Consider the following 72,089-nt stretch of genomic DNA (forward strand, 5'->3'; position numbering starts at 1 on the left):
GTCTGTGTCCATTCAGGAGGAGCACTAAAATAGGAAATCCACACAATTCTATTCATATTTGTTGTGTTGTAACCTCTAGGCTGCATGATTATTAGAATTTCAGGTGAGGTATAGCACGGCAGAAGAAAATTCTTAAGGCCCAGGGTTAATAACTGTCTCTGTAACTATTTTTTCAGATACCTACAGTTAAATACTTCAGTTTCAACACTTGAAAGATAATGTACAGGATCCTGTTACAGCAGGTGACACTGACAGGAAAAGGCAGTATGACATCTCTTTGGGTGACTGATAGTTTCTCTGGGCAAGTTGCCATAACTCTTTAGGAGTTTCCCTCCAACCTTCAAATTTGTATGTGTTGCTGGAATCCGTGTCTTCAAAACATCGCTTAAATCAAACATTCTGTCAAAGAACCAAGAAGTTAAATCAAGAAACAGCTCCTTCCTCCCTGAAAAGTGATCATGCTCTTCATCTTTGCAGTGGCCCCAGGTGAAAATCGTTGTAAGTGTGAGTCCTAACAAGATTGTTATGGCACCTGGCTTAGTTCTCTATCTTCCATTTTAGCTCAGAGATGCTCAGTGGCCTCCAACAGATCACACAAATCATTCCATCCCAAAAATTGCTCTTTTCCTGCCCTTCGAATAAAGACACAGCTGTTCTGTAGAGTTCTCCCTTTCATGACATTTAAAGACTTCTTTAGGGTCAGCAGCCACAGGGGTGAGAGTATTCCTGTGGATTGTGATGGCCCCAAAGTCTCAAACCTTTAAATGAAAATGAAACAAATGCTCCTGTCTGTCTTGGGAAAAAAATTTATGGGCATCAGATATGAAAACCAAACCCTCTTTCTGCCATCCAACTCCAGCAGTCCAGGCCTCTCCAAATAACTTCTGCAGCTGGGTGAGTGTGTGCAATAGTACAGCCTGTAGAGTGGGAGGATTCACACTGGAAATAACAACTGCCTGATAAAATTCAAACATCATGGAGAGGCTCAGAACTTCAAAGTTTTTCTTCTTTTTTTCTTTAAATCAACGGACTTAATAGAAGATATTACCTTTCTCTAGGCTCTTGAACACTAAGGGTTCTTCTGTCACTCGTACATGAAGTTATTGGAAATAGGCTTGAGGAAACACGTGGTAAAGATTTAAATGACTTAATTTTTACATTTGTGGGTGCATGCTTACTTTTCAGTTTTCCAAAGCTCACGATGTATTTGTGTTCCCTTTCTCTGAGCATCAAGGCCTGAGTTTTCATATTCAGTATTTTGATGTTCAAATTCTCAGGTCCCAAGTTGTGGAAGAGAACTGACTTTGCCTCAGAAATTCAGGTTCTCTTAAATGCATGCAACACCGGGAAACTTGAGCCTGAAACAATAAATCTTTCCTGAAACAGAGCGATCTGTGATTAAGTTAGCATTGTGTACTTTGTTGTAAAAATGTACATTGCGTACATAAAACTTGGCAGTTTTCTTCTTTCTTTTTTTGATTGCGTGATCTCTGTGCTTTGCTGTCACACAAAGAGCTTCAAATATGCACGTTCTAAATGATATATTCTATTCAAATACATTGCAGAGAGAATTGTGTAGTTTACTTGCACTTTGTAACTAAGCAGTCCATGGAGAGAGAATAATTTGCTTTGGAGAAAGAACAGGTAATTTTGAGTGACAAAGTCAGGAAAGGCTCTTTTTCAAGAGTGTTTATGAATAGAAAATGACAAGATCTATTAAAAAATCTTCTTCGCTTTTGTTTAATGTGGAAAATGTTGATTGTCCTCAGTTGGTAAACTTACCAAACTGCTTTCTGACGGCTTTTGTACCTTTGACATGTTCCTCAAAGGCTTAGAAGTGTGAAAACAGAAAAAAACTGAGACAATAAGGTAGTTAAACATGTTCCAAATTTCGACTTTTTAAAGGTCACTAATTTTTACTGTGTACATTCTCCAGAGAGCATACTGAAAATGTGACACTGAGGTTGGTGTACATACAGCTGGCCTTAAATTTTGTAGCACCCCAGCACAGAAAAAGCCCACGGCTCCTCTGTGGAAGGAGCATGACTGTCTCCTGCACCTCCAAGCCTCACCAGTGGTAAGATGTGGCCTGGACTTCCCAAAAGGGGATGCTGAGTTACCCTTCCCTGGTCATTTTTTCTATTGGTGGTCACCAAAAAATGTTTTTCCTCCACTGGTTGAAAAATGCTTTGTGAGCCTGTGAAGAACCTCTGAAATGCATAATGATGAGATTAGAAAAAAAAAATAAAATGAGCTTGTTACTATGATGGCTGTTGAAAATTTATGAGACCCACTTTGTACCAGCAAAAACAAAGGCAGCTGCCTCCTGCCTGTCTGCAAGAAAAATGTTCTTTAGGAAGAAATCCGAACAACAAAACAATCCCAAGAAATTTTACACTGTTTAAGTGCAAAGGTGTGGGAACTTCTCAGCTGGAGCAGCCCATTGCATTCTTCATGCTTCAGTCTTTTTTTCTCAGCATTAAAGAGCTGCTTCTGATATGGGTCATGTTTTTAAGGAGGCCCATTAAAAAATCAAGCAGAATCCATTCATTCATTCAAAAGAGAGGTGGGGGCTGAAGAGAACTGTTTTGCACTGATTAATAAAATCATAAACTCTGTAGCCTTTGATTCATTTAACTTGATGCTCAGCAATAAACTGGAGGGAGGGGCAGTGGGCTTTGACTGGTACTTTGTGGTCTCATCCTCAGCTCCTCTGTTTTATTGGTTCTTGTTTTATCAGCGCTGTTTTGGTCACAAATGCAAGGTGCTGCAATAGGAGGGTGCAGCTGGAAATGCAGGATCAGGTGGGGGAAAGAAAAAAAATAAAGAAACAATAACAACAAAAAATGAATGGTGAAGGGTCTTTTAACTTAAGTGTCCTAAAATTCAATTTGTAAGGCACATGGGTGTTTCTGAGTCAATTACACTTATTCTACCTCATACTTTAAACCCAGTTTTCTATTTTGTGAGCCTCCTTACAGAAAAGAATTAGAGGCCAGTGTGGAAAAAAATCAGGATTTGAGCTGTGAAACAGATTATATATAATCTGGGTCTTTTTTGGTGTTCTCTTTCATTCTGTTCCACTTATAATGTGACCAGATTTCTGTCTGTGAAGTTGATGAATCCAATTTCATTAGAAACTCACCTGTCCAAAACCTCAGTCTCTTTCTCTTCACCTTTGATGCTTCCTGAATCTAATTCATTTACACAATTGACTGTGCATTTCCTTCACTGACCTTTTTTTTATCTGTCTGCATTTCTTTCCCTTGCTGAATCCTTGCAGGACCCATTTTTCCCCACAAGGTCTATATCAGTGCAGTGCCACCGGTGCAAGACATTCCGGTGATGTATTGCACCTATACATCATCAGAGCAACAGGGTTTTGATAAACAGCTTTCTAATACATCATTAGATCATCACGGATGGCACTTTGATGATGTATTATATTAGTACATCATCAGAGCACTGTCATTCCGGTGATGTATTTATAAACAGATGGTGCTGTCATGCAAGAAGGAAGGGAAAGCAGGAGAGAACATTTCACTCTGTTACGGCACAAAATGCATCCACACCTCTCATTGAGTGAGATCAAAGGCAAAGACCCTGTGAGGGCATAATTGCCTCATTAGGTGTTTGGCTCTGAGTCCATGGGCTTCCCTGTGCAGCACCTGGCAAAGAGACACATAACCCCTCTTGGCCAGGAGCACACAGAGATCTTTGACGCAGATTTTTGTGTTCATTGTCACCCAGTCATAAAGCCAGGGTTATTTATCATTTTCATAGTTGCATGCTTGCAGGTGTAATTAATTCTGTTTAAGACAGGCGTAACTAAAATGGTGTTTGGGACATAGGGTGATTTGTTCAAACACTCGAGCTGGGAGACACCAGCAGAAGTGGATGCACTGCTGGACACTCAGTGTCCACTCCACAGGTGCCCTTCAACTGCTGTAAAGGCAAAGTCTTTTGCATACCAAAAAAAAAACCAAATTATTTTTATTTTAACAGACACGAATCTTGTTCTGTGTAGTATCATAATTGCTAAGATAATTATTGAATTTACAGTCAATGTCAAACATTTTGAGAGCTAGCCCTGTAGATTGTTAGATCAAGGATGTTGATATTATTTACCCTAAATTATTAGGATTGTCAACACCTTCATTTGCTGGGTTTGTGCATCTGTTGCTTGTGTAACATCTTGCTGAACTGTATTACTTAACGACTTCTGCTTAGGATGCCTTTTCATTTTTCTTTTTTCAGGTGAGGAAACTTTTAAAGAAGATAAAGATCCGGTGAACTGTCCAATCACAGACGTTTACCCTGGGGCTAGAAAACTCCAAACACTTTCAACCTCGGTCCTAAAACAAATGGTGCAGCAGGTAGGTCAGTCTTGTTCCATGATTCATTTAGATGGCCATGATTTGGGATGATTGTGGTGAAATATGACCAAAGTTTTTTCTGATGTCATTGTTGGATATCTGGTTTGGACTTTTGATTTTTTTGACACAAGATTTTTTCCAAGGTTCCTTACGAGATCAGTCATCAAAATGAGAACTGTGTCCTCATAAAAGATTCACTTGCAAGTCTAGTACGTGTTTATAAATATGAACAATTATCACAAAAGCATATTTAAAATATCTGTGTTTTAACACGTCAGAAAGTGAAATGGAGTGAGATTTGCTTTCCCAGTTCTCTTAATCCCATGTCTTAAGATTCAAAACTTAGTGTGAGAGGGACTTGGAGGTCAAACAGATTAATTTTGCACTTATGGAAATTTCCCATGTCGAATTCTCGATGAATCGTAGATGAGTGGAGGTGAATTTGTCCTTTCTGAGAAAGGACATTCCACCAAGATTGCACACAAGGCAATGGAAATACATAGGGGGGAAATGTACATGTTTGCTTCAGCTAAGATTCATCAAAAGGAATGTAATCAAGTATGCTGCCTAATAAAAACCATAGCCAGCACAGTGTGGTATCTGCTAAAACTTTATAAATATCAGTGTAGGGCTAATTCCCTTTGAGTTGTTGGCCTCAAGTAGGTATTGTTCTAATTTTCATATTTCATAGGACTTGCACAGTCACAGGTTAGAAATAATTGCAAGACTGAATTTTGTAATTTAAATACATGAGGCAAAAAATTAAGAAATAAGAAGATACTGTAATATTAATTCTACAGATGGAAAACTGAACACAGAGAAATAGAATATTTTCCCTGAGGTCCCTGTGTCTGTAATAGAGATCAGGCTTAGAGATGGGAAGATCTGATATGCAAATCTTCGGTATCTGGTTGTGGGGTGTCTGCCATAATTTCCTCCTGCTGCTTGGCACAGACAGTGGGAACACTGTGTATAGAGGGGGAAGAAAAAGCAAATTAAATGTGTTTTACCACTATATTTAATATGAGAGTGCTAAAGCATTGCCAGAGCCACAGGCCCCCCTCAAAAATTGTGTTATTAAACTCAAAAGCTGCGAAGAGCTCGGGTCAAACTGAATATGTGCAGAAATCCTTACCGTGCTAGGGCAGGAGTTTGGACTGTTCTATCAGGTTGCATTTCCGCAGCCCTGAAGCGGAGTCAGAGACAGTGCCAAGGGCATGTTGGGCTGGGTTAGCACGAGTGCAGCCAGCAGGTCCAGGGCAGTGGGAGCACGCCTTGTGTGGGGCTTTGGGGACAAGGCACTGACCCATTGCAGGGGGCCAGCTCGGGGCTCTGAGATATCGGGCAGCTACAGCACACAGCATGCAAGGGGAGGCCAAAAAACTTTCCTCTTCTGGGGAAGACACTGAACTAGTTCAGTGGCCCTTGAGGTACAGCTCAATATGCCCAAATATCCCATGGCTTTCCTCCCAAGATGGGCTGTTCTGTGCTGTTTCGGGGATTCAGCCATCACACTGTGAAAAAGGGAAGACTGTTCAGCAGAAAGCATGGATCTCACACTGCAGAAATGTGCTGGCCAAACAGAAAATGGGGGAAATAGGAGGTCTCATGAAATTCTCTGAAGCTTGGCATTCGGAGAAGGATAATTTTGTCCGTTGGAGGTAATGAAAAGTACTGCTTGGCGATCACTCTTTAGCAGTATTTCGTACTCAGACAAGGAAAAAATCAGGTGCCAAAAAACAGTTTGTATTAATTTATGCAGTCATTAAAATGGAGAGCAATGGGGTATCCTTGTACTCGCAGTACTCTCAAATGTGGGGACACAAACAACTTCTTTTCACACTGGTGTGCACTTTGCACTGGCAGGGTCTCTCAGGCTGAACTCCAGTCCATGAGCCACTGTATGATTATTCAAAGAGTGCAGCAGGGTCTGAATTTTTCTCAGCTCTGTCAGTGTAACACACTGCAGCAGCCGTGGCATTTCTGAGAAGAACAGGCAGGGTCATCTGAGTCAGAGTAACAACCTGATTAGGGGGCTTTGATCACACAAATGTTTTTAGCTCGGTAAGGAGTCAGGGGGGTGTTGTCTGTAAATCTTCCAAAAGTCAGGCCTGGGAGGCTGCGCTGGCAGTTACTGTAACAAAGGGGAATAACATGATGTACTAGAAACAGGTTCCTTTCCAGGAGGAAACGGTCTCAGTGCTAACAAAGGGGTCTCAAAGGTCATTCGAGATTTCTTTTTTCCCCAATTACAGGCTGCGGTTATCTGTTTTAATATATGCCTTAATATATTTAAAACCAACATTTGCTCAGCCAAAGTAGAAATTGCTGTCAGATAGGAATTTCTGATTATTTATTTATTTATTTATTTATTACAAAACAGGGAACAGGACAATGTTTTCTTAATTAATCAGTTCTCTTATTATATATAACAGTATCTAATATTCCAGTCATGCCCAAAAAATTCCATTTGTTGGTCATCTTTAGGACATTGTCTGTCTGGTGTAATAAAGGAGCTAACTGGAAAAAATCAGCTTCAAGGAGGTGATGAAAATAGGAGCATAAAGTAGTGTTTGAAATACATATTTTGTTCTGTAGACAAAGTTTCGAAACAATATGAGGATTTCTTAAGTGGAAGGAGAAAGTGTTCTCCAGTGTACACAAGTGGACTGGATCATGTAGTTAGACGGGAGTAGACCATGAGATACAAACATTTCCCTTTATCTGACACTTTAAACTCAGATTTGTGATGCTGTGTACCATTTTGGACCTCCAGTAAAAGATGCCGATAGACTGGATCCAAGCTGAGAGGGGGCCCAAAGAGTCCAGGGACTGGAAGGGAGAAAAGCCAGGGGAAAGAGACTCCACTGAGAACAGTTAAAGGCAACTTTACATTTATAGCCCTCCTCTGGAGTTTTCTTCTTGGAAAAATCAGTCACAATCCACTTTAAAAAATATTCTTTCCAAACATTACATTGATCGATATGACCTAACATTTTCCCCTCATTTCAAATGTGAAGCCACTCTTTTTGTAACTGTGAGATTTAAATGCGAAAGACCAAAACATTTTGGCATGTGGGCAATAGGGAAATAGCTCCAAAATGGATATCTGGGATGCAATGTGAAAAGATTGAAAAGATATTTCCATCTCAAGTATGCACGACAGAATTCTTTGTTGCTTGGAACCAACGCTTGTGAATGCTTAGTTACGAATAAAATGAAAAAAATTGTTATTCTCAGCTTAGCGTCATTTGGATTTTACCCAACATAAAACTTGATTCCTCAAGTTTTCAGCAATTATTTTTCTATATTGATCCAGGCCAATGAAATAAATTCTGGTCTTTTATTTTAAAAGCAAAATAAAAGTGTTGGAGGCCTTAAGTACTTTTTCAGATATTAAATAACATTTGTATCAATGCAAGAATAAAGGAATAGATCTGAAATGCTGGCCAGCCAACTGTGTGTGTTGAAATTATTAGCGCAAATGGAAATCATGCAGTTTGTTACTGCAAATGGGACAGACAAAGGGAAATCATGCTTTCTGTCAGGAATATGAAATGAGATTGATACTAGGTAGTATTCCATTATTTCAAGATGCCAACAGTTTTGACAGTCCAATTGCAATTACTGGAGATAGTGGCTTAGCAAATTGAGAAGGAAATTAGGTTTGATCGCATGAGAGAGAGTGCCATAAAGAGCCCTCCCTCCTCCTTTGCAAAGGAATGCAGATTCACCAGTAAGCCTTTTCCTCAACAAAAGGCAGGGAGAGGGAGTAAAAAAACCACAAAATCATAAAACAGAGTTCTCAGGCATTATGGAAACTGAGGTAAGTTCATCCCCTCCTCACAAGTGGTCTTGACAAACCTTCATTAACCTGTCCTGCTGTTCTATGCCATGCCTAATTTTCATCTAGGGCCAGGTTCAGGCTTGCTTCTTGTGTCTTACCGATGTGCTCTGCCAACTCAAACTGCAACACAGAATCTTTGGCTCTTCTCAAGAAACCATCATCTTGATTAATGACTTTCTCTTTTTGACATCTCAGGGCTTCACACAGTCCCCATAAAGATCTTTAACTGGAAAATTTCCTTTTTAGGAATTTCTTTCAGGAGGAGATGGGAACTTTGATTCTATGGCTGAATCAGAGCAAATAAAGGTGACATGCATGGCAAGATACATTTGGCAATTCCAAGTATTTGGAATTTAACTGAGCCTAGTTCTTTGCACTAGGTTTGTGCAACTTTTGCAAAAAATAAAAGGAATCATCCTGACATTTCCCATGTTGTAACTTTAAAGATTTTTTAATTGTTTTGATACCGTCATTGGTAAAAATAAAATGTGAATATAGAATCCTATGTTTGACATGGAGAATGGGAAACACCCTGGAAGCCAAGTATCAAAGCTGAAGCAGATGCCATTTTTTCTGGGCCAGCTGAATTTACCACTCATTGCTGTGTATTCAGGGAGGTTATTTTCTTTGATTCACAAAAGTCTACCATAGTGCCAACCAAAATAATAATAATTCACTAGTCCGAACAGAGAAAAATACAGTATTAGAAGCATAAAAGCACATTGTTGCATAGTTGCATCTGAACTGCTGAGGTTGTGGTTCTGTAAATCATAATTTTCTGGACAGTTTCTATGCAAACAGATTTTTGCGTGGTGTTTTAAAGTCTGAATTTAATGTTTTGCTTTGCACGTAAGTGTTGATGGTCAGCATCTCCTGTGTCTGTGTGCTTTAGGTGTATATAATTAGCAAACAGTTTTGTGACTTTATTTCACGTCAGGATTTATACATGTGTTTGATTTCTCTCATAAGTCAGCAGAGGGTCCAAACCATGCAAAACTGTTTGAATTCCCCTGTCTCAGATCACCCTGTGCATCTCCTGGAACAGGGTGAACCTTCCCTGAGAGTCAGGTTTGTAATGGCCAAAATTAATCTCATTTTGCTTTCACCATGCACTGTTAATTCTGGCTTCACAAGCACAGCCTTTTCTCAGTGTGATAGAGGATTTTAAAAGCTTATGCAATTCAACGGCCATACAGCAATTAGCAGATACTGCAGTTTAAGAGAATAATATTTATTAACTTGGAAAAAGTACAGTGGCTATAATCCGAGTAATTGTTACAGGAAACATGGAAAGCCTCAGTGGTGAGGAGTTCCTGTGTCCTTACCATGAAAGAGCTGGGCCTTCTTAGCTTAGGGCAAATTTGTTTTCCAAAATATTCTCCCTGAGAAGTAAAAAAAAAAAAAACTAAAAAAGCTCAGAAAACACCAACCAACCAAACAAGAAAAAAACAACACCAAAAAAGCCAGTGCTGTGGCCTCATCCCCAGGGTGGAAGCAGCAGAAACAGCAGATTAAGAGAAGGCTGTTGAGAGAAGTGGAGCAGCCACCTGCAGCAGTGTTGTTTGGTGAATGCAGCACAGCGTGGTGCTGAACCCAGGACAGTCTATCTCTTTTCTAACATCCTGTGAATTCTCAGGAATGTGGGCCTCTGACCCTTTCCCAGCGCTGCAGGAATAACTGTCTAAGGAAGGAAGTGGGCTTGAAATATCATTAGGTGTAATAAAAGGTCAGAATTACAACAGAATGCTGTGTGGTTGTGCAAGATGTGAAAGTCTGCGGTGGCTTTGCTGGAGCACTCCTGTAGCCTCCAGGGACTACTGTTCTTTAGGAATATTCTAATTCATGGCACTGTCACCACCAACTAGGCCCTCCTGTCACCTAGGTGATGGTGGAAATTTCAGGTACTTGAAAACCAAGAACTGTGTGCAAAAATCAGAGGTTTTGGGATGACTCTGTAGTCAGGGCTCTGCTTTGTTTTTCTGATGCATATTTTCCTCTGTAAGGAGTTAAACTTTGATTTCTGAGGCAGCATCTGCGGTGACTGGAGGTGAAAAGAGAAATTTCCTGTGCTGCAGCAGTGAAATCAGGCAGTGCAATTCCCTGAATGGATGCAGCAATAGCAAGGTTTCGACAGACCAAGGCTGAGAGAGGGCTTTATTTGTCTGGGGGATGAATTATGCTCAGAAGAGGGATTGTGCAGTGTGCTCTGATAGTCTGAATCTGTATCACTACAGAAGGTGCTTCCTTGGTCACTGAAATTAACTCCTTAAAGATAGCAAACAGCAGGGTAATTGACCAACACAATAATAACATGAAGAAATAATTCTGAGACATATGCTGTACAGTTAAAGACGTGGGAAGCACGTGCTTTCCAACACCCTCGGTACTCTGGCTTTTTGCAAAGGTGACTTTGCCTGTCCTCCCAGAATATAATATTCTGTCCAAAGGCTTGTAGCAGTTGGAGTATCAACCAAAAATTGCTGTAATTTGTGGTCCCAGAGCAATCCAGAAACTGCAGGGGATGATCCATTACACGTATGTATATAAAGATAGAGCTCCTGATGCTGTGTCAGGCTAACATCTGCTTGTTGACCTTTATTGACTTTTCTGTGTCAGGGAGTTCCCTTTATAACCTTTTTCCATTTATCTGCCCATCCGCCACAGTGCTTGTTCTGACGGATCGAGGGAGGGAGGATTCAGTGCCTCCAAAAAGCCATGGATAATCAGAATAGAGGTGATAAAACAGAGGTAGATTTTCACCAGGTTTAGGTAAAGGATGACAGACTTGTGAATGTGTATTTTTGGGTTTTTATTTTGTTAATGTAATGTCTACTTTTTTAAAGAAAATGATGAATATTTTCTTAGGTGAGATTTATAAACATCATTGGGAGGTTTGATTTAATGACCTCAAAAGGTCCCTTTTGGAGATGTTTCCACCATATCTGACAATCTACTCTAAAAATGACCAACAGAGTGTTTTTACTGTCAATATAGCACACCTGTGGATTTCTGCAACATGCAACAAGTTTATTTTAGACTAGGAGGATTTTTATCAATAACTCTTCAGGAAAATATTACAGATAGTGGTAGGTTGGACTTGATGATCTTAGAGGTCTCTTCCAACCTCATTATTCTGTATTTTTACATTACAGTCCCACCAGACATTGGGTTCATCAGAGAAGATGGGACATACAGGGTTTTTTCCCATAAATAATTTTTTTAAATGTCACATTTAATTTTTGTTAAAGTCCAATAACCTTACATTGCTAGTAAAAATATAGGAACACAACTGACCAAATTGGTAATTTGTTTAAAAAAAAAAAAATAATCAGGATCTTCAAGACTTAGGACTATATGAAAAAGAAAATTTATTTTCTGGAGGGGGAAAAAAAAAAAAAAGAATATTTGTACGTAAATCAGAATTGTTTCTGGAACAAAAACCCAAAAGACATTTTAGATGCAAGCAATAAGCATCACATATAAGTGTTAATTTGAGAGATTTTTTGCAGCAGGTAATTAACAGATGTGAGGGTTTATATTGAGAATATAACTGGTGTTATATATATATATATATATATGTGTGTGTGTGTGTGTGTGTATATTTATATATATATATTATATATGTGTGTGTGTGTGTATATTTTTATATATATATATTTTAATCATTATTTATTTATTTATTCATTTATTTAGATTTGCTTAGCACCTATGTTTAAACCTGCCAAAATTACAATTTTGGGAGCTACAGGTCAGTCAGCTCCACTATGATCTTTCTGATACACATGAAAGAAACCATTATGAGTGGTAGCAATGATGTGAATTTACCAGGTAAAGCATTCCTGGCCACCCTGATTGATTTCTGTGAGAAATTACTGCATTATGGATGAGGGGAGAGCAGAGAGATCATTTGTCTTGACATCAGCAAGGCATTTGACACTGCTTTTCGTGGTAGCCTTGTATCCAAGTCAGGATCTTCCAGTATGGATGGATGGACAACCAGATGGGTAAAAACTGTTTTTGTGGTCATGGTCACAGGCTAGAGGTTGGGTATCGTGCTCTGTCTGGAGCTGCTCGCAAGGGGAGCACTGCAGGCTGTGTGTGTGAAACCCTCCTGTTGAATATCTGTGTTAGCAGTGCTACAGGTGAGGGATTGTTCAGATCAGCCTCAGAGGGGGACATGGAACTGGAGTCACCAGCTGGGAGAACAAGGGCAGGGTGGCCACCCTGAGACACCCGCATGGGCTGGGCGAGTGCACTGACCAAAGCCTCCCAAAACCCAACAGGGAAAAACCTCACCCATCGCACATGGCAAGGAAGAAGCCCTAAGAAAAATGTAGCAGGAAAGGGTCAGGATGCCTTGTGGTGGCCCCAAACTGAGCAGAAGCCAGCAGTGTCTGGGCAGCCAGGAAGGGTGATGATGGGACCATGGGCCGTGGTATCAGGAACACGGCCATGAGTTCAGGAGTGTCGCACGAGGGTAGCTGTGACAAACCTTTAGATCCCCTGGCTTCAGGGCAGAGGGTGGCAAGAAATAAAATTAGGAGTATGAATGATGGTTGGCACTAGAAAAAGAACACTTTAATAAGGGATAAAAGAAAATGGGGATGGTGCTCCAAAACCGTACACTGTTCCCAGGAGAACTCCATGGGGGTAACCAAGTGAAGAACTGGAACTGAGGGAAACATGACAATATTTAGAATAGGTCTGAGGGTAGCAGTCCAATCAGAACTGGGAACATAACCATATTTGTACAACGTGACTGACTAGTCATAAAAACATGACCTAATATGGGACAACTTCATTAACATGCAAGCTCCCATGAACCTTTGCTACTCACCACAACTAAAAAAGGGCTTCCCATGGCCTTAGGTTTAGAGTTGCTTCAGCTTGGCCAGCTCCCACACAAGAGAAGAGATGATTCCCTTCTACTCACAGCAGTCATTAGGCTGTGTCTGTAACCCTGCATTTACATTTAGGCTTCACAACACTGACAAATGAGGGGACTTCATGAGCAGCTCTCAAGCTTGGCTCCTTAAATTTATTCAGAACAGGTTTCTCTGTAAAAATTAGAATACCAGTAGCAATAGAAGCTTTATGCTAAACTCCTCAATAGTTTTCATTTAAGAGCTACTTTCCTTTATTTCCAGATTATTAAAACCTAGGTTTACCTAATTTTCTCTGGTGATCTTTTGTTTATTTAAGGAAAAATTATATAAGTGCTCCCAAAACACACAGGCCATGGAAAGAAATATATATTGATTTATTATGAAATTGAGTGAACTACAATGTTCAGGTAATATATAGGGAGAAGAAAATTGTGGTTCCTCAGCATTCTGATTGGCTACTTGTGATGTAATGGTGCATTATTAAGTGATAATTGTTTTATTACAGTGTTTACAAGGAGTCAAATGGTTTGTGAATCAATGCACAGGGAGGCCACAAAACAAGTTGCTTATTGATTCACAAGCTGTTTGCATCAAAGTTTGTTGCTCAGAAGAGGAAAAAAACTCAATGTACTCCAGGGCACATTCATAAGGGTAATAATCTTGGAAGGATGGAGTCTGAATTTACATTAAAAATTGGCTCAACTCTGAAATATTTTCTTTAAAATTTTCTCTTTAAATATTTTTCTCTTTAAAATATTGAGTGGAATCACAGCTTCAGAGCACTGCAAAGCAGCACCTTTCTCTGTCATTGTCTCTCATCAGCCATTCAGGTTGTGGGGTTCAGTGAAGTCATTCCTCAGTTCCTTAAGTCATTTCTGAAGGTTACTTTGTCACTAGTTCTACAATTCCTTAAAGTTACGAATGCCTTGCTAAAGTATCTGCCTTTTTGGAGGTTGATGTTCTTTAAACATTAGAAACCAGATTAGTAGATGAATTACCATTCTTCTAAGTGGTGGAGTGTTAAAGAGCGTAAAATTGTTGGCCTACATGAAGACAGAGCGCTGGATCAGCCCTTTTGTTTCACAAACTGTTTCACCAATTTCATGAACACCATGCTGGAGTGTTTACCAATGTAACCTATCACTAGGCTTCTGATTTTGCAGATCAGTGTCATTAAGAATTCATATCCATAGACAAGTCAGTGAAGCTTAATCAATCGCCATCAATCTGCTGAACAGACAAAACCCTGTTTATAAGACACTGCAATTTAGCTTATGTGTTGGAAATCCTTAGGAAAGAACTTCAGCAATGTCAGTTTAACTTGCAATGAAGATTAAAATAGGCAACACAGAAATAGATATTGAGCTTAAGCAGGGCAGTGTAGTGAATCACCTTAACTCAGCAAAATGTTTGACTCTTCAGAACTTAATAACATGCTGAAAAATCCCAAATCCCCCTTCTCTCTGGAAGCATGTCACATTCTACACTGAAGAGAAAGTGTCTGTAAAATTAAGCCACCTGAAAGAGGAAAAGAGTTGAATGACATTTTGTACTTGAGCAGTTCTGGTAGAATGAAAAAAATTTTACTTAAGGCTGAGGACTGGTTGTGTTCCTCTGATGTCTGTGTTTTTCCTTTCATGAGAACTCCTCACAAATTTGAGGGCCTTCACAAAGACGCTTGTGCTCAGCAGCTTGATCTTTTGCATGCATTGTTTAGGGACTACTGCAAAAAATATGGTTTTATTGAAATGTCATAGTCTGTTTCCTTTAGAGGTGTTTTAATCTAAGGAGTCTCAAGGAAGGCATTAGCAGGTGAAATACCATCTTTTAGCCCTGAGGGATAAGTGTTTTGGGGTTGGATGTACCTAAATACAAGGTGAGACTTGATAAGATGCAGATATTCTCACAAATCATGGATTCCATTATCAAAACAGGCAAGATTTGAATGGCATTGTCATATACAGATCAACTTCTCCTGCAAACTCCTCATTGCAATCAGCAGGAATTTGAGGAAGCTTATATAGATAGCATAAAACTGTAATTTTCTGTATGAAATGATAACTTGTGGGGGTTGGCATCCTGATGCTTGTGCATGAGCTCCAGAGCATGAATAGTTCTACTCTACAGTATTTTAATTATTCATGTGCAGAAGTGTTTTTGGGATTAAACCAGTGCTTTCATTCTTATAGTGCCTATATTGGTTTGGAGTTTTATTGGGGTTTTTTGCACACAGTCAAACCTAGTAGAATAATTCCAACTTTTTACTTCCTCATAAAAAATCAAATATTATGTATTTCTTCATTTTGGTTTACTTTACTACAGCATTTTTTTTTTTTTTACTTTTGTTTTATTTAAATCTCCATGAGCAATGCCACAACAGTACTAAAGATTTCTGATATGTTTAGGCCAATTTGCAGAAAAAAAATCACCCAATTTGGGAAACTTTTCTAATGGTCTAAGGAATCTAAACTTTAGCTCATAAAGCATAGTTATCTAGTGCCTGGTCTTAAGAAAATTATGGTTTTCATAGAAGCAAGGGAATAAATTGCATTAGAAGATATGGCATTAAATATTTTGTCGTAGGAAGGTGGGAAAAAAAAATCTCCAATGTTATCTTTTGTAAGAGTAGTCACAATCAGGTTTTCTCTAGTCTGTTGTCCATCTCTTCAAATCCAACATTCCCTCCACAACATAACACACAGACTGCCTCTTCCTCTCCCCCTTTGAATTTCAGAAGTGTTGGAAGTCTTCACTGTCTGTGACAGTGGAGCTTCTCCTTGTCTCCCCTGGTGCTTTTTTGTCTCTTCCTGCAATGCTGATTTAGAATCTCTCTTGGAGAAGACAATTATAACAACACCTTGAGCAAGGCCTTAAATTTAACTTTCTTCTTGTATATTTGTAGAAAGAGAATTAAGCTTGGCATATTGTCAGTTGTTCCCCTAATCCAAAATTTAGGATTTTTTCCAGTCTTAAGTCAGGTCTAGCTAATACTTGCCCTGTATCTTTAAATCAGCTTCTCATCCCTGTTTCTGGAACTCATGAATGTGTCTGTTGCGTGGCCAGGGCAGACTGCAGATTTTTGTCCTCAGAAGCAGTGATGTGTCACAAATGTCTCCCCCACTCTGGGAGTGGATCACTGCCTAAGCCTGGCTTTGGGTGCTCACTGTCCCACACGTGGAGATCCTGTGGAGAACAGCTGTTCCAGCTGTGTCAGCCTCCAGCACCTGGTCCCAGGATCACAGGTGTGCCTCTGGAGCTCTGCTGGTAGGCAGGGGAGGCACATTTTGGGTGTGAGCAAGAGGTGTGTGCTAGAAGCTGCTGGCTGAGAAGGGATGCTCCAGGAAATGTGGATCTGCACATTTTGATTGCAATCGCAGGTATCTGTCAGATCTGCAGTCAAAGGCATGGGATCAGGGTGAGTCACAAGGTGTCAACTAACAAAGCCTTTATATAGAATCACAAAATGGCACAATGGTTGACACTGGTAGCAATGTCTGGAAACCCTCGAGTCCAACCCTCCTGCTCAAAGCAGGGTCAGACAGGGCAGGTTGCGTAGGGCACTGTCCAAATGAGTGTTGAATGGAAAAATCTCACAGGCTGTCTGGGCAACATGTTCCAGTGCTCAGTCACTGCTGAGAAAAAACACTTTGTGATGTTTAAATAGGTTATCTTGTATTTTGGTTTGTGCTTGCCATCTCTTGCTCTTGTACTGGACAGCAATGAGCTCCCTCACTGCCTGTGAATGAGTTGGTAGTGACAGTACAAGGGGGCTATTGATTATTTATCATTAAAGTCAGCAAAAGGACAGGTCTTCAAGCTGATAAGTAGGCAGAGGCCAACTAAAGTGGTGCAAAATAAACATTGAAATGAGAGGTACAGGACATTCTTGAGTTCTGCATGGCAAAGATGAGCTCAGGAATGGAAAACAGATCCCACTATGTGGCTATGTTCTTAATGAATTATTTGACCAGATGTACAGACTTGATTTACAAACTTCTATGACCCCAGGGGATATGGCTAGACAGCCAATCCTTTTCATTAAATAAAACCCTTTGCTACCAGGCTAACCCACAAACTTGTAAAAATGGTTTGCTATGCTGGTTTCTTCATCCACATGTGGACTGTGTTCTCTGAAGTATAATCCTGTAGAATTTCTTTTATGAGACTGTCACTTTTCTTCCTTAAGACATGCCCAAAACTCCTCTGGTGTTCCCATCAGTAGCATGCGCATCACTTGTATCCAGCTTTTGAAGCATCCTCTCATTGATCCTCCCACCTTCAAAAACTTGAGGAGAAGCTGAAAACAGCATGATGTCTCTAAAGCCTCCAGTTGACACCAGTTCTGATGTTTGTAAAGTGATTGACATGCATTCATGGGTGTATTTTAAAATCCTAGCAATTTTATGCCTTGCAGTATTCTCTATTCTCTCTACAGCAGATTTCTGTAATATGAATAAGAATCAAAGGATTTCAAGACAGGGTCAGTTGAGATATTTTGTGGAAACTTGACTTATAATACTAAGGATTTAATTATTTTATCAAAATAAGGATTGAATTAGGAAGGACTAAATTTTTATGGAAAATGAGTTATTTTCAGAGATAATCAGGAAAAATTACTAATTGGAATTCTTCCAGGTGTTTCCCACCCTGGGCACAAACTGAAACAGTGAATAATGACATCTTATGTGATTATTGGGTGGAAACAAGTGTCTGTAATTTTTTTTGTTTGTTTGTTTACTTCATGTTTTGTACTGATCTCAGCACATATCAGAATCCAACTTTGTCCCTGTTTCCAATAACTTCTTGAATTGATGGCAGCAGCACTTGGCTTGAATCATTTGACACTCCACTATATCACATGGTATTCAGAGGTGCAGCCATTCAGAAATGCATCCATTGCATTAATACATTGTTATTTATTTCTAAATCATTAAGCATAATGTGATTTTTATGTAGGTTTACAGATATATCAGTAAGTTGTAATGACTTTATCTCATCTGACTGCATGCTTGGGAAGCTTTTGTGAGGCATCAAGCTTTTATAACCATGATGAACTTATATTCTTAGCAGATGGGAAAATCAGGCAGAATTCCTGAGACCTGACAATCAAAAATAAATGTCTCATGAAAACTCTTGGGAAAACAGTTGAACACTAAGAATTTATAACCAGGCTCAATGATTAATCTCACTTGACAAATTTTTGTGCTCATGTTTGATATTCTTTCCTTTCTCTCCCAGAATTTTAGTACCATGTTTCAGCTTCTAAAGATTAATTTGCAGTTTCTTAACATTTCATGTAGACTAACTGGCAGATGGGATCCACAATGACAGAGAATTCTCCTTTGTGGCTGTGTGGTTTTTATTATGAAGTCAGCCTGACTGTGCCTCAGTTATGTTTCCTTCACGTATTATTCTCCAACGTGCCATGATACGTTGGCCTGGTTCAACTTAGTGTGATGTCTGAAGTTGCTGTTGACTGAGGCATCATATACAGGTGTTCCAAGGAGCTGCCTGTATAACCTAGATACTTTTAATATAGTAGTTCTGAATTTACTTTTTTAAAATTACTCGTATTCTCCTTCTCTCCAACGGCACTCTTGAAATTCTTTCTCTGATCATGTCATACAAAATCTGTAGCAAGTATTAATTATTCTAAGAATAGTAATTATTGTTTTTATCCCAAGAATTCAAGCACTTCCTTTGTAGTAACCTCCAAAAAAGTGAAAATTTGATATGAAATCCTTGAGAACACTGAAGAGTAGCACAGTGTCTTTGATCAGACCCTACCGCCTTTCCTTCCTTTCAAAGTACTGTAGCATTAATTTTCCAGATTAATCATTAAATAAACAATACAATAATAATTATTCCAAAGTTTCATATGGTTTGTGGGTAAAAATAAGGGTATCAGAATAACCTCTGAGCAGGGTCTCAATAATGGAATGATATTTGATGCTAAACTGAAGGGGACAAAACCCTCTCTGTCAGTAGCTGTAGCACGTACAGCTGTGTGTACGCATGCATTTTGTCCTCCCAGCAGGGACACTGGAGTGAGGTCCCCATGAAGATTCCTTTTGTATTTCCAGACCTGCCTGTCTCTGTTGCATGTTTAGCAAGCTGTGAGCTGCATCCACTCAGCAGCCTCTTTCCCAGAGAATTGCACTGATCTCAGCAGCAGCAGAACTCTCAGTATTTTAGTGCTGTGCCCTGTGACTGGGAAGGAGAGAGGGGGAGCAGGCATGGCCGAAATGCATTTTCAGGGACTCTTTCATCACCTCTATGACACAAATGTCAATTCAAGCCATTTTTTGCCTGCTGGAAATCTGGCCTCTGATTATACTGCTTGCCCAAATGTTTTACAAAACAGGTAGTATTTCTGATGTCCTGATTTAGATGAAAATTTCCTTCTGCAGTTTTCATTGTAAGCAGAATGCAGTGTACTTGGAGCAGTGCTGCACAGAGGGCCCTCCCCCACCAATGTTTTATGCATGCTGATGCCTTACAGAAGGCAGAAACAAGTAACTTAAACAGTACGATAAATTTTACTGAGACGTAGATACTGGTCTTTCCTGGCTTGTCTATAAAGTGAAAAATATGGAATGATTTGCTTCCCCTTTAAGGAGGTTATTAGCTTGCTTGTATCTACCAGAGGAATAGAGGTGCACACAGTCTCCCATTATTCACTGGGTTTTTAATCTTGATCCCTGGCTTCTGCGATAAGTTATTGCTGGGGACTGGAATTGCTTGGGGAGTGATGCAGGTGCCTGAGGGCCAGCAAGTGGCTCTGTTATGAGAACTGGCTCTAATGATTAATGGTAGGATGCAGTGCACTACTGCTGACTTCACTGGGAAATACAACATTGTTAATTTTATCATTATAAACTCCCAGCACTGCAAGAGAGTGTGTCTGCCTCCAGGATGGTGAATTTGATAAGAAGGCTTTTCTGATAAGATATCTCGTACTCCCAGGGAAAAGCATTCATGTTTAATCAGGGAGTATTTAACTTGCAATCCAAATGTTACCAAGTAATATGTACAGGTCATTTTAAATTTGTGCTCTACAGTTCAGGTCACAACATTATAAATGAGTTTGTATATACACCGAGGAAAGAATCAATATAGCACTGCTCTTTACAAAGACTGTCATAAGCCAGAGAAACTAAATATTTTTTCACTTGAAAAGGGGACAGACTTTTTAATGACTAGTAGTACTACAGATGGATAAATACATACAGAGAGCCCAGGAATCATCCTGTAAAATGCTCTGCAGCTTCCAGCCTTGCTGGTGGCAGTGTCTGTGATTTCAAAGCAAACCCCTGAGGACAAGAGGCATTGCACCCTCTTCCTACTAATTGTATCAAACAAGCTGTAGGACCAGCATGCAGTGTTGGGCTATGACAAGACAATAGTCCTGAGCATGCCAATTCCTTCTCTCAGTGTTTGTTTGTGGGATCAGCATGGACACTGCTGTCTTGCAGAGACATTGGTACTGGTTTTAGCTGGGGTGCAGTTCATTTTCTTCACAGTAGCTTGTATGGCGCTGGGTTTTGAATTAGTGATGAAAGCAATGTTAACAGACACATTTTAGTTTAGTAAAATCTGAGCAGAGCTTTTACAGCCTCAAGGCCTTTTCTGGTTCTCACACTGTCCCAGCAGCGAGGAGGCCGCAGGTGCACGAGAAGTTGAGAGGAGACACAGCTGGAACAGCTGGCCCCAGCTGACCAAAGGGTCAGCTTTACACAGAACACTGTGTGTGGCAATAAAAGCCATGGGGATGGAGGAAGGGGTGTGTTCCCCCAGGATGAAACTGCTCCTCCCTCTCTGTAAATATCTAATTTACACAGAGGATTTTGTGTTCTTGGCTCTACTCAGAATGTGTGTTCCTACAGTTTCATTGCTCTTTCATCCCCTGCAGTTTTGCACCTTTCCTGCCATGCCCTCCTCTCCCATGCCTCCCCCAGCACCTTGTGCCCTCCCAGCTGCCTTTTTGCTCCCAAAGGCTGTTGAATGATGAGAATTTTTTTTTATTTTTATTCTGTCTGTGTGTTGCATGTGTCTCCCCAATGTGTTAGGGGTTTTTTTCTCCCAAAGTTAAAGTTCTTCAGGCTGTGGTCCTTTTGCCTTTTCAAACAGTGCCCGGAACAGTTTGGCTGTTATTTTGTAGCTCCTTAGGCCATTCTAATACATATAATGAAGACTTTGTCAACTTTGTCAAATTTTCCAGGAAGATGATATTAACAGTTATAGCAAGAATTTTGAAATAGTGAATAACTTTCTTTTCACGAAAGGTATTCAGTCTAGGAGTTACGACATTAGGAAGTGAATGGCACTTGAAGGCAATAAGGTGATTTTTATGGAAAACCTAATGGGGTAGTGTCACTTAGTAGGTCATTTTAAAACTAGGCTTGTCTTGAAACTGGAATAACATTATAGGACTGAGTGCAGAATGTCTTGCACTGTGGCTGATGGTCTTTGGCTCTATGTATTCTGTTAATCATTTGATCTGTCTCTAAGAAAATAGATTTTGATAATAATGTAGATATTGTACCTGCCATTTGTTTAAATGCAGACTACTGTTGTTGTGACTCATTTTATAATTTTGTTGCACTAAGTGACATATTGCACATGTGGGTAGGAAACCTACGGAAACTGAGTCCTGTAGTCACTGGACAAAATACAGGAGTGACAGGAATGTGTCTGGTTCTCCCAGTCTGGATATCAATTTACAGCAAGTGTTTCTTTTGTGGAGAATTTGACATTTCAGTGCTGAAAAAAGTAATGTTAACCTAGTGATAGCTGAAGAACCAAAGTTATAGCTAACCTATTTCAAACCCTAGGTTTTGCCATTTCAGGATGTTTCATAAGCCTTGAGCTAAATGCTGTAACACTTCCCGATTTCACATGCCCTGGAAGAGAGAGCAATGGCAGGTTGATGTCTATCAACTGCAGCATTCAGAACACAAAGTAATGGCAGTGGGTAGGATCAGCTTAAGTTAAGTAGATGATATTGTAAAAGCATGTACCTAAGTGGATAATGGGAATGCCATCCTGAATCTCCTGGGGGAGGGTAATCCATAGCAATCGAGGTGACTCAGAGGCACAGGAGAAGTGGCTGGGTGACTTGGATGTTAATGTGTGCAGACAGGAGCTGCTGTGCGCTTTCCATGCTGGCCCCTGATGGCAGTGTCACATTCTTCGTGTCCTGCACACATCTGTCTGTCCGCCTGGCCCTGTTCGGTGTGTCCTGCACACATCTGTCTGTCAGCCTGGCCCTGTTCTGTGTGTCCTGCACACATCTGTCTGTCCACCTGGCTGTGTTCTGTGTGTCCTGCACACATCTGTCTGTCCGCCTGGCTGTGTTCTGTGTGTCCTGCACACATCTGTCTGTCAGCCTGGCCCTGTTCTGTGTGTCCTGCACACATCTGTCTGTCTGCCTGGCTGTGTCCTGTGTGTCCTGCACACATCTGTCTGTCAGCCTGGCCCTGTTCTGTGTGTCCTGCACACATCTGTCTGTCAGCCTGGCTGTGTTCTGTGTGTCCTGCACACATCTGTCTGTCAGCCTGGCTGTGTTCTCTGCTACACTGGTGAAAGTGCAGTTTGGGAATTTGCTCAGGAGAATTTAAAGGCTTAGCAAATGAGTAGCAGGGAGAGACAGCTGATGGTTTCAGAGGCAAATCATAAAAAGCTGAAGCTTTAGAAGTTGTCACGGGAAGAAATAATTGATTCAGGTTTGGAAAGGGAACCTGTGTTGGGCCAGCGAGATGTTGAATCACCTGTGTCTTGTGTACCAGAATAAGTACCAGTGCCCTGACCTGTAAACTGATCAAATAGCAGGACTCTTTTAAACTCATTTTTCATTTGTATAATATCTTACACAGAGCTGTTGAGACTCTGGCGGAGAGTCTGTACTCCATTGTTTGTACCTTAGTCTCCTACTGCATTAAAAGGATGATTTTTCCCCTCCAGCATGTACTTGGCTGTATCTTGTTTGTTTTTCTGCCTTATTCTGAAGCAACAGAAATCAGCCATGGTTGGGAACAGAGCTGCAGATAGGATAGGAAAGTGCTGGGAAGCAATACAGAGAATTTTGTATTTTTGGTGTCTGAGGTCAGAAATGAAAGCTTGTTTGTTTTGGGGGGATGATCTTGTTTTGTTCTCCCCTTCTCATCCTCCCCCCTGCCCCAATCCCCAAACCAGTCATACTGTCAGAGCCCTTTGTAGGAGATTTATTCTTACGGAAGTTGGAGAGTGGTTTAAGAGATAACTTCATTTAAATCTATATCTCTCCCTCAGAGGGTGTCTCTAGTGTCCTTAAGAAGAAAGTAGTAAAGCATTGTTTACCTCTGACAGCTTTATTAAGAGATTAAATGTTAGCTTTTATGCGACTCTCCTGGAACTGGTGAGCTAGAGAGCAACGAGTCCCTCCAAAAGGCTGTAGCCTGACTCCATGGGGGCTGCACTGGTGCAGTGCTCAGGGCATCTCTGCTGGATGGAAGGCATTCCAAAAGCCTTGACACAAGGAATACAATCAAAGAAAAGTGTGCTGGCACAGAAAAAGGCCTGGATTTAGTAAAGAAATACATCTAAACCATGTCAAAACTTGTTTCTTTTAGGTTTCAGTAGAAGCTCAATAAATAAGCACCTGAACAAAGCACATTGATGAATATTCAAACTCTAGCTGACTGAAACTGATCCTGTTTTGGGAACCAAGGCAGGTTACAGCCACCACATCCCCTCAGGCAGTAGGGAGTTATCTGTCTGTATCACTCACCTACTCACGGTATCTGTGTGCCCAATACCCAGACCCTTGTTGGTTATTTCACAGCAGCTAAGCTGTGGTACTTTCCCTGTTTCGCAAACATGAGGAGGAACAACTTAAGTTCTACCCATTCATTTCAGCTAATGCATTTAGAGGTGTTTTCTGCTGCAGGCTAGAAATACCAAAGCAGCAGAGCTCAGGCACTGAATCGTAGCTGAATAATGCATCCCAATCCTTTAGTCCTTCTGCCTGTGCTGTGATACTTAATCTTCTGAGGACTAATGGGTTTAGGAGTAAGAGGACATCTGGATGAATCATGACAGAAGGTTGGTGTGGAGAATCAGTTTTCCCCTCTCTAAAACAAAGTTTTATCAAAGTCTACATGTCACTGCATGTAAGGCGGTGCAAGTGCTACTTGTCTCTGTAGTGCCACATGCATATATGCACATTAGACTCATGATACGTGATCAACAGGTCTAAGAGAGGCAGAGGTGACACATTAGCACTGCAGGGTCCTTGAGTCCCAGTAGATAATGACAACATTTCCTCTTGCCAAGAGTGTAGTTACTTGCTTAAACAAAAGCCCCAATTCTCTCATAGCCTGATTTTCCCTATACCTACTTGCATCTCATCTCCCTAAGAGACTTTATTGGGTAGTCTGTTCAGGCGTCAGGCCAGTTAGGAAGTAATGCACTGTTCAGAAGAAACAAATTTGATCCAGTTTGGAGGAAACAATATACATTGAAATAAAATTTCAGAGCCCTGGTGGCTCCTGAGGGACACTGCCTCTGCCAGCTCAGGTGCTTGTGTCCAGCTGTGCAGGTGAGAAGATGCCTCGTGCTCAGCACAAGTGGGAACAACCACACCCAAGGGTAGGGCAGGGGAGGTTCAAACTGATTTTCTGCTAAAAGACAGAAGCTGTGCTTTTGTGAAACAATTTCTATTTGATATAAATGTTGAGAAATAGAAACATGCATCCACCTCAAAGTAGTCACAGATGTTCTCTATTCTTGGCAGTCAGGCTTTGTGATCTGTAAGACCAGCTTTCCCATGTTCTTATACACACGGGTAGTTGTTGTATCTATGTATGAGCAGGAGTGTGAAAAAGGACAGAGATATAGAATGGAGCTTTTTTTTTCTTTTTCCCTGAGCTAACAGTGTGAAGCCAGAGAGCCGTGCTCTGCTCCATGACAAGTGTGTTCTGGGCTGGTGTGTTTGCCTGTCACAAAGAAATTGCAGAATGACAAGCTAAGATAACATGATAAAGAAAATCATATATGATTTTTGCTATTCCATACCCTGTGCTGAATGGAAAATAGACTAATTTACTTATTGACATAAATATGTTTGATGTCTTGAGTTTCATTTTCTACTCCATTGTCTGAAAAGCCCTTACACCTCTCAAGACATCTTCTCATCCAGAGTTCTTTACAAAACACAGAGAAATCATTGCTTCCAGGCTGTGACTCCTCTGACCCATTTTAGATGTGCCTCTTTGGACGAGATGATCCATGCTGTCGTAAAAGCGGCAGTTGTCTTCCAGTGGTTATACAAGGATAACTAACTGAGGTGTCAGTGTCTGCGTTGGGAGCACCTCAGATTAGGTGAGCTGAATCCCCGTGTGACTGAGCAATGCACTGAGTCAACACAGCGCTGCGCAGCAGTGGGAGGATCACAGGTGCGGGTCTTTTCAGGTTCTGCTAACTCCATGTATCAGTGTGTCCCTGGAGGCATTTGTTGTTCTCCTTCCTGCATACTTAGGATGGTTGCCAGGAGTTGCACTGCTTTGTTTTCCTGCTTTCACGGTGAGAGGAGCTGCATAATGCAGCACCGAGCCTCGAGCCTAATTTGTAGAGGCTTCTGTGTGAACTTTGGACAAAACTTACTTGCCCCGTCAGCATCCTCTGTGCTGCTGAGTGTTGAGAAGCAAAATGTGATAAAGAAAGTAGAAATGCAATTAACAAAGACCAATAGATACAAAAGCCCAGAGCCAGTTTTAGCTTCTCTCTGTCGATGCTGGCGGCCGCCGCACCCACGCTGAGACACGCGGTAATTGCAAAGTCGATAACGGTGGCCTGGCTTTCAGTAATGATTTCAAGTCAGTCGTGATATGCTGTGGAAAGCACTGCCATCAGCTTGGAGTGTTCTTTCTTGCTCTAAGAAGTTTGAGGCAGAGCTTTTTCTCCTTGTTCCAGTGACTTGCTTCCTGAAAGCTTTGTAGCCTGCCGATGCAGGCCGTGCATCCCTTTGTCTACTTTACCCACAGAGAGAGAAAGAAAAGTCTTAACCACACTACATGTGCCTCTTTGGATAGAGTTATCAGTTTCATTTTGCCTCTCACTGTAGAGATTTGTCAACCCCTAGCTTAAGGACAATTGTTGCCCTTGGGGAGATCCCACTGTATTTTCCTACGATATTTTGAAGATTTTTGGAAAAGAGAGAGTTTCCACATTTAGGGTCAAATATAGTCCTTGACATACAGCATGCTACACTGCAGAGGTTGTACAGTCTTTAAACAAAGATCAGAGGAGAAAATCTGGATGTATATTAATGCCCTACAGTTGAGCTGCACTTCTCTAAACAGTAACAAAGATGGAAAGCATCAGTAAGGAGCACCAGGGACCTGTGACCTGAGGATTTAAGTTTTAACATTTTGTGTAGCCCAAGCACCATTTAGTGGTTTATAATATTTACAGTGCTTCTGGTGTGCAGGAGACATTCAGTCTCTTAAGGTCCTGCTTTAAAAAGGTCTTGACAACTATTGTCAGCTACTTATCTGGTCTTGTGAGCAAGATCCCAGTTTTTCAGGTTGCTGAAATACTTTTTGAAAGATCTTTTGAAAGGTTTTGAAATAACTTTGTGCAGGTATTTAATGTGATTAAGCAATGGCACAGAAGAGAAAGAATGTTGTAGGTCTTCATGATCCTTGTTTCAACATAATGTTGTTCCATAAAAATACAAAGGGCTGAGATAATCCTTGGTATGAAAAATATAAAGGCTGAGAAGAGCTGTGCAAAGGAAAAGGCAGCATTTTTGGATACAGAAAATTCCATCTAGTGTTAGTGGTCATGGTAAGATTTATACTTTCCTACAGAATCATCCCAAATAAGAAGGATCATTTAATTCTGTAATATGTTTTCCACAATGGCAAAAAAGAGTTCTTGTGATGGGAGTTGGGTCAATACAAGGTAATGTATTTGAGAGCAGAAAAGCAAATTGCTTTCTTGCCCTGAAGGTGGAGGCCAAGCTGGCCATGAGTGCTTTCTTTTCAGCCATTTGTGCCAGCCTTTCTTGTTACTTTTCTTGTTGTAATGAAGACAAAAATTGACCACGTTCACAGGCACAACAGAGGCCTTGTGAGCCAGGATCTGGCTCTTTGGTAGAGACCCTTGGGGTTCTGGCTGGAAAATGCTGAACGTTGATTGTGGGGAATCTCCTTTCCCCACTTAAGCTGTTCTGGAGGCTGCAGTGCTTGTCAGTTCACTGCACACCTGAATGCCATGTGGCAATCAAAGCGCAGTACTTAATTACCTCAATAATTTACCTGAAGCTGTTTCAATGTCAGGTATAATAAGTCCAGTCCCCAGTCCTGTTCACACAGGGTTTTTGTCCTAGTTCTCTGAAATCATAAATTTAGAAGAGGGAAATTCAGTGTTAGGAATTTTTGTTGCTAAAACAAATAAACAAACAAAAACCCTTTTATACCTGGCCATACTAAGCATAGCATAAATGGGTTGATCTGGGATTGTGAACTACAAAAAATAGTAAAAAGTAAATTACTTGTCCCTGATCCACCATGAAATACTCATATTGATGTTAGCATATACTTTCAAAATAGTAGTCATGATGATGTGATTTTCTAAAGACAAGGCAAATGTAATTCCTACAAGCCTGATCAACACAAGATGGTGAGTTTGGGTTTAAAATCAGTTGATGGATGGGTAGAATTTTGTGCATCATGAGAGAATGCCCAGAGTCCAGACTACAACTTTGAGGCTTCAGCTGGAGGTTTAAAGTTAGGTCTGGGTAGGATGTCCTCAGCTGAGGTGTGTTAATCCCGTTAACATGAGAAAACAAACCTTTAAGCTGCTTGAGAGGGTGGGTTGACTCATTACTAAAGCTGTACATTTGATTTCACAGTGCTTTGTGGCATAGCTGCTTAATTCTTTTAATTTCAAAGAGTTTGTTTCTTTAGGAACTGTCTCATCTAATCATGATTTCTATCTATTTTGATGATGTTCCGTCCTGAGTGCATCAGCCTATTTCAGCCAAGTCTGATGGAGAATTAATAGTTTTAACATGCTTACTTGAAAATAGCAGCTAGAATTAAGAATGAGTTCCCCTTCTTCCCTTCCCAACAGCAAGATTTCCACCAACAGAGTTTACTCTGCAATAAATTTCAGTCAAGCCCCATCACAAAATAGAAATCTCTATGAATCCAGCTTTATTAACTCTCCTATGCACTCAGCTTCTTCCTCTAAAGAGAAACAAAGACAACCTCTGAAAAGACATTGAAACTTTGGAGGTAAGGAATACTCATTTCCCTGAAACTGCAGCTGGACTCCAGATAAAATTACTTTGGTGTTTTACGTTTGTCTCTCTGCTGAGGATGACTTGTCTTCTCTGCTAGATAAGTTTCACAGCAAAATTCTTATGCTGATAATTTTCTTTTTCTCCTCCCCACCCCGTTTCTTTTCTAGCAATGTAATGACCCCTCTTCCATCGTAAAAGCCAAATGCTTCTCCTCCTCACTGACCCAGAATTTAATGTTTGTTTCATCTGGAAACCTTTACCCCTTAGCTGAATTTGGAGCCAGCATAGCTTTATCTCTTTTTAGCTCAGATCAGTGGAGTGTTAGTGAGAACACAGGAGTGAGTGGAGTTTTGGCTTAAAACAGCAAACAGTAGTAAAGTAGTCGCTGTTCATTTAGGAGAAGTTAACAAATGAGGCCTCCCAGGTTTCAGCAGAGAAACTCTTCACTGTTTCTCATCTAAATAAATGATCTAAATAGAGATAGCAATGGTAAACAAGCAAATTCTACTGGTAGCAAAAGTATCAGGGAGTAATAAGCCCAGAGCCAACACCAGAGTTTAGGGGATTTTGATCTACTACATCTGTAAATGCATAATTGTCAGTTTTCTGGCAAAAATTATTAAGATAATAAGCACAAATAAATGTGACTGAGCAACTCTGTTACACAGCTGTTTTAGCAAAGACCTTGGGGGGAAAAAAAAAAAAAAAAAAAAAAAAAAAGAGAACCTTGATCTAAACTTTAAAATTAAGAACTAACAGCAGAGTACTCCAAAACACCCAGGTCTGAAGGGCTGTTGTTTGGAAATGTGCACCATTGTAACCAGGGTTTTCTGAATATCAGCACCATGGTGACTAAACAGCCTGTCAAAATTAACTGAACATTTCCTTTCCTTAAATCTCTTTTTTTCTTTCTCTCTTTTTTTTTTTTTTTTTTTTTTTTTTTTTGGTCTGGGGTTTAATTTATTTATTTTGATCAAAATACTAGAAACAATTTAGACAACTATGAGCAAAGGATTGTTCATTAATTATCAATATTTTGCTCTTGTGGAATTTTTTTAACCTGTTCCATAATTTTATAAGATAACTAGGTATATTCTGCTAACCTTTCCAATGCTGCTGTTTGTTGGAAATGTCTCTGGAAGCTCAGTCTCATAAGTAGGTGTTTTGCTGAGCCTCTGATCACTTTAATTTTTTCTTCTGACCTTCTCTTCTTCCTGTTGTGGTGTTTTTTTGTTTTTGTGGGTGGTTTTGGTTTTTTGGGGGGTTTTTTGTGTGTGTTTTCTGTGTTGTTGTTGTGGGGTTTTTTGTTGTTGTTTTTGTTTGTTTTTTGTTTGTTTGGTTTTGCTTTGTTTTTGTTTGTTGTTGTTGTTGCTTATTGTAAAGGGCAAGCAAAGTGAAGCTCAGTGGCTAAAGCACCCAAGAGCAGCAGCACTGAGGAAGTTCTGGTCACAATTTTTACACAGCATCCAGTCATAGGAAGATATATTGTATGATCATAAGTTCTGTCTGGATCGTGGAGTATCTGAACAGATGGGTAAAATAAAACAAATCCACACACATCTTTTTGTGAAAGGCAGCTGCAAGGTGATAATTTCAGAAGCGAAGGGAATCCAGGCTGGTGCTGAGCTGTGTGTTATCCTCACTCTTCCTTACTCAGGGGTCATTGGGTGTGTTGGTGCAGTCAGTGTTTGGTGGGTCCTTAGAGAGGAAAAGAGAGTTGTTTCCTTCTGAGGAAAAGGATCACCCTCATGGATGAGAAGATAAAAATTGCACTGATAACTTGTTCATTGAGAGGAGTGAGCTGGGCTGAGAAAGAGCAAGAGAGGGCATGCCTGCCAGAATATGAATGAAATAATTGGCAAGATAAATGACTGTGTGCTGAAAGTGTTCAAAAATGAATAATCTTGTAATCTGCATTTGTAATGTGAAGGTGAGTGAGGCTCTTGGGTGTCTAAAAAAAAAAAATCAGGCTTCAGAATAGAGATATCTGTGGATTTCTGGTCAGGAAGAGAGAAGCCTTAAGATGCTGGCCAACAGAGATAGAAAAGGGAAAAAAGTGAAATAGAATTTTGCTGAATACCAAAGTATTGATCTGCTGATATTGCAAGATTTAGTCCCCTGCAGGTTGAAGGCTGTCCTTGTTACAGTGAGGAAAATTCTAAGCAGCCTTGGAAGTCCTTTGCCAAGGAATATCCCTGGAGCTCACATACACAGTGTCAGGGAACTTGATGCAAAGGACATTTTCTGATTTTATTGGAGTCTTTTTGGTTTGGTTGTTTGAGGTTTTTTTCTTCAGGCTGGGTGGTGTTGGTGTTTTTGTGGGATTTTTCCACAGATACCTCACTCTTGAAAACCTCTCATTTTTTGGCATTATTCCCTGCGAAGAAACCTCTGTGCTGTGATACTTTAGCTAATATTTGGTATTCTGGGTGTAGGATTTCAGACTGTGGATCACCTTTGCATTATGCTACATTCCCTCTTACCCTCCCACCTCTGATACGTTCTTGAGAACTCTGCTTATTTCAATGTCTTCAAAACCCCCACTTTTTGTGTGCAGTGGAAATCTGTGGCATCATGTAAATAACTGATAATGGCACGGTGCAAAGGGAAACAAATATAACACAAACTTAATGAAAGTAATAGGGGCAATGACAGTGACCCAGTAACGACTTTGCAAAACCCAGTAGGTGCTACAGTGTGTTAGAAGCAGGTTCTTGAGTTTATTTGTATGTAACCAATAACTAAGAGTATTTTTCTCCTCACTGGCATTGGTGGGTTTGGTTACCCTTGACACGTCCCTTTGTACAGAAGCCACAAACAGCAGCTCAGTAGCCCAGACAGGCTTGAGGACTGAGAAGACAGCTAATTGGCAGAGAACAAGAAAAATGAACTTAGAGAATAGATAAGTGTAAAAGTTTAATCTTAGTTTGGAGCCTTTTAGTTTTCCTTGAAAAGAAAGCATTCTTAAACATTACTTATTTATTTGTATTATGGTCGTGTCTCAGAGTTGCTGTCATGGGCCAGTGTCGTGTTGTGCTGGGAACTTCAGAAGCATCAAACAGAAAGATAAAATCAAATGGATAAGGAGCAGAAGGAAACTTGCTTAGTCTCCTCTTGTTATTGTTGGATCCTTTGGGTGGTGTCAGATGAGAAAGAAAAAGAGGAGGTGACTTTGTTGTTAATGGGGGTAAGGGTGGGCAGTCCTTTCAGAAGAAAAACTCTAAAAGCAAAAAAAAACCAGTTTGAAAACTAAGGATTTGGAGCTTTTCACTGATATATGACCTCATTAGAGTATAAGGGAAGCAATAGGTGGGATATATACTCGCACAGAATTCTGTAGCAGCGCTGACCTAAAATATTGAATGAGCACGGACCATCCTTCAGGTTTGTTTAATTAAAACAAATGTATTGAGGACACAGTGGTATAATCCATAATTGAATTAATGGGAAGGAGAGACACTTCAGTCCTAAATTCTATCTAAGTACACTAATTTTCCATTTTATCACTTTCTAATTTTTACCTAATTGTTTTGTGGAGATGTGTTTTCTCTTCTGCTGATCTGCCAATGCCTCATAGAAACCACCCAAGCTGAGGCTGTTGGCCTGATCCCAACGTGTGCCCTCCTCTGTTGTTGTGGTAATTTAACTACAGGAGGAACAAAATCCATCAGCTGAGCAAGGGTGGGTTTTACTTTACAAAACTTCCAGAGAAACCAGAGTCGTGAAAGACATCTGAAGTCTGACACAACAAAATCTGGGGCAGAGGGAGGAACCAACACCCTCTCCCTGCCTCCTTGCTGTGCACATAACCCACATAGCTCAGGGAAATGCTTGCTGCTCCTGTTCACATCTCCCAGCAAATCCATCTGTGTGGTTTGGATGTAAGTTGTGCAGGATATAGGAGCAGATTCTGCACCGTTTCACCATTGTAGCTGTCCTCATCTCTGAAATCTAATTATTCTGGTCTTTAGAAAAGGTGCTTTTCTCTGAAATGTAAAAAGCAGTGTCATTGTTTGTGTGGAGTTTGGGTGGCTCCTGTAACTGACTGATGTAATACAGGGACATTTTCTGCCGGTGGCTGGTAGCTCTGTGAGGTCTTAAGGAGAGAAACAGAAGATCTGGGTAAATCAGAGCATTGCCACAAAGGTTTCGCTTCTAATATTTAATGATTTTGTTTTCCATAGCTGAGGAGTGAGAGCTGTCCTAAATTATAAAGTGCATTAAATAATCTTCACAGATTTTTTTCAGTCTTTCTAATTTAGTGGTGTTTTCTAGATATTATTCTTGGTGGTTTTTTTCTTTAGATTTCTGCCCCACTGCTGAACTAGAGCAAAAATAGGTTGATATATAGCATAACTAATTAGTGACTGTGAGATAAAAAGATATATTTCCACTCCACATTTGCATTACACAAGGTTAGACCTTGTAAATTAAATGAAACACCATTAATAATCAAACAAATGAGGTCAGATCCATTGTTCTTTTCATTCTCTGCACTTCTGTTAAGATAATTTTACACTTCTGCTCTGCAATTGAACAATTATTAGTTTCCTAAGTGCTACATGAGTTTTGACAAAACAAATCCCTGCAGAATCAAAATAAGTAATTTTATATTCAGCAAGAATGATTTTCACATTAGCCTACATGAAATATTATTCAACCCAATTATCACAATATGTGGACATGTATAATAAATAAGATACAGCAAATCTAACACTCTATGACACTCTATCAACAGTGTTTTGCAACAGAAATGTGTAATGATCTAATGTGTATCCACTGAAATTTGGGGCATGAATAAATTGCTTTTCCCACTTGAACTTTTGATATGCCTGAAGACCTGGGCTTTTCTGCAGGGCAATATTCAGCCCAAAGGGCTGTGCTTGTGTTTCCTCTAACAGAATTATTGGATCTGGTCAGGGTTGGGGGTTTTTTTGGTGTAATTGAGGTGCAGGGATGACCCTTTCTGCAGGAAGTGAATTTTACTAATGGTGCATTACACCATATTAATGGTGGGTGACTCTGGTTCTGATTTATCCCAGATATTCAGGTACCCAGATCCTTAATCCCCTGAGAAGCCAGTGTCTGGGCTGTGCAGGACTGTGCAGAACTCCTTACCCAGTTTTTATTACCCTGGAAACCCGTTCTGAATGACCTGACACCTTGTTCACACCCAGAGGCAGAAGGAAGGTGTTATTTCCTTTTATGCATGGGAATATAATTTTATCTGCACAAATTAGATGTGCATTAGGAAGTGTAGATTTGTTATCCCTGCCATTCCTTGCCTTCCTAATGAAGCCTGGTTCATGCTCACCTTCATCTTCCAGGCCTATTCATTACTGTTTTATTTCTCTTCTCTAAAATCTCTGGTAGCCCATCCTTCCTTCCTGGTTAGTTATATTTGCTCCACATGTTCCCACTTTTGCCGGTTCAGCACCTCTGGGAGCAAAATCAGCTGTTGAATGCTTGAGACTTTCCTTTCAAGTATTTTATTTAACACAGCTGAATAGCCAGAGGACAACAGGAGTCAGGATGAAACAGGAAAGAATTTAATGGCCTAATGTTTCTAGTGTAACTTTTTCAGGGTGATGCTTCACTTTTATTTCATGTGATCTAAAACAGTACTAAAGCTAATCTGTTTTCCTTCTTCTTTTGCCCAAACCTGTGTAGTTATTCTCCAATTATCTTTCTTTCTTTTAAGAATTCTTTCACTGAAAGTCTTACTCCAAGCCTGTTTTCTTTTATACTTGTCCTCAAATCACTCATATCTCAGGTCTTAGGGGTAATTATCAATATTTCTTTAATTTTTTCACTGCATGTTCAAAACAAGAAAAGCAAATTACCCAGGAGACTGAATTACAGAACAACTGTAGTGGCACAGTATTACATAAAGCTTACATAAATCTATACATTAGGAAAAGGGGGACTGTCAGAGCTCTAGAGCTACATGGAAAAGCAGAAAGGGTATAGATACTAATTTGCTATTTTTTTTTTTTTTTTTTCTTTCTGCTGATAAAGCTGTCCTTTGCTTATAGTACTTTGAAAGTCCTAGGAATCTGTATTTGCAGTTAGTCCTAAAGGAAAATAGATTGAGGAAGAAATTAATTTCAGTGAGTTCCAGCAGAAGATTTTTGGGACATGATAATTAGGCTTGAGATGAAAAGCATTGCCAGGAAGAAATTTACCTTTGTTGTGGATGTGTTTCTTGTATTATTGAGTAGCTTCACACTTTGGAATGCTAACTTTGTATAGACTCAGCACAAAAGAGTCTCATTTTCACATGTCCTGTCTCAGAGCTCCCAGATACTTTGAGCAAAAATGTGACCCTTGCCTCTAAGTGAAGTGTTAAAGTTTTAGTGCATTTAATACTTTAGCTTCTTTCATATGTTAAGAGCCACATGGCCACAACTGACAAAAAAAAAAGTTGATAAATTATCTTTGTTTCTTAGGGCAATGAACTTTGCCAAAATCTTAATTCACAAGTAAGGAGCAGAATATAAGTGTCTAAGAGAGAGCAGTATTGAGAGTTCAGTCCTCTCCTCATTGTAAGCAAGTTGTCTGCCTGGTAAAGGAAGCTTTGTGTAGGTATCAACAAACAGTCAAACCCACTAGAATCCTTCCTCAATTTTGTGAGGATTTTCCTCTGCAAACAAGTTTATCTGAAAGAAGTGCCTCTATGATAAAAGCCTTTCTGCATTTGTGCGTTCTGTGGTGGGCAGTAACATCCGTAAGGTGTGAGCTTCAGTGGACTCTGGCTGTTACCAGTGAGTGATTTCTCTGCTGCAGCTTTTCTCTGTGTTTTGGTGTGTACCTCCCCTACCCAGCAGCTGCATCCATAGGGAGCACAGGAAAGTTATTCTCACTGCACTTTTTTTGGGTACCTTAGTTGAAAATAAACAATGGGCTCCAAAATTAATTTGAAATGTGGTAGAGACCTTTGCCAGCCTAGCAAGGTTCATCAAACCTTTGCATGTCCGTGCTGTAAGCCCTCATACATTGATTATAATATTGAAAGTGCTGAAACAACCTTAATGTAAAGACCTGAACTGCATTGTTTTAATTAGAGTTTACCTTTTCATTTTATCAGAATTCAACTGCTGAGCACTTTGTGTAAAGGTTCCAAAAGAAACAGAGGATTAAATACTCATATCACAGCTTAAGGTCCCCTCAGAGGCTTATTGACTTTCCCAAGTTCATCTACTGTGGACTTGTAGAGGGTTCAGAATCCTTAATGACAGCAATGGTAAGAAATAATTCCCTTATGGGCAAGCTGCCCCAGCTAAGAGACAGTCCAAGACATAAAAGGTTGATTTTGTCAAACACTATATTCCACAGGACAATTTTATCCATGCTGAACATGGTGACAAAAGGACACCAGGGACAGGATGAGGAGAGAGGAAAGGAGCAATATGGGGAGGCCACTCTAAAATTACATTAATTAACATAGCTTGAGATTACATTAGGTATGACACTAACAGTAGAACTCCCATGAATAATAATAATTCAGTGATCAGATGAAGCTGAGGAATTATTTTAATATATCTCCCTGAGAAATACTGTCTTCTCAATTAGAGATGCAAATATTTAACAGAAGTGATCTTGTGTAGATCATACAACAGATAGCAAAAATTAAGTGTACTGGGGCTCACTGTCCTCTTTCATATAATCATAGAACATTCTTATCTTAATTAAGGAATTTTTGCTTGAGTGCAAGGAATCATCTTACTATATAACAATCTAACTTGCAAAAATCATGGTCCTGGTTTGTCATGTTTGTGCTTTACTTGGATTAAAGCATAAATGAGAGCCATGGTTTCAAGTAAATTTTGACTTACTTCCAACTATTCTCCTTTTGTTGAATGAAAACTCTTACAAGCATAAAAGGAAGTGAGTTCAAGAAGTGACTATGCTATACACAATAAATAGAAGCACCCTTCATTTCCCCTGCAGTACCTGTGGTTTCCATACGCAGGTGAGAAGGCATCCTTAGAGGCTACATCATCAGTTTTAAAAAGGAGTAGCATTCAGCTAAACTGGCAGTTATACTGAAGATTTTAATTTCTAATGCTCTTAATGCATCTATCTTTCCCTCTAGTTTCATTTTATCCCCCTAATCTGACTGATTCTTGGATAATTTACTCAGCAGAACTAAAATCAGCTTTAAAAAAGTGATCAAGGTTGGGAAAACTTGCACAGGGAGTTGCGTGTCCTAAATCGCATTAGAATATGGGATTTTTATCCTTAAACTCAGTGTAATCCTTCTTCACAAAGAGCTCCAGTGGCTTACTCTGTATAGCAGTAAGCCAAGGTCTCTACTTCCTTTTCTTCCAGTACCATAACTCCCAAATATATAGAGATGCCTAAGCATGCTTGACAAATTGAACTGTTCCCTTCCATTTGTGGGAGCCCATTGTGCGCACACAAGGTTTCCAGGTGCCCTCGAAACCACGGCTGCTGGGGCTCACCTGGAGGTGCTTTATGACTGACTCCCTCAATCTATATGCAGATTTATACCAAGGCAGTAAATAACTCGTAGCATTCCCCAGGGTTTTGTACTCTTTGCAGTCCAATTCTCTTCATTTGCAAACTGCTTTGTTCTTGTGCATATCGAGAGTAATAAGGCTGCTAATAAAAAGCAGTTAATATAATATGTAGCTGGCATGCCAAGTGTAACTTACAGGAATGGTTTTTGACACAAGAGCTTTTTACAGCTTTGGGCAAAAATAGATTAATATAATTTTATTTGTTCTTTTGGTTCTTTTCAGTCTAAATACAGCCTTGTGGCAAAATTTCTATCTCTAATCCCATTTCTCTTTCTCTTGTGTGATGCAACCCTTGTGTTCATTTCAATATTTCCATGTTTTGACAGTGTCTTGAGGTCAGGTGCCAAAACAAGTCAGTTGTCCACCCCTGAAAACGCTTGTTTTCAGTCAATTTTTGTTCCGAAAGAGAAGTTACTGAAGATGAACCTCCTCTATACTCTGAGAGTAATCAAAAGCCCTGGTTGCAAAGTGATTGTGCAAAGACTTCCTTGGCAACAATTCTTGGTGTCCACACAGTCTCTTCAGGCGACTCTTGAAATGATTTTGGCCTCTGTATTGCTCCAGTTTACAGGAGCATGTGTCAATGAGGCAGGGGTAATCTCACTAATTGGAAGAAAGTCCTCCTCCTCTGAGGCAGTCTGAAAACTTGTTTCCTTTCAGCCCTCTGTTGGTCTGATTTGTAATGTCTAAGGACTAAATTGTCTCACTGCAGTGATAAGAGTGCAGTGCTAAAAAGTGAAAGCCTATTTTTTGCTCAATTTAGTGCAATGCAGCTGATGTGTGTGGATTTTCTGGTGCCATGCTGGTTGTGGCTGTGTCCTCACTGCTGGAATTGCTCCTCTGCTCCCCTCCACCACTGCTGGCACACACCTGGCTGGCTGGTTCTTGCTCTGACCTAAGTGGCATGAATACTGCAATTCTGATTTCTCAGAGTCCTTTCATCACTGAATTTCTCTCCTAAACTGTGGAAGAATATGAGAACACTCCTCAGGAGCTGATGTTGAAAGGGTCTGAGATAAGGCTTTGTCAAGGGGCAAAATGGAAGGACACATAAATTTTTCAGTTTCTCCTTGCCTAAGGAGAAACCTCAGATGAAGTACAGCCTAATGATTTTGCCTGTTGGTTTACATTGAATTTAATGCAAGACCTTTCAGAACTGTTAACATTTACTTAGAAAAGACCTTATAGTCCTGATCCCGTCATGACATCTATATACTTATATTTCCAGATCCCCACAGGAACCAGAGGACTTTAAATGGAACCCACTCTCACAAACATAATTATAGGTGTGGGCTTCAGAACATATTTTTGTTCAGTAGCAAGATATCAAGAGACACCTACACTATCACTTTTTTCTGCAGTTGGATCTGTGGTTTAATATTTTCATAGAACAGGGAATGATTGAGAGTGGGAATTGCAGATCAGAAGAGAGGTAGTGAAATGTCATTTGTGTTGCATAATTTGTACTATCACTTGTCAACAGTGATCCCCTTAATGCCATCCCTTTGACAGATGAGCAAAGCAAGCTTTTAGAATTCTAAAGAGTAAAAGCTGGGATAAAAAGACAACTATGTTTGATTCCCTTCTGCAGTTCAAAGGATTTGAAAGTCATGACACTGGTTATTACTGTGGTCTTTAGAGAGATGCACAGAAACTTAATCTATCTAATCAAACTGTCTCAAAAGATAAACCAAATCAAAACTTTTGCCTATACAACTCCTACCATGCTTTGTTGGGGTTTTTTTCCCCTCTCAGTATTCATTTTTCACCAAGGGGATAGCATATATTAGTAATATTAATTAACTACTACTACTTTGTGCATTATCCTGATGCCAGCAGGATACTATGCTTCTGGAGGATCTCGGGGTGTCATGGACTGATTTCAACTGCAGGGACAGAGATTTCCCTCAAAGTCCTGGAGGAAAGGTGGAAAGGTTGGTCACATGGTCAGGAAAAAGGTGCTATTTCATAATGTGGTTTATTCCAGCAATTATCTTTCTCCAAACCAAATGGGAGTCCAGCAAAGGGAATCTGCAGCACAAAATCTTTGTTCAGGATTAGTGCTGATCAGCTGTGTTTATATGCACAAAAATAAAGGCTTCAGCCCCATCAGTGGGAAATGGACTGAGCTGAAGGAAGATCTGTGAGATAATGTGAAGGCATGGGCTACAGTTAATGCAGTTTTAAAATTTTGCATGTCAGCTGAAGAAGCAGAACTAATATCCTCAGAAAGATGTTAGTATGAAGATGGGCAAAATATTGCACAGCTACGGACATATTAAGGTTAAAATGAAAGAATGCCTGTAAGGCCTAGAGACTGACCAGTGGAATGGAGAAGTTGATTTTATACTATAGAATCATGATGTTATTTACTTGGGAAGGGACCTTTAAAGTTTACCTATTCCAACCCCTCTGTCAAGGACGGGCATCTTCAGGATATTTGGGATGATGAGACTTTAAGGACTCTTTGGCTAAGTGAAACAGAGTTCTTTTATGAGCATGACAAGTATAAAAGCTAGCACCAACTTGGAAATACCAGCATAATGTCATATTTAAAATGGCCAAGTTTGCTAACAATCCCAAAACTGAAGCTTGAGAACTGTTAGAATATAACACAGCGTAGAAAGAAGCCTGATGTTTTTCTGGCTGGTATTTAATAAAGTCCATGTAAAATGCATGGATGTTTCCAGTGTATTTGCCCTGCATTCAAACACTCTTATTAATCCAAACTGCAGAGTTATTGCCAAGTTGCTCTTAAAGGCTGAAAACTTCCTTTGTCTTTGGCTTACAGCTGGAGTGGGAGTAGCCTCTGGAGCACCAGAAGTTGTCTGCTGTTAGTGTGTCATCCTCTGAGCTTTAAAGCAATTCTGAGAAATTTGTCAGGTACATACCTATAGTTTTCTGCTTTTATGATAGAACTAATCCAATTACTGGCAACTACAGTCTCTTTTGCTGGGATGACTGGTGGTGTTTTGCCGCTGCATGTAAATCATTGATTGCATCCTTAGGCTGCTTTAATGCACGGGACTTTTTAGGTGAAATATGACCCAAGTTGTGCTTTCTCCTTTTCTTTGTGGCACACTGAAGTTCTGAAGCTTTTGATTATTTGCAATATAGATCTTACAGTAATGCAAAGACATTTTACTCCTGCTGCCATGTAAGGGTTGGAATAGAAGCCCTGCATGCCCTGGAGCTGATCACTCACTAAACCATGAATCTTCTCATAGGGATATGAGTTAGGACAAAGACTGTGTGATATGGGTTTCACTCCCTCAAGACCTTTTGTCTCTGAGAACAGTCAGAATGGTTAGGCTTCGGGAGGATAAAGTGAATTTCATGGTAAGACCATAGAAATTAGTTATCAAAACAGTTGCTCTTTTTTGCGTGTTAAAAACATTTTAATTTGCTATTCTGTTAGTTGATTCTAAGTTTGAACTCTCATGTACTGTGTAGTAAATTAAAAGCCACATATCTATAACAGACATCCCTTTGCAGCTCAAATGGCAGCTTATTTACACAACTTGTAAGAATGAGTAAATAAATTGTGGAGAGAGCTAGAATTCTGCCCACTTTATATCCTCCTTGTGCCTGTTTTTAGTTGATTCTTTCATCAAATAGTAAATGTTTCTAATAAGTTGTACCTGAATATCACAAAGTACAACTGTAGTTTCTACTAAGACAAACCTGTTTGACAGTGGTTAGAATGGTATGCCCAAAATGTTCCTTGCTTTTAGCCATTACATAACAGAATTGCTTCATAGGTTCATTAATCTTCTCTTTGTCAAATAGATGTTAATATGTTAATATTAACATGTTAATAATTAGCTGGAATTGTGAGAAACTTGGAGGGCTTGGGGGTTTGGTGTTTTTAGGACTGGGGGGAAGGTTTTGAGAATGAGCTTGAAGTGCTGACTAATTTGGGCAGTGGAATGATACATAGTGTAAAAGGACTCAAAAGAATTTCTAATTTATATCACTTTTGATTGGTAGTCATGAGGGGTATTTTCAAAGGTCAATAGAGAGGTGGAATGCATAATTAAATACAGATTATTCGGTGGAAGATTGGAGGTTGAAATATGAGCAGACTAAATTTGTATCAATAAATACTAAACACAGGATGACATTATTTAATTTCAGTCCAGATTATATATCACTCTTCAACAAATGAAAATGATGTATAACTGCAGTTCCAGAGCTGCATATTAAATGTAAGAGAAGAAGTGAAGATTTGATGCATGTGATTTAGAATACAGAAAGACAACAAAGTTGAGTATTATGAGTGCCTGCACAGCGTGTGAATGATTTAATCCAAATATTTATATCTGTGTGCTAGGTAGTGTGTTAAGGAGTTGAAATGATGCAGAAGCAGGGGTAAGGCTTTTAATATCCCATGTTGGCTCTCTCCATTGTATATTGACTGTCCAACAAACACATATTTATTCAATTCTGGTCTTTGTGAACCAAGAATATCTGTATCGTTTGAAGATGATTCACTGTTGTACAAAAATTCTATGAAAACAGAATCACACCTCTAATGTGCCACAAATTAGGGGTATTAAACTGTGTTTCCAATTAGAATTCAGTACTTGGTGATAACAGTCAGAGAGGGCCGAAAGAAACATATAAGACCGGAATCCAATTTTAAATGTGTTCTATTTTAATGAAAAAGTTATTTTGTTGGCAAGGATCTTATCTGATTGATCCAAGCAGCTGTGCTCTTTTATGTGTGAACCATATTGTTCTTGTAAACAGAGAGGTTTAAGAATGTGAGATGGAGTTTGTGGGGAGCAGCAGTATCTTTTATTAAGCTGACTGATGTGACTTGCCTGTGCACCTGACAGCATGTCTGTCCTTTCCTTGCTATTTCCATTGATCTAATAAGTAGTATTACCCACAAACCCAGCCTCATTCTTATCCATGCCCAGAGGTGAAGGGGGTTTAGCTCTGTGTTATTTACTAGCAAAATGAAAAGAAAAGCTTAACAAAAATGAATTAAATTCTTAATCATTTAACCAAAACCTCATCACTGTACATTATTTTGCAGAATTTTACATTAAAAATCTTTCCAGGACGGTGACAGGAATGGCAATAGCAGATATTCTTACCCATATTTATGATTCTCTATGGAATCTTGGGAACTGGTGCTGCTTCCCAGTTGTTCTGTATTACACCCCCAAGGAAATGGCTGGGATGATCAGAAGCAATGTACTGAACTCCTTTTTTAATTGGTAGAACTTATCTTCTACAACCACATTACTCTGGTGCTTCGCTTCCTACCTGTCTGCTCTTTACCAGGCTGAAAGCTTCAGGTGGTGTTTGCAGAAACAGTCTTCCAAAGTGTAATTTGTTCTCTCACTGAAGGCATAAATTTAAGTAAATTGATTGTTTTTCTGCTTGTAAAACCCTGAATAACCCTTTAGTGCCGATTTACCCATGGCCTGCTGGGGAGGAATGTGAGACTCAGAGCTGAATGTGCCAGGCTTACATGGACACAACACATGAAGTGGTTCACCTCGAGTTCTGGAGAGCGGACAAACCTTTGTCCTGTGCTGATGGAGGATGTCCTGGTACCTTCGTGGCTGCACCTATGAGCTGCCATCACCTGAGGCTCTTTGTAGCCAGTGGAAGCTGGAGTGCAGGTCTGCCAACCCACTCCAATCCCATGGCAAAACCTTAGATATTTTGTTTCCTTGATTAGTTTAATGTAGACTGCTTCCACATTAGCCATGACTCTGGTCTCTCGGTTTTTTCGTTCCGAGATTCAGGTGGTTTTAGAGTCTTTTTGCCTTCTGTGAAGCCCTGAGCTGGACACAAGAAGGAGACGGAGTCTTCAGGTTCTGATTTTTCAAGGTTGCGCGCTTTGTTTATTGTTTCTTATCTTACAATTCTCTCAGTGCCCAACTAAGACCTGTGCCGCTGCTCAGGCATCTGGTGACTCCTCCTGCACTGGGCTGTCACTGCCTCTTATACTAATTGTTACGCGTTCTTTATCAATATTTGCCAATACCTATCACTTATACTAAACAGGTCATCCCTACTTTGACCCAATCTCCTTAAACTACTTTGTTCCATCATCACTGCAGAAAATGGAGTGAATGAAGAAGAAAGAAGAAGCAAGAGACAATGCCCAAAATCCTCCATCTTGCTCCCATCCACTTCCATACTAAAAACCCAAACCCACTGATTGTCACCTTGTGATAAGCTAAACTACTATCTTTCACACTCTCGTGGCCTCTAATTCGTCTTGCAGTGCAGGAAACCTTTCCCATGGACTGGGATCAAAGCCAATGTCCCTCTGGGCTCTGTGCCAGGGTCCCAGACCCCCCTGTCCAGGTCCCTGACCTTTCAGGGCAACCAAAGGAATGCCCTGGACTCCAACACTGGTCCAAGCCTTTAGAGCACTTTGTACCTTCTCAAAAAAAAAAAAAAAAAATCAAGCATAATTTATTAAGATCAATGTCTATTAGTAAGATCTTGTAGATTTTTCTGCATTGTTTAAAGCCCTTGATCTAAGTACAACCTCATCATCTTTGGTGGTAGGAATATTTTTATCCTGCTGAGGCTTGTTTTGGAGATGTTTCTTTGTATACTTTCGATAGGAATGCCCTCTTAGTTTTCATTTTAGAAAACCCCAAAGCTGTGGGATAAATTTTGTGTAATTACTTCTAGTCTAACACATATTTACTTTTTGTAGTGAATATAGGTCTTTTTTATCTTTTGTTCATTGTGCTCAGACTATGAGGCAGTTTCTCTAAAGGTTATTCCTGTTCTCTCCCTCATAGAAGTAACATAGCTGAGTGTCCTGCCTGATTGATAGAAAAATTGTGTGTGTAAATTGCAGCATTTTAATAAGATCTTGTATATTAATAAGAATATCTTAATCTAGTAATATAGCACTTAATTTTGTTTCCTTCTTAGTGATTTTTCTTTTTAAAAGTAGTTTTAGAACAATTCTTTAAATGTAAAATTGAAGAAGGTGAGAGAGTACAAGACATGCATGTGGTTTGTTTTTTGGGGTTTTTTTAACAATAAGAAGGCTGACCAAAAATGAGAAAAAAACCCCAAACCCAGGCCTGAGAGGAGGTGGCAGGGCAGTGGCTGGGTGTGCCCAGAGCTTTGGGAGGGGAGCCTGGGGCTGCCCCGTGCTGGGAGTTGCCAGTCCCAGATGTGTTCCAAAAAGGATAGAACCTGCCCAGGAGTGAGCAACCAGGGGTGATCCCCGGCCCTGGGAGCCCCCAGGGAACCCCTGTGGAGGGGGAAGGATGAGGAGGAGGCAGGAGCAGAGAGGCTGGGATGGACTGACCACAGCCCTTGTCCATCCCTCTGCTCCTCTGGAGGCAGGACATGGAAGAATCCAGACTGAGAAAGTGAAGTTAAACCACAGCCGAAAGTGGGGAAAGGTTTTGTTTAGTTGGTTGTTTTTTTGGGTTTTGTTCATTTGTTTGTTCCTCTTTCTCACTATGCCGTTTTACTTAGCAACAGATTAATTTCTCACGCTGCTGAGCCTATTTTGCTCATGATTGTAACTGGTAACCGATGTCCCTGGCTGTACGCTGACCCATGAGCTTTTTCCGTGGTGTTTTTGTCCCCTGGTCCCAATGAGAAGAGCAGTGAAATGTGGCTGGGTGGGTGCCTGGAACCAGGCACAAGCAGTTCCCCACTTCCCAGCCTGACGTTGCTCCATTTTTCACACAGGGATTATTGGAGGAAACTATATTTTGAGACTTGTGTCTTTTTGCGTCCTAATCTTGTAGTCCAATCCAAAAGCCATCCTGCTTTGTTTAAATACGAAGGTCCACTATTAACTGTTATAATCATGTACACTATCACCTCTTCCTTTTAGCCCTTTCTCCATCAAGAGAAATAAAGCCATCATCAGGAAATGAAGTCACAAATTGATGGATTAAACAAATTTTGTCTTATCATATTCTTTTCCCTTCTTCAGTAGGAGCACATCCTTGAACTGACTGAGGGAGCTTTGCCATTTCTACCACACCCAATGCCTTTAACTTGTAACGTCTACTGTTGTCCACTATCAGGGGGTTCCAGTTCGGAATCAAAGGGAGCAGGGGTTGGGTTGATGGTTCCTACTAAATATGGATCGAGCACAAGGAATTCAACCACTAATTTCATATTCCATGCATTATCTAACCGTACACTACATTTTTATACAATTACCCAGGTAGTTAAACATGGCTAGGAGGTATGGGTGTCCAGGAGACAAAATCAATTAGTGGGTTTTTTTCCCCCAGTTAATAAATGTTACTAATTTTATTAGCTGGAGTAAAATAGTTTAATGATATACCTCCCTGACCATAGAACAAGTTATGAAATTAGAAATACTCCCAGTTGTCTGTGTGTGTATAGTGCCTCCATGTACTCTCTCTGTATTTTTATGTTAATATTTAAATAGAAATTGCATGAGGCATGCAAGAACCACAGAATATTTTCTTAGATTTAGCCTTCATGTGGATGAAATTTATCCTTGACAGGCCATTCATTTCAGGAGTAAAGATATTGAGCAACTTACCCAGTCACAGTGGGGTAAAAATGAGTAGAGAGACTCAAGTCATAGAATAAAGAACATAAGAGTAGTTTGGACATGAGCTCTCTCAAACTCTGCAAGGCTGGAGCCATGTTTTTGTCATAGCATTTCAGTGATTTATAAAATTAGTCCTTGTTTTAAATTAATATTATAAAAGGAAGACTTTTTTTTTCCCTGTAAGGAGTATTGTAAATAGGAAAACATATGTGAGTTAATTATGAATAATTTATTCATCTTGTATTCTTGATATCAGTTTTACTTTTGCAACATTTCAGCTGTTTTATCATCTTATCCTGAACTTACCCTAAATGATCTGTGAAAGTGCATTGCTTCCCTTTTATTCTTTAATATCTGATTATGTTTTGGCTTTTAGTCTCATTACCTTAGATTCCCCCACATTGGGCTACGTTATGCATATGTAACTGCATAATTCAGTTATCATACCATAAGCCTAATTCATCCAAATAATTTGAAATTAATTTACATTCTTTCTCTTTATTTTCTGCATGTCTGAATGTATTTGTGCTTTTCAAAGTAAAACCACAAAAATGGACATTTTTTATTCTCCTTCTTTTTTTCCATTATAATCCATTTCTTAAAAACTTCTCCATTATAGCTCTGACAGTCAAACATAAACCTACAGAGGAGTCAAATCTTACTTCTTGGTTAAGGTACTCTAATGGCTCACACACACTCAGCTGCCTTTATTAGGTTGGAATGAGAAATAATCTTTAGGTATGATCATCTTTTCACATCAGTGAAGGCTCTACCTTAAGCTTTTTAAAAATATAATTAGAAAGGACTATAGCATAGTAACAACTTAGCTCTAACTGAATGTTTTTAAACATCTTGTATTCGTTATTATTTTGCACTATTTACATACTTTCATATACAAATATTGGTAAAAAAAACAGAAATTAAGAAATCAAATTAATAGAAAAAAGTATGTAATTAAAATCAGGTTACTACTATAAAACATGGGGAAAAATCCCTTGATCTGTTCTTTCCTATGTATTATTTTTGTGTGCTTTCACACTACATTCCACCAATTTCTGATTAGAACTAATTGAGTAGTGGCCAAAATGAGTGCAGGTTCCATGAGCTTCTGCCATAAGGTGTCAAATAATATAATTCCTCTGTAATAAAATCTTGCAAAACATAGAGCATCTAAGACTTGGCAATCAAAAAGAATCTCTACAACACTTGTTCCTTTGTCAGTATTAAATGAGAATGAGGCCGTGTGAGACACTCACTCGTTTCCTCCTGGAGCTTTGTGGGGCTGTTGGCTCCCAGGAAAAGTGTAGCTGGATTTTGTGGCTTCATCCAGTGGCTGCTGAGACAGATGCTCAGCAGAAATTTAAATGTGAATGCAATGCAGAGGTCAGAGGGGTCTGTGCTCCAGATTACAGCTGGGCAGGGCTTCTTTGATGACCTCAGGTGCTGCAATGCTGCTCAGAGTGCTGGGAGGGCTGTCAGAGTTGAACACCTCTGTAGTGATTTTGGAAGCTCTGGTGGTGCCCAGAGAAGCTGAAGCAAGGAGCAGCTATCCCCTTAGCTGCCAGGACAGCTTCCCCAAAGGTCTGGTTGGGTGCAGCAGTACTCGTGTTCATAGGAGGAGCAAAGTGCTGGTGCCCCACTGCATTCCAGCATTCAAAGTGTGCTGTTAGAGCAGCAGAAAAGCTGAGCACAGACTTGGGGGATTTAGTGCTATTAGAGCAATTTGTGTAAATTTATGCTTAAGTTTTTTTGAGAAAAAGATGTTTCTTCAGAAACACTTCTGAAAACACTTGAGGCTTCAGATTTATTTATTTAGGATTCTGACTCAATAGGGTTTGACTTGTAAATGGTCCAGAGCCCTCTAACTGCTTTTGATGTTCTGATTTTAAGATACATTTTATGCTGAAGTCTCCAAACATCTTTTTGTTGTCCCTGCTCCTGAGCTAGTATTATAGAATATTATATCATATTTCTGTTGAAAGATGAAGAAAGTCTGCTTGCTAATTCAGGGCAGGTGGGTTATTTTTTCTTCCTGTGGTCACACTGGCATTACATTCAATCTGACTTCTTGAACAGAGAAATGTTTTTATTGGGTAATAGTTTATTGGGGAAGAGGGGCAAGTTGAAGAAGATGTTTCTGAAGCTTTAAATATCATGTGGAGGAGGACAGCTGACTTGAAGGAATTCCCTCAAGTAGCTTTTGGTGTCTGTGGTTCAGTAGATGGCTTCACCGGGTGGGGAAGAGAAAACTACAAGAAGCAATCCCCTTACAGCTTCTTATTTGTTGCTTGTTTTCTATTGGGAAAACAAGGCTGATGTTTGTAAGGAATTTTACAGCTCTTAATTAATACAGGTGCTTACAAATACCTATGGGGATCAGGCCAACCTGATCCAAGCCCCGCTCAAAAGGAGGCACAAAGCCATCCCTGGCCCAGGCACTGGCTGTCTCTGCCTCCCCTGGCATCCCTTTCCATCAGATTTTTTTTATAACACAGGATTATCTTATTCAGCCATAAGTATCACAGTGCCTCTCACCGTTAGCTGTTGGAGGTAAGCCAGCCAAAACTATGCAATGTGTCATGCATGTTTTGCCTTTTCTGTGACGTATCAGGAGCTTTTAAAGCCAGCTCACATCGCAGAGCTTAGCTGTGGAGGTTTTCCTGAAGCCTGTATTTCACTGGGGAAGAGGAGCTATGATGGTGATCACACAGTGCTGGGATGGTGATTGTCAGAGGGAATGTATGCAGAGAACACTGCCAAAGATCCTCTCTGCAGTTAGGGTGGGAAAGCAAAACCCATGTAAGAGAAATCTGTCGGGATGTTCCTGTTATGAGACAGGTGGACAAATGAGTGGATGGCTCCTGCTTGTTTTCTTACCAGGAAAACCCCCACATAGTTCTCATCAGTGTTATCAGCTTAGCCTCAAAATGACTTTCCTCCCCATTATTGCTTATAAACAAACCTTTATCACAGATAGCTGGCCTGCTGAATTAAGACGCTGTATTAAACAGTATATTGCTTCTGTCAGGGCCGATCGGCTGTTTGTGAAGATAATAATGCCAACTGCAACAACAACAATCAGCTAGTGTAAATTAACTTAACTGTGTGAAATAATGCTTCCTATATCAGATTAGCTTGCTGAATGACTTTATCCTTAAATTAAAGCTTGCTGGGGCGTAATAGTAAATCATTTAAATGGTGCTGGGCTTTTCAGGTAATGTCTTCATATATTACTGTAATTTCAATTCGCCAAGGCATGCAGATGGCTGCAGTCTCTGGTTCCTTGTCTCCAAAGCCTCTCCCGTGCTGCCATTTTGTAATTACAGTGCAGGAATGCTGCCTGCTGCTCTTAGATTTCCCATGGTGCACCAGCAGCCAAGGCAATGTATTTTAAAATTATTATTCTTGTGTGGCCCTCATAACATAAATGTAAATCTTTTATGCTAACGCTGTCAGGGGTTTAGCACTAGGGCTCCAAGGTGCTCTGATGTAGAAATCACCAGCAATCCATCAACCAAATATCATTTGGGATCCAGCAAATGACTTGCATTTTGGGAGGACTGTAAGCAGAGCATTATTGTAAGGTTAGAGTGATTTTGTTACTAGGTGCTTGGAGGCCTTGAAGGTGTTGTTTATTTATTTATTCTGCCGTTGTACATGGGTATTTAAGTCAGAAATTCTGCCCCAGCTCAAATGCCCAGTGTATGACTTGGTGGAAGCTTACTGTACTTAATATGCTGAAGATAACATCTGAACAAATAACAGTCTCCAAATTAAAAGCCTTAAAATATATCAACAAGACCAGACTAAGATAGATAGCTGTTATAAAAGCAATATAGAGAAAGAAATTCTCCTGGGTCTGTGCTGTGAGAAAGAATGGGATTATTTAGTCCTTCATACCCACGTGCAAAGGTTCAGTGATTGCTTAGTATTAAAAATTCAGGTTTTATTGCCTACTGTTTCATAATTTTTTTTAATTTGCATTTTATAAAAGGGCAACAAAATCAAATGGCTTGAGAAAGCCTTGTGCTCGCTGTTAACTCTGTGTGAGACATCCTTGCCCTATGCTCCGTGTGTGAGCTCCTCACCAGCCCCAGGGGCACCCCAAATGCTGCTTCTGACAGAGAACAGGTGGCACTGGAGCTGCACCCACATACTGACACAGCTGAGGGCAGAATGAAATTAATACAAGTCCTTGAAGGTAAATAGCTGGGGGCCAGCATTTTGGCTGTGCAGCTACAGGGCTGCTTACACCAATTCAGCGCTCCCTGCCTCACTGTGTACCTTTAACCAACAGCTGTGTGCCCGCTGCTGGGCAGTGCAACGCACCCAAATTCCTGTTTTCAGAGCAGGGGGTTTGGGCACCTCTTTTTCCCAAGTCCATTTGAGCGACAGCTCGAGAGAAGAATTTGCTCAGAGAAAACTCAAAGGCCTTCAGGTGTCACGCAAACACAGCCCTGTTTGGAATCAGAGGCCAGCTGCTCTGAGGGTTTCTGTGTGAGGTTGTGCATTAATCAGTCCAAGTTTTTTTTATACTGCTAGCCTTGGTTGGGTCTCTGTAGAAGTAAAGATTTAGGAGCACCACATCCCTTGCAGAGAGCAGAATAACTCAGCTGTTTCCATTTCTTCCACCTGAACACTTCTGAACCTGTGCACTACGCTTTGCCTCTCCCATGGTAGTTGTAACCCCTTTGCAAATTGCAGGTCAAAGCACATTAGTCTCTTTACACAATGCACAGGTAGAGAAAACAATCCTAACATTTGTAAGCAATTGTGGCATGTTGTAGCTCTGCAATTCCCAGGAAAGAACAGAAAAGTGCTAGGTCAATTGCCTCTTGTCTTTTGGCTTCTCGCCAAAATTTGTGCCTCTCGTCTTTTGGCAACCATCCAAATCTGCTTGGACAACACCGAGCAGAATATTTGAGGACTGGGCTTAACACACTTCCACAAAGTGGCATTTCTCCAGTTTGATAGGGTGCTGTGTGTGCAGTCTGAGGCCCGTGACCAGGTCACTCCCCTCCCCGATGGACAGACAAGATAGCAGACTCTAGGAGGTCCTGCTGGGCCCAATCTATTTCTCTTTCTGTGCCAGAACACATTAGACTTGCAGCTGGATAGAGCAGCGGGCCATGCTAACTAGCTGATGTATTTAAAAACAGAGAGATGAGTAATCAAATCTTCTCAGCATGTATCTCTATCAAAAAAAAAAATTAAAAAAAAAAAAAAATGGATGAACACAGCATCATCTTCTCTCTGGCTACGAGGAGCAGAAATCTCAGTTACAGATGAGAAACCTCTCCAATCTGGTGTCTTGAGGATGTGGAAAATTAACTATAAAAATGTAAACTCAATAGAACCTTTTAAAACTGAAGAGTTCAGAGTTATGTCATGAAGTAATGTTGTCAGAACTCTCACCTCCCCTGCTGTGGTGGTCTTTGTTATCACGATAACCGGTGCTGCTTTCCATTCTGCTTCCTCCATATGCTCTGGTGGTCTCATGACAGTGCCTGCTCAGGTGAATATTGTTTGTTTCCTCTGCATATCTCAACAATTTTACGTTTTCCTCTTCTGGAAAAGGCAAAATTGTTGAGATATTGTCACTTCTGAGTAGCACAATGATATGATGATATTCAGATTTTACTTCCTGGTTTTTCTACTAGGAAAGTGGATACTGAAAGTGCTAAATACCAGCATCGTCAAGATATTTTTCATGCTGATATGGGGTCCCACTCACTTTCTGTGCACCAACAGTGGACTAATGCTTTTCATGCAATATCAGGCAATAGGAAAGGTGAAATCTAGAGCAAGCTGGACTTTCCTTTAACCCAGCCAGATGTCAACTCCTTTATCAGTCAGAAGGACAGAGCAGAAGAGGGCTGCTCTTCTTTTGGAGTGCCTGGTGGTGAAGGAGGGGGGTAATACAAGATGAATGATACTGCAGGGTTAAAAATGCGCACAACAAAAATGCTATGAGCACGTGTTGATGTGCTGCCTGATTATGAAACTGTTTCCCTCTCATTACCTTGGTTTGGTCATTTTTATCAGGGAATTGAAGCCAACAGACTTTCAGGAGGAGACTATGGAAGATTTAGGATTGCTGCCTCAAAAAAAGTGCTCTGAACTTCTTTCTTTGGAGTCACTACTCAGGAGGGATCATTGACTATTAAGAACTGCTTTTCTTCTTTCATCAGCTCTAGCCGAGTTCACTATATGTTCACTGTAATTTAACCATAGCTAATTAGAGCTGGGAAAATGGGAGTTTTGCCATTGTTTTCCGTGGAGCCAGGATTTCTCCCAGCCTGTTTTTCTACATAGATCTAATACTCCCTCAGTGGGATTAAGGTTTTGGTAATGATAATGACATAGGTCTATTATGTCTCTGGAGGAGGAGGGCTGCTAATTGTCAGCCCCAACAAAAGTGTGATTGCTCTTTAATTGTGTTCTTATAAAAGGCATTATATGTATTTCCTCCTAATTGCCTAAGCACAAGAACTTGGCTCTGAAATATGTAAGTTTCTTGTGTTGGAAGGCTATGATAAAGAAATTAATATGAGATACAATTTTTTTTCATAGCATAAAGAACCACCTTAGGATTGATCTTCACAAGTGTTATACCCATAATTTTGGTAAAAGTGGTGCTAGTAGATATGCACCATAATCAGGTGGCACAACAGATGCTTTTTAGACCTTGATATTTTCCTGAGTTTGGTGTTTTAGCAGTTTCTGCCATGTAGTGTGAGTTTGTTGACTGCTTGACAGGGATCTGAGTTGGCTGTAGGATTTCACCCTGTTTTCCATTGCTCCCATTTCACATTTAACTTGTTGAAAACTGCATTGGAGTCACATGACAAAAGTTATATTACAACTTTTTTGTGACTTTAGGAAGAGTTCAACAAATCTTTTCTTTCCAAATATAAATGTAGGAACTGTAGGAAATGCTGATACCAATCTATAATGAAATATCACAGTAGACTTTGTCTTATACCCAAAAGATTTTTTTTTTTTTTTTTTTTTTTAATAAGCAGGGTATATTGAAGAACATTCCCTGCTGACTGATCTTCTCTTCTTTCCTGTTAATCAATATTAAGTTGTCCTGATGCAAGTGAAGGTAATCCAGGATTCCAGTAGGGAAGATCCTCCATAACCATGTGTCATTTACTTAGCATTTTGCTCATAAATTTTTTTGTGTATGTGTAGAAAAAAATGTGGGTATGTAGCTTCACCTTTCCCTGATAATTATTTATTATCCTCTCTTGTGCTCTAACCAGAGCAGAAATGGAAAAAAAAGCAGGTGAGGGGAGAATTTTATTGAAGTGTGTGTGTGTGAGAGAGAGATTTATTTACATCACTGATTGCTAGGGAAATAGATGGAGCAGGTAATGGAAGAACACCTGCTTTTGGGTATTCATGTGTCCTTTGTAAGCTTTCAGAATCCTAAAAAGGTTTTATTATCATTAGCTAATTGAAGCTGAGTTCAGAACAAGAAACAATGGCTATCATTTTTCCTAACATTAAATCTGGGGTTCCCTCCCCAATCCTTGTTTCTGACTGCAGCCACATCTGCTGATTGAATTTGCCTTCCCTTTCCCAAGATCTGCTAGAAACACTTCTGGACATGATGCTAACAGAGAGTAGATCAATTACAAGTTACTGGAACCCAATTCTCCATGCTAACAGAGAACATATCAGTTCCTTTTACTTAAGAAAACTTAGACTCATTCTAAGGGGGCTCTTCCAGCCCCCTCATAAATAGCATTTTGTACAGTTGTGTGTCTCCAGAAGCAGACAGAAATTCTCTGTTTACTCCAAGATAGCCAGAATTTCACCTTTATATTTTCTACATTTCCACATGCTTACAAACTGTAAGGAGCAATTTTTTTTTCCATTTTTTTTTTCTTAATTTGAGTTGGGATGGGGCATCTGCCTGTCAAAGCTTTTGCTGTGTATATGAGTTCCTCCTAAAGTAGGTAGAGATTTTTGTGGCTGGCAGGAGCCACTGCTGTTAATGACCAGTTCTGAACATCAATCAAAATCCTGGCATTTTGTAAGGTTGACGTGCAGCCCTTTTCCTTAGCCTCCAACACCATCTTTCTTGCTGAGACTTGGTGATATTTTATGAAATCTATCATATAACCCCAGATGCTCTGGACATTTTCTTCTCAGTCTGGAATGCAAGAGTCAGCAGCACACTCCTATCAATTGTGCTAAAAGATACTGACAAGTCATGTATTATGAGATTTGACCTCTAGCCGTGGTATAAGAAGCCTGTGCAATGTGCCTTGAATTTCTGACCCTGAAAAACAAATAAAGAACAGAGAAAGTGTTTCTTCAGTTTCACTTCTTATAGGAACGAGCAGCAAATAAGTGCCTTCTGGTTTATTGTGGGCAGTGGTGGAACTTTCTTTTTCTCTAAAGTCTAAAACAGTATGCACCCAGACTATGAACAAGCAAAGACTGAATAGCAAAACATGAAAACCACAAGGACTCTCCAACTTCATCTCTAAATCTAGATGAATACTTGGAGAACTTCAAGAGCCTGATAAAAAAAGAAATAGTCCTTGTTTCAGCTTAAGGTTAATCTTTTGACAATGACAGTATGATACAAAAATGGTCTAGGGACTAGCATTAAAATGAAAAGAAAAATATCCTCTATGCAGGCAGTATATGCTGAGAAAGCCTGATGTTGTGGTCTGAGATATTGGATTTGAAACCCTCCCAAACCAGCCCGTAGCCATAATTGGAGGAAATCAAAGGTGTAGCTATTGCTGTGCAGAATGGATTGTCTCACGTGAGAGATGGTTCTGATGATAATTTTATGAGCCATGAATCTTTGATGTTAAGGACATGCTTATCTGACCACGCAATTTCCTTCTGTAAGAGACTAAGGGGACTCTTGGTGCAGACTCTGTCTTGATTTGATGGATAGAAATCTTGGGCCCAGGAGTCCTGGCAGCTTTTCAGACTGCATTTTTTAATTCCATTGCAAAGAGGGATTGCAGAGGCCTTTTCCCTGTGCTTTGCCTTTCTTGGCAGGGAGGTAGCCTGGATATATTACAGACTGTGCAAGTCGGTTCTTGGAGCCAGTTTTGGGTGCAGTCCTGTAGGTTATGAAAATGAAATGGGAAAGATTCTGGCCGTCATTTAGATTACTCTGTAGTGAAACCTGTATTAAGCAATTATTGCAAGCACGTAGTTATCCTGGTTACAATGTTATGGTGCTCTAAAAATTTTGTTAAAGCTGATGCCAGACTGTAGAAAGGAGAAGAGCCTGAAGATTTTTCAGACAATTATGGTGAAGACTAATTGGACTTAATTGCAGTTCATCTCTGGTGAGACGCAGGAAAGCGTCAGACTGGTGTGACTCGTGTCTGTAGTCCGTAACTTGGTGTGTGATTGTGCAAAATTACTGGTCCCCCTTTCCACGGCTCCTAGAGTGTGTCCTGTGCTGGGCTGGAGATAGGAAATCCTGCTCTGCCAGTGTGCTTCTGACGGGAGCTCAGGCTGCTGCTCCGGCACGGGTTTTGTATCCTCAGAGATGGTCAGAAAGCAAGTTCCAGCATGGGATACAGTCACGGTGTGAGGTTTCTTGTGTGTTCTGTGGCGGTGTGGTGTCACACTGATCCTCGTGGGCAACTGTAGGGCTCTCTGAGCAACCATTTTTCCTTTCTTTCATTCTTTTTTTCCCTAAGATTTCCCAGTGTGAACATCTGAAACCAGATGAAATGATGGTGATGTGCCAGCCTGAAGTGGCAGGACAGACTTAGTGGAGAAAAGCTCTGTACTCCCTCCTATTTACTGTTTCAGAAAAAGAGTTTTTTATAATCTCTTTATATAAAACCTCACAATAATATATGATTCCTTAGTGTAGTCAGTAAACAACCTGCCCTTTAGTCAAGCACATCTTTAAAAATACGATGCATCACCTTACAAAAACAGTTGAAGATTTTTCCACAAAAATCCATATCTTGTCCCATAAATAAGAATGTTAAATGATGAGCACTTCCTACATTATACACATCTCTGGATGTGATGTCCTTCTTGGAGAATTTTTGTTAAGAAACAAAATACAATTTTTATTGAGATCAATAAAAGATTAAGGTGACAAAATGATTTATTGGCTGTACAAAATGCTCATTTTTCCCCCAACAGCAGCACAACCAACCAAGGAAAAAAAAAGGAGGATGCCATGAAGTATTTTGTATTTAGCTTTGTTTTTGCCTTGCGTCCTTGGAAAACTGGGAAAACAGAGCTAAGTCGTCCATCAAATCTTAAAATAGTGCTTAAAATGAGTAAATGCTGCTCTGGCCCTCAGACTACAACGTATGGAGGAACTTATTATATGACCTACTACACACCAAAGTCCATGGAAATACTCCCATTAACTTCAATGAGCATAACTCCAGCAGTGCATAATGAAAACAGGAGAGAAACCAATTTATCAGTGCATGAGAGATGGTGCTCAGCATCGAGCCTTACTTTTGATTACTGCAAGGCTGCAAAGCCAGTTTGCCTCCTTGATGTATGATTTGATGTGCCTCTGAAGAAAACTTTATTTTAATGCTCTCAAGGAGGGGTGGATTAAATGTCCCTGGAACAAGATCCCCTGAAGGCAGTTTCTCCCTCAGGAGCAACATCTCACACTGGTGTCCCTGCTGTGCGTTTAAGCAGGGACTGTAATGAAGCCGTGTGAGAGTGGCTGGCTCCGACTCCTGCAGCTCCTCCCCAGCACTTGTCAGAATGGCTTTTGGTGACGGATCCCATGTGAATCAGGGGGAGGAAATGAAGCTGCTTGGGTGTTTTGCTGCTGAGTATTTCAGATGAGCAATCATCGCTGGGGGAAGCTCCAGAGGCGTTAGAAATCGGTGTAACCCGACTCACACCACAGAAAAATTCTGCATTTTCTCTTGGTTAAGTGGCTAGTATCTAAATCTGCATCTGTCTAGTCAGGCAGTGGAAGTATGAGGAGGACTGGTTTGTGCCCTCAGCTGCTGCCTCTGCTGAGGCGTAGCGACCTGGTTCAGGAACGACACGGCAGCCACAGCCAGGCTGCTCGGGCCACCAGCTCACAGACACCAATGTGGCGGACGGCAAATGGCATTTATTAACTGATTACATGGAGTTATAAAACCTCTGTTTGCTACATCACATCCGTCTGCTTACGTTACAAGTTACGAGTCGCTTACCTTATCAGGGACACTAAACAACTAAGTGTTGAGGGAGGGGTTCTGTCTGCCCGTACAAGGCGAAGTCTTCCAATTGCCTGTCCCGAATCTCCCACATCTCCCACCCCTCTCATGATTAAGTAAAACACCTATAAAAGTATAAGTGTTATAAAAAATGCAAAAGCTGTTAAAGTTAGTATAATAGGATACAAAAGTGATATAACACTCAGCAAAGTTGTACCCACTTTGTCTGGTCATTTCCTAAAGCCTGGCCCAAGCACCTGGCTTAGAAAGAAGCGAGGTGACACTTGCAGTCTGGTATTTTTGCAAACTGCCATAGAATTCAAAATATGTGTTTTGCCAACAGATAGACCTTAGTGAGCTCGTTGAAGTGCATAGAGTGAATTGAAATGCAGGTGTCAATTTCCTTGCTGACAGTGGAAATGTTTGCTTGAAAAGTTTTGTGTGCAGTGACATTGTGCCAGATACACCTGAGTGCAGGGCTAGTCCCACATCTCCTGGGTAGGCCGTAAAGTGTAACGTTTAGCACAGTTTTTCAAAGCATGAAGAAACAGTAGTAAAATACATCTGAATCTTAAAAATGGATTCAGCTCCAAAAAATAAGTGAAATTTGCAACTTCTGTAAAAGCAATGATCCATACCTCGCTAAACACAGGTCCAATCAAATATATAGCATAAAACCGAACCATTTGTAACTGCAGTCATTACTATGCTCTGCTCTTAAATAACACTTTAGATTTGTGCATTTTACTGCGATAAAGTCCTTCTTAATTCTTAAAGCACCACCACTACACTTTGCATTTAATTTGATGCTAACTGTAATTTCATTTAATTTATTTTTTTTTTAAATCTCAGATCCTTTTCTCCAGTTACTGCTTTACACATATTTATTTTAACTGTTGTTGCAGTATCCTTGAAATTGTTGATGCCACTGATTGGAAAAGAAAACAGAAATTTTCATGAGTTTTGGGGAAGGCATATTTTGAGAAAATCTTGACCCATTTTCTTTGTACTTTGGTATGAGTGTTAAGAACAGAAGGTGTGGCCAGCTAAATATCAGTGAGAAATGCCTCACTTGAGGAGGGGCATCGGTACAGCACAGATGCCTACTCTCAAAAGCCAAGTAGTGTGATGAAAACTGATTTTGTTTTAATGTATAGTAAAAATTATTGTGCACAGAAAATAGTTGTTATTGCTTTCTTATTCTCATCTGGAATATATGAAGGCTGGGATTTTATTAAGTGTGGTAATTTCTGAGACTACACACTGAAAGAAGCCATCTGTACATTGCTTTTAAACGAGAACTGGCTTTCCAGGACTATGTTTATTCAGCTCCATCAGAGAGGAAGACTACGTGGAATGTGTGGCATAACTTTGAATTGGAAAATATCTCAGCTGACAAAATATTCTGTTGGTATAATGTTGCTTTTGAGCATTCTGTACATTTAGAATGAGCTTTTGTGTGTGCTTGTATGGATCCACATAGAGGAGAAGCTTGCTGTAGCCTTGATGCTTTTTGGAGCATTCCTGCTATTTGCTGGTGCCTGAGTCCAGTTACAACACACATCACCCCTCCCTGGAAAGTTCACTGGAGCTTTCTGACTGGGGAGGATGAAAGGAAGTCAGTAGAACAGGGCAGTCAAGTCCACTTGTAAGTTTGCTGTGCTGGAGACTGGTTTCTGCACTGAATTTTCCTGTAAGGATCTTAGTCAAGTAGTTTACATCCCCGAGCCTCTGTTGCTCACTTTAAAGGAGCTGGTAACATTGCTTGGCTTCGTAGGTGTGGATTTTGAAGATAAATGAAGCTCAAATTTTGATTTTTGAAATTCTGTCTTAAACTTTGACTGGTGAAATTGTAGAATAAGAGCAGGGTTATCTGAATTATTGAACAATATATATCTTTCCCTGAAATAATCACATTAATTTATCTTAGTTCTCCCTGTACAATCATGGGTATGCCTACCCATGGAAGTGCACATCGCTTTGTGGTTTGGAATGTTAGCTTGGCTGAGAAACTCTGTAAAGTAGGTTTGCAAAATATATTTTTAATTTTTGAGGCCATCTTAGAGCACAAGCAGATAAAATTCTCTCTCCTTTGCATAGATTTGTCATGTGGGCTCCATTTCCCCTGTATCATCCTTCACAGGGTCTTCACCTTTCTATTTGCTACAGGTAGTAGCCTCACCCATATGTTGGGTTTTTAATTCATTTGCCCATCCTCCTGCTGAGATAAACACTTTTTCTACTTCCTTCTCTCTGCAAAGAGAAAGTCTTATTAACAGTGTTCTCTCTTTCTGTATCCTCTGCATGTTAATTATTGTGTTCTATATTTTGTTCTTTTTGTAATGCTTTCCAACAGGATAATAATCAAAAATATGTGAAGCAAAATGTTACTGACAGCGTGTGAATTGAAAGGTCTTTGCCCATAGATGGTCAAATGATTTTATGCATCTTTTTGGAAAGCATGAGAATAATTCCAGTGTTAAGGAGTTACTCAGACTTGCACAAAACTATTCAGGGTAAAATATGTGCAGATGTGGAGTTCTTATCTATAGCAGTCTTAAAATGTATTGCTTTTTAATTATTTCATTACTACATCCTTCTTAAAATAAGATTCAAGAAAGCCACAGACTGCTTATTAGTGTATATGTATTTTATTGGGTGAGATTAATAATTATTTTCTGTTTATAATAAGGCATATGAGACATTCCAAATAGCACTCCTGTTAATAATTGAATGTTAAAACAAATGTACGACTGTGTTCTGGGATCGCAGAAAACAATTAATCATGCATTTATTATTTTAACTGATATGATACAATCAGCAGGGAACTCTTATTTAGGGAGCAGGTTAGTGTCTGCTGTGCTGCTTAAAGCCAAATCTGGGGTCTTGTGTCATGGAATGAGTCTAATGTGTAAAAAGCAAAGGGCAGAGAGAAAGGGAGCAAGGTGAGGGGTGGGGGAGGTGTTGGGTTGATTTTTTTTTTTTTAAGAAACAAGGTAATTTTGGCTTTTTTTGTCTCGATTAAAGAGTTGGAGGACAGAGGATACCTAGAACTCTCTTTCCTAACAGAGATGGGTCTTGCATTAATGCTGGGCGAGACTCATTGTGCAATGGGGAGGTATTTTAAAACAGGACAATACCTAAATGTCCTTCACAGAGTTGTCTTGGCAGAAGAATATGTCTCTTATATGCACCTCATATAGCTGCCTGAAGGGAAGAGAGCAGCAGCAGCTTCACAGGGCTGTTTGAGATGGGAACTGAAATCACAGGTGTTCATGGTCTCAAAACTTATGCATTAATTACCCAGATTTGCATAAAAGTAAAACAATTTCGGTAACTCACATAAAAAAACCTGTAAGCCAAAACGGCTGTTGATATCAAAGATCCATTCGCTTATGGTCCCTCTCTGCTCCTTTCTTCCCATAAAAAAAAAATCTCCCAGCTCCTCCTTGGGGAAGGAATCTGACGTCGTAAAAAGATCAGGAAGGAGAGGAGAATAATAATGGCAGCATTAGCAAAGAGCCCTGCACGGTCCCCTGCCCCTCGTCCTCCCTGGCAGGTTCCCTGCAGCAAGATGCAATATATCTCTTGGTTTGAATATTTCATTTCCAGAGGTACATCTGCTTTTCTTTCATGTTCTATTCAGCGTTACCTATTTATAACACGTTTTAAAACCGATTTTCCAGTTCCTTGATACGGTACAAGAGAAAGAGAAGCCATGTATCAGTGTAATGATAAAAGGCATGAGGAAAAAGGGGAAAGTAATAATTGGTTGCAAATCAAGTTATGAACCTCGAGTAAAAAATAAAAGTGGAAGAGGGAAGAGGGTTTTATAACCGCAGTAAATAGCAGAAATTACAATGTGCTGTGTACATTTGGTTTGTACTTTTATACCAAGTTAGTGGATAAGGATATTTATCTGATGTTGTTTGCTCTGCACATAAACTCTTCTGATTTAGATGATAGATAGAAACCATTTATACAGATAAACACAGTAGGGGTCTAAACACGGATCCCTGTGGAACACCAGATGTGAGTAAATGAACATTTGATTTTCCTCTTGTCTGCTTCTGACAACCTGATGGATAAGAAACCATCTCCTGAATTCCCTTAAAACCTGATAGCACTAATGCAGATAATAACATAGAGTGAGATATGGTATTTATTAAATCTACTCTCTAAATATTAATACGACAGCAGCTGTGATCTTTCTACTCTTTAACTGTACTCTTCATGCACTGTGTCATTTACTAACAAAGATAAATGCACAGGACTGATCTAGAGGGTTTAGGACCACAGGGGTATTCAAATACTTAAGATTCATGCAATTTAGAAATTAATACTCTACATCAGAACTGATTAAATAAAAAGAGTGTGAGAAATTTACAAAATTGCTTTTAAAATGGAAACAGATTGTGTGGATGGAATAAGAAGCAGCTATGTTAATTCTTTTTTGTCCATTGTCCCAAGTGGATCTAATGCTAACCAATGCAGAGTGCATTAGCAGAAAAAGGAGCTTTAGTATTTCATAAGTTAGAAATATCATCTCTGAAGTGTCAGCAGTTTTATATCCATTTTTCTCTCTTTCTCCATTTCCTCCATATCTCTGAGACTACAATCTAACAGAGGAAGGGGCCGCCAGGGGCCATGTCTTGGCCAGATGCTCTTATTCTCTGTGTCATGTCTTTTCCAGAGTTAACTGTCAAATGCTCTTGTAGTTCAAGCATTCTCAGGTGTTGGGGGGTGACTTCCAGCACTGTAATTTCTTACTTAAAGCTAAACTCATCAGCTGCATCTTGCCAGCAAATCCCATAATCCCAGAACCTCTCCCAGGTCACATGGACTTGTTATTTATTAGCCCGGTCTGGTTGACTTTGGCTGAACTGTGAAATTTCACTGAATTTATCAGTGAAAGCATAGTGAGGATCAGCACCGACGTTTGCACAGGCAATAATTCTGCTTTGGTTTTTGTAGTGCAAATCCCTGTGTTAAGGAACAGTGCAAGCTGAACCTGGTGCCATCCAGACCCTCAGGAAAGCCTCTGATCTGTTCCCTTTGACAGCTGGCTTCTTTCAGGCTCTTGGGAGAGATTCATAACACCCAGACACGAACCGTGGCTTTGTGTCTGTGTGTGCAGGGGGTTTGAAGAGCTGCTCTTCTGTAGGTTGAGTTGGCTGTAAACTGGGATTTAGCACCAGTGCCCAGGCAACCCGTGGAGCCCAGTGTTAGGTGCTGTATTTGCTGTGTTCTGTTGCACACATTTGTGGAAGAGGAGACCCAATTCATTCCATATCAACTTGTCTGGGAATAGGCTCAGCCCACAGGAGAATCCCCCTTGTGTACAGTGATGCCTTATGATGCTACCTAGAACAGAGGCAAGACAGAGCTAAAGGAATAAAGTAGGTATTTATTAAAAGGCCTTTAAAGGATGCACCTTGGGCAGTACAAGAGCCTGGCTGCAGCTCACCCAAGATGGACTCCAGGTGGATTCTGAGTCACGAGTTTTCACACTTTCTATAAGTTTGGTCCACTTCCATATGGGGGTTAATTGTCCAATTACAGCTTCAGTTATGAAGTCCCATCCTCCCAGTTTGCTCTCCTCAATTCGCTGTTTGCACTTTTTGGGCCTGAGGCTGTGATAGTGTCCTTGCTTCTCAGGCTGGAAAAGGACTGTTTTGTCTGACTAAACTGTGAGGAAAACGTGCTAACACTTTATATGAAGTTCAGAGTTACATATCAGTGGAACAGAATCTGGGAAATATGAAAGCTAAAACTTAAGGCATCAACTGCAGACTGGATTGCTGAGGTGACAGGTTTCAGACTAGATAGCTTCATGGACAGGGATCCTTTCAGCTCAGCTTTGTCCAGGTAACTGTCCCGATTCCAGCTCCACACTTCTGGTGCCCCTGAATCTCCCCAGTGGGACGTTTCTGCCACCACGGCACTCCTGAGCACCTTCCCTCCCTGGCAGCAGAGCCTCCCTCTGTCAGTGCAGCTCTGCAGGCTCTTCTGCACCAAGGCCAGCCCACCAGCCCCACCAGGAATGCGTGGAGCAGGGATTTCAGACTCTATTCAATAAACACAGTGACAGGCACTTAGAATAATTCCACTGTTAGGAACTAAAAGCTAATTGGCTTTGAAGAAAATAACCCACACAGTTTGTACCACTCCACTGATCAGAAACTGGACCATGGATAATTGAGATGGTGTGAAACACCTACTTGCCTCATGCTCGCAATTTTTGGAACCATTAATTCCTACAGTAACATCCTACAGGAGGATGTTACAACAGCTTAGTTCGTTATAAACAAATTTTCCCCACTTACTTTAGAATTTTGTGGCTCTTAATCCATAAATGCAAACAGAATACAAATTTCCAAACAGGGGAACTTGGAAATAGTGACTTTTTTTCTTCAAGGCACTATTTTGATATGATGTTAGAGACCAAAATTTTATAAGCAGTAGAATCATATCTTCACATAAGATACCTGTATGGTTATACTTGGGGCTAAAACTGAAGAATATTTTGGATGGTACATAGTAGCTTTGAGTTTTTTTGGCTTTTTTGTATTGTTTTGGGTTTTGTTTTAGGGTGTGAATCACAAAGAGTGTGTCCTTGATCCTAAAATTAATTTTGATGGATTATGGGAGCACAGGGTTTATGACCAATACAATTACATCTGATTCTACTCAGATATAACGTGAAATTAATTCCATTTCAATCAGTCACAATGTTATTCGCAATTGTTATTGTTGCTCCTGTTCCCCTTTCTAGAAAGGGGAAGAATGGATGTCGTGGTACTTGTGACAGAAAAATTCAAGCCGTTGTTAAACATTGTTATTTTCAGTATAAATCTAATGTCAAATGAGGGCAAATTTTCAGAGGTTTTGAATTTTGTGGAGATCCAAATGAGAAATCCTAAAAATGTTTCTGTTCTCACAGCTTTCATTAAATATTTTTAAGTTTTTCAACAGGATTTTGGGATGCTAATTGTTAGTTCATGTGTCTTAATCCCAGAAGACAGGAAACTATCCCACTGTTGGGTTACCAGCAGATTTAACAGCATATTTTGTACATAGTATTTTTCTAGATCAAAGTTTTTTTCAAGCGTTTTTGATACATGCTTTTAAAGAACTTTGTAGTCTGGAGATCCAAACTCCTGTAAAGGAATTTAAACCTACTGATAGTAGGTTTGAGTTTCTTGGTTTGCTTTTATGGATTACTTACAAATAATCCTCAGCTACCCAAGAGTAAACCACCTGAAAACCACTGTTATAGGTTGGAATAGTCTCAGATAAAAATTTCTTGTTTAAGTGGGAAGTTTCTTTCATCAAATCATTCAGAAAAACCAGCAACAGAGCAATTGCTAGGAAGGCCAATAGTTCGGGGCCTGATGTTCATATTAAAAGAGGAAATATTGGTGTACTCACATCTTATTTACAATGGGTATTTTATTTTATTTTGCTTTTTTTTTTTTTTCACTAGCAGAAGTCTAGATAAGGAATTGCTCTTTGCAAACTGTACCCTGAGTGAAAAACAATTCCTGTGAATGAAGTGGAATCACCATATTTTTTTTGTCTGTGTCTGCAAGGAGCTGATCCAGTGTAATGGGCAGAGAGAGCAGCAGCATTATTCACTACAATATGTAAAGTAGCCTCTTGGGCTCTCCATACATTTTATCTTTCATTATCAATTTGACACTCCTGCATGGGTAGATTCATTCTCTGGCAGGGAATACCACAGGCTATATTTCTGTGCTTTTTCTCCCTCTATCCAGGCATTCTCTCAGTGCCTTGGTAAATCATCATGTTAAATCATTAATGGTGAAGAAAGGCATGCTACGTAAGCAATTATAAACTGATTAATGTCCAAGTTAAATCCCTCTCTTCAGAGATATTGCTGACCTGCTGAGTATCTCCATCATATTCATTTTCTTTGTTCTTTGGGTAGCAGTTTAGCAGTCCAAGCACAAAGGCAGGAGTGTTCTTGGGTTCAAATCCTTGTGTGCAGCACTGAACACGAGCCGTTGTCATTCCCTCTCAAAATCAGCATCGGGGGGCACAAGGGCTGAAAATCTTCAGTAAAGCTTTGCCAAGCTGGTAAAATTCTGGGCATGTCCTCAGAACTCTTATCCTTGTTAAAAGTATGGCAGTTTCAGTGGCAGCAGCAGTGAGAGGAGCCCTCCAAGCTGTGTTGCAGAACCACATCAATTCAGCCTGCTGGCAGTAAGTGCAGGTGACAAGGGGCTCAAAATGTGGCACCTGTAAGGGCTTTACTCCCGTGGAGCTGCCCGTGTCACTGAGAGCAGGAGAGCCAAACAAGCCCTGGGCTGGTGAAGGAATGGTTTGAACTATTCCCATTATCCAGGTGTTATGATGCAGACAGAATGGAATCCTGACTGGAGAAATAGTGGGATTCTGGGGAACGATATTCCATTGTGGTGTTTTCCCAGGGAAGAAAAATCATGTACAAAATTCAGAATCTTTTGGAATTCCTAGAGATGTCTGTGATGCTCAGTGTGTACAAAAACATGTCTGTGTAATGTAAATATATTTACACAGAAGTGTGAGTTTGTGTTATCAGCTCTTTGGTAGGTACAGGCTGCTCTCATTTTCTGCTGAGAGGCAAATTACGGACAAATAACATTGATGCACTTAGCAGATAAGGAGAAAAAGGAAATACCAACATTGTCTATCTGCTAACAGAGAGAAATATAAGACATTTGCATCAATAGACATTGTCTGTTTTTAAATTAGATATAGATATCTAATATGACTGACAAATTCTACCTTCTTCACCCTAGAATATAAGAATCTCAGAGAAATATATTTATATTTCTCTTTCCCTTAGTTATGCTTGCTGTTCCTTTTCATTGGGATTATGTGTTCTCTGCTGGAGCAAAGCCTGGCTCAGAGAGCAATGCTCAGTATTAGCTGTGCTGTAGTCTGGACCAAAGAGATGGGAGTGTGCCAAAGGGCTTTTTCTACATCAGGCTCTGCTTTGTCATCCTTTCAGAGGGTGTTGCAGAGTAGCAGTGTGACAAGGATGGCTTTGAGAGATCCTTGCTCAGAGAATAATTCTGTCCCACCAAAGGCCAGGTCTCTCACTTTGGAGTGCAGGTATCAGCCTTTGGTAGCTGGGAATTGCCTCCTTTTAGCTGGATACAGAGGCACCCTCAGTCACGTAGCAGAAGTGGAGATTTTTTTAACATTCCAGGGATATGCACTTTGCCTGACCCACCCAGGTGAGAAGCTGTCACTTCAGAATTGTCACTCAAGCTGTCTTTTATGCTATTAGTGCTAAAATACTCATTGTTTATTAATGTGTGATTATACAGACCTGTTGTGCCAGGTTAGAGCCCACGGAGCACATTGGGTGCAAGGTTGCAGTGGAAGTTGAGTAAATCTTCAAAGATGTTCAGAAGCTGTGCTGAATGCAGGTCCAGCAGAAAAGCACCCACTCCTTTTGCTTTTTACAATAAATATTTATTGTTTCACACACACTGCTCTCCACATATTGAACAATATTCAGGTTTTTTAGAGGTACCAGTTGTGATGTTATTTGTGAGACAAAGATTTGTCTGGAATTTCTGCTCCAATATTTCAGCTGTTGTAGTTGACTATTTTTGGCAACAGTGATTACCTGTAAATCTTCCTTCCTGCTTTTCCAATTGAAGTTATTCAACCCCTGACAAAACCTGGCAGAGGGATTCCAGAAATGCTGTAGCTGTTACAAGTTTTTCTTTTTACTTGGCATTATATCTGAGTAAGAATTTTCAGTCAGTCATCATGAAACACAGTAGTAAATCGTGCTAAGTTTGCACTTCTTGAAAATGCTACTCCTCTAACACTTTCTCATCTCCTACTACCTATTACCATTCCATCTCTGTTACCTGGCTGAGAAAATCTATATTCTCTGCAAGCTTGACAGCACTAGGAATAAGCAATGGGCAAAATCCCCCAAGGAGCCGGTGGGGCTCCCAGCCTTGTGCTGCTCCAGAAGAGAGCTGGACATTCTCAGGGTATTTTGCCTCCTTACAGACAGGAAGAGTAGGAAATCAAACACCTGAAGTGCTGCCAGAGTTTGGAACTCATGGACCTGCAGTAGATGAAAAAAACAAAATATTCAGATGTCACAGTAAGGCTTCCTGTGAAGAACATGTCATTGCACAGTGTTTCTCCCTCTCACATTCATTTGCTACATCATCTTTGTTTATTTTCATCTGAAACTTTAGAGTAGGTGAAAAGGTCCATTAAAATAATGGAGTTTAATGCTTCAATATGTTTTTCATTCCTTCCTTCCCTCTCCCTCCCTCCCTCTCTCTCCCTCCCTCTCTCTCTCTCTCACACACACACACACACATATTTCAAAAGCATCCACTCAGAGCACAGAACAAGATCACCCACCAGAGTGGGGATCCTCAGGATGCTACAATTCGAATTACTCACTGGGTAGATGCCACAGCTCTTGGTGTGCTTCAGAGAAGGCTGGGCTGACTGGAAAACTTAAGTCCTTTCAGACTTGCAGTGAAAAGTGAAATACACCAATAAACAATATTTGAGGGTGAAAATGTGGCAAGGGAGTAGAGAAGAAAAAAGGAGGTAGCTCTGCTTCAAAGGAAAAATCATCTCGTTGTAATTATTCCAGAGGAGATATAAAATGATTAGAGTAATATGAGGCAGAATACTCTCTCCTAAGCAATGTTTGGAGAACATTATGCCAACAAATTCAGTATCTTTTTAAAAGTCTATTAATTTCATCAACTTATTCAGTGGTGTGTGAAAAAGGATGACTCATAGTGGTGGAGCTCAGGACATCTGTGATCCCTCTGGTTTATTACCCTTGTCTTTGATGAGTTGTTTCAACCCTTAGCATCTCAGTTTTCCTTCCTTTCCTCCCTTTCCACATTCAGTTTTCCCTCTGTATTTTCTCCTGTAACTTGTGCACCGTATGTGAGACAATTGAATACCTCCCATATGGGGCCTGATTTCATCTGATACTTCTAAACGTTATTTTAATTCTAAAACTCAGATTATTATATTTTCATTAGGTCGAGTAATGGGCCTTCTAAGTTTTTACTTTAGTGATGTTACCCATTTTTTGGTCAATCTTACTCATCAGAGTCCATCCCCTAACCTGCCCCTTTACATCCTTAATAAACAATATTAAAAGGGAAATAATCACTTGTATTACATGGACTCTGGTCCTGGAGCAGAAGTTATGTTGGTAAACTCTGGGGAAGAGAATTGAAGCTTAGGGGAGGCAAAGAAAGAAGAAAAGCAGGTGTGTGGGTTGTTTCATGAAATGCTGCAGAGAAGGCTGTTTTAATCTACCCCAAACCATGCATTACCCTTTGTGACTGTGCTTTTATAGCCCATAAGCTCTCCTGCTTTCATGGACAGAGAGTGTTTAAGAATATGCACATATTTCTCTGCAGATCAATCCCAAAAATATCTTCTGGGCTGAGTTTTAATTTATATTATCAAAACTGCAGGACCTCCTGAATCTAGTGTAATGGAAAGCAATTCAGTTTTTATTTAGAGATGCAGTGCAGAGCAGAAATAAAATCTAGATTACCAGTTACTGATAGAAATTGCAGCTAATCCTGTACAGACAGGAGCAGAATGACCTGTCACCAGGATAAAAGGAAAAAAAAAAAAAAAAAACTATAGTCTTATTATTTGGTAAGAAAGTAAATAATAAATTTGAAAGCTCAAGGAATTAAAAAATAAGAATTACTGTGTGTGTGATGCAGCAGTAGAACGTGGCAAAGGTTTGTGAAATGGGGTCCTGAAAGTGTAATTTTATTATTGCCAGTGTTTTATCACTTGTGCCCAATAATGTTTTTGATAGGTAGAATGTTTCCCAGATCTCCAAGGAGTGGTCCAGGCTCCATAGTTTAAAATAGATGGGGAAAATATTCAGGGAACATTAACTTCAAGTGGGACTTTCTGCTCTGATTGACAGAATTCATTACAGAAGGTGTGTAAGAGTTCTGGTGCTCATGCAATGGCTCAGCTGGACTTCCAGCCTCACTCCCAGTGTGATTGAGCTCAGATCCCCCTCTACCCTTTATTGATAATTTTTTTTTCCTGGTCTTTATGTGGCAACAGAGAAAATTAATTTTGTTTAGTTTCTCTAACCTTGCTAGTTCAAATTCTCTATTAAATCCCATCTAAAATACATTCTGATCTGAGGACATCTTTATTTCCCCTGGTCTCACTCTGCCTTTGCCTGTGAAAGGCTGGAGACTCCCTGGAGCCCAGGGAGTGCCTTGTTTCTCCCTGCCCCAGATTCATGCACCACAAGAAATTTAACCAGGGTTTTCCACATCACATAAGGGCTCCCCCAATACAAAATTCAGACATGTGATGAAATGAGTCCCTGGAGGAGGCATCTCTCTGAGCCATGGCAAAGCATATGCTGGAAAATGTGGTGTTTGGGGGGGGTTCTCCCAAGGAAGGAATTTGCCTACTTGCCTAATAAAACACATCCAGCAGTTTCCTGGAGATTTGGCTAGGAATCTGAAGTGGGTTTTTATTTAAAACAGGTTGCAGAAAAACATTTCCCCAGGCATTTCCAGATGCAAAGATTCCTAATATTTGGGAGTATTTCATAGGTGCTGGAACCTGGCAAATCTTCTCAAATGCTCGTGACCCACTTGCAACTCAATCCCTCCTGCGTGGCAAGTATATTGTCAGGTATTTATCCATAATACCTAACAATATACCTGCCTTGCAGGAGCAGGATACCAGACTGCTGCAAGGTGGTGCTCACAAGAGAAAGCTCACAAGAGCTTATGTTAATTTGGAGGTCAGCCTAGAAAAGTGTAAATGTCCTTATTGGCCTTAAAAATCTGTGAATCGATAGTAAGTGCTAGGAAAAGGTCACTGGCCACAGACAAAAGGCTATCAGACCATCTAGCAGAGCTACTCACACCCGTTTGCTATGAGGTTAAAAGAAATCCTACATTTGGTTGTCAGATATTGTTCAGTGGCTTTTGTTTCTCTTGGGCAGTTTCATGCAGATGCTGCTCCTGAAAAAATCTCAGCTACTCCAGAACACCATGCAGAGCTTCCTGAGTCCATCCCAAACACTTCCTCAAGTACTCTGCAACCAGCAGTAGAGCAGCTCTCTGGTCTGAGTGCCTTATGATTTATGAAAAACTCTGGTTTCCATTAAACTGCAGAAAGGGGATAGTGTGTTTCACCCTGTGCTGAGAACCCCATTTGTTTCCGTTCCTGTCAGCAGTTTGCATAAGTGAATGATTTTATTTCATGTGAGAGAGAAGGCAAACACACAAGTTATCCCAGCAGTGGAAGATTTGTCAAATAAAGCTTTTAATAATGGTGTTATTTGACAGTTTTATAGTGCCTCAACTTTCGTGCGGTTTGAAGGTGGTAGGTTTTCAATAAAAATTAAGTCCTTATCTAGACGAAATTCAGTCCCTGTTGTTTTAAAAGAACTAGTCTCAGCTGCATTGGAGCACCTTAATCTACTATTGAAAGTAAATCTCAATCCTTTTCTGTATTAATATATCTCGCAATCCATCATCAGGAGGTGCTCTGTGTATTTTTTTGCCCTAGTATATCAAGGTGGCCTGATAAACCACCTTCCTAACCAAACTTGTTGGGTGATCATTATGTTTCTCACAAGAATAAATTATCCAGTGGAGTTCTCTGAGGCTTACTTAAATAGTCCAGCAGTGTTTCCAGTCACTCTTACTTATTTCTTTAATTTGTTTAAGGGGTCCAGTAAGTTATTCAGGTGAGGAGAAAAGGAAGAGGGAAGTTTCTAGTTTTCACAAGGTCAGAGTTAATCCTATCTGTGTTCATAAATCATTGTACATCATGGGATAACCACGCAGCAACTGAGAACCTGTTAATGGAGAACCATTGCATTGAAAGTTTCCTTGCTCGAAGGAGGGTGTTCCAAAAGAATCTAAAACTGCCTTAAATGTTTTTCCAGTCAAATCAGCATAAATTTAAAAGAGTTATATTATTTAGAAATGTGGTACTTTAGTTATAAAATTTTGTTATCTTCACCATCCTGAGGAAAAAATAGATTTCCTTAGAAGCCTTTTACCGAAACACAATTTCTGAGCAAGAGAGGGCTCTACAACCTGGCTAAGTGTTTGGTTCGGACAACTGGAATAATAAATGATAGTACAAAGAGAAACAGCAAATCTAAAATTATTTGCCTAATTCAGATATGCAGCCGTTATGAGAGCTGAGATTTGATGTGGAGGGATCCTGACTCCAAACTGTCCCTTAAGTCAGCCCAGCACTGGTTGTACAGACACAGCTTGGCTCCACAAAACACAGAGCCCCCTCCTGCTGAGGAATTCAGTGTAGGTACTGATGTTTACAGGTGCTCAGCTGGTAAAATTCGCTCTCATCCTGTGTCTGTATATCAGGCTGGACATCCTGCATCCCAGGGACTTCAGCTACATTTTGAGAGTCACCAGGGTGAAGTCTTTGTCCTCAACGTTCTCATTAGCAGTGTGGCTCAAATCAAACACACAGATGGCATGTTTTTAAATACAATGTCACGGGGTACCAGAGTTCTTTCAATCTGGTTCAATAAACAAAGTGATCAGGAGACAGGAGCTGAAGGGAGGTAGAACAGAAGAACAGCAAAAAGTTTGTCAGCTGAAGAACTGGAGCTCTTTTCACAAGCTGGTGTCTCCCCTAAAAGGGCTTGGGGGTACTTTTATTTTCTGCTTTTCACTAGAACTTGCTGAAAAGCTCTCGATAAAGAATGTGATGTTTGAAGACTTTGAAATCTTACACCCTGCTCTAGAAAACATTCTTGGTCGGGTGTGATCAGTCCTGCCCCACTGTTTCTCTGGGGTGTGCCTGCAGGGCATGGGGAGCACACCTGGTTAAAAACCATCCCTGTTTAATTTCGGGGGAGCTGCCTCCCTGTCACCTGATGGCTTTGGTTGGGAGGATCAGAAAGTGTCATTCTGTGCTCCACAGCCCCCTCCTGTTGTGAAGACAGGGAGAAGAGAGGGACAGGCACTGGCTTTTATTTACTGGCAGCTTGAGCACTGCCACCAGATGAATTAGAGGACTCTTTCCATTGACTTTGTGAGAGTTGGAAAGCGTCTTGGGCTTGTGCTGCATGTACTGTTTTTATTTTATACACAGTCAGCTCAGAGTCTCCCTCATATCTCTTTCTCCCACAGTGTTCAACTCCTCTCTCTCTCATCACAGAAAAGTCTGACAGGAACTTTCCTCTCTTATCTGTCTCTTTCTCTGTGCTGTCCTCCCCCTCCTTCTCATTCCTTACCTCCCTCTGTCTCTCTCATTCTCTCCCCTGCTGCTCTCAGATGGCTGGCTTTGCTCAAGGTCTGCAGCCTGGCATAGAGCATGCCTGGAACAATATGTTCCTATTAAATTTACCCTGTCTCATTG

The sequence above is a fragment of the Hirundo rustica genome, chromosome 15 (genome assembly GCF_015227805.2).
Source record: "Hirundo rustica isolate bHirRus1 chromosome 15, bHirRus1.pri.v3, whole genome shotgun sequence".
Classification (NCBI taxonomy): Eukaryota; Metazoa; Chordata; class Aves; order Passeriformes; family Hirundinidae; genus Hirundo; species Hirundo rustica.